Source organism: Tamandua tetradactyla, chromosome 9 (genome assembly GCF_023851605.1).
Source record: "Tamandua tetradactyla isolate mTamTet1 chromosome 9, mTamTet1.pri, whole genome shotgun sequence".
In the NCBI taxonomy this organism is placed as follows: Eukaryota; Metazoa; Chordata; class Mammalia; order Pilosa; family Myrmecophagidae; genus Tamandua; species Tamandua tetradactyla.
This window is the reverse complement of record NC_135335.1, coordinates 66,607,222-66,679,310: the sequence shown is the minus strand read 5'-3', so window position 1 is coordinate 66,679,310 and position 72,089 is coordinate 66,607,222. Positions and strand designations below refer to the sequence as shown.

Sequence of the window (72,089 nt, the reverse complement as noted above, 5' to 3'; positions counted from 1 at the left end):
CAAATAAATAAATGAATAAATAAATATATGTATTTTTAAATCCTGATGGAATGAAGGGAGACAGAAAGCATTAATCAGTTTCTGTGGTGTAAATATTCCCATCATGGTCAATTTCAAGCTCTCAAAGTGACATCTCTAAATGTAGAGATGGGAGAAGAACTGCAATAAACCCAATACATTGTACTAGTGCAACAGACATAAAGAACTTCAAGAGCATAAATAATAGTAAAATAATTAGGAAGTGATGGGTTTTGAGTATTTTTAACTTCTGTTTATAATACAATTCATTTACTGGCATGTTTATGTAATTCGACTTTTAATATGCCTATATTTAACAACCAGACAAGAAAATTTCTGAAAATTTAACAATCGGCTCTTTTGGGCAAGTATAAAATGGCTTCAGCACACTGTAGATTAGTCTCCCTCGATTATCTATTCCCTCTCTTAACAACATGCTGCAAATATCATGCTACATAATAATTATTTATTTGTCTGTTTTCTCTCATGAAGATCAGGCAATTGGGGGCAGGATGTTTTTAATTTATGTCACCAGTTCTTGCAGTGCCTGGAGCATTATAGAAGCTCAGTAGATGCTTGTAATGAATACATGAAACACTAAACAATCACCCTTTTCTTGTTTGGGGACCTGGGAAAAATACTGTTGCAAACATTTAGCAGTCTTTGCTTCCTATTTTAATTGTACATTGACTCTGCTTAACAAAGGCCATTCTCTTGGTATTAACTCACATTAGAGGAAGCTCATAAAAATATTAATTAAGCACTTTCTGCGTGCTTTCTTACATTTGGTAATAATCTCAAAGAGCCATATTAGACAACAAGAACCCCTGCAACGTTTCTCTTCTGTTATTCTTGAGGGACCCTCCTGGAATCAAGTATGCCCTCATAATAGCTGCCTCAATGCTCTCTCCAGGGTTGAAGCATTCTTGTCCCCAGCAGGAGAGGGCATTGACAGCCAAAATTTTTCTCCCAAGTCCCTCTCTGGCTATAAAAAGCTGCCAGGTCCAAGATCACTTTCCATCACTCTCACAGTGGCTAGTGCCAGAAACGACTAGGACATGTGAATTTAGCTCTTTGGCCTCGGTTTGGGACAACTCTGGACTTCCCAGTCTCAACGCTCCCTGGGAATTCTACTGAGGCCTCTATTGCAATGGCACTGCCTTTCAATCTTCTCTGTCTGCCCAGTCCCACTTTATACACTTCACTCCCCAATCAACTTTCTCACACAAAGTCCACCTCTGGGTCTATTCCTTGAGGACTCCAGCATGCTACAGTTTTCAATATTGTTAATGCCTAATCAATGAATAAGTTTTAATGCAACCTCCTGCCAAAGGATGCATGTTTTGAGAAATATTGAAATTGAAAAACTAGAGGAGTATAAATCAGTGAATGGACCAGATAATCAATTGCAGTATTATTGATAATTGATCGGGTAGAACTGTCTCAGCTATAAAATTATGATTTTAAATGCATCTTTGTATAAATAAAACTATATAATAGTTGAATAATGTGTATTCCTATGACAAGTGAACTATTAGCCAAAAAAGAAGTCTTCAGTGTGTTCCAAGGGTTTATTCTAAGGCTGTTATGAAACAGAAAATCCTACCCCAAGTAAAGAGCTATACTTAGAGCATTTCGTAATTTACATTATCAGTGGAGTGTCTGGGAATTTGGGATGAGTCGAAATTGTCCATACAAATGAAAACTAACATAGCTACTGTGAACAATCATTAAAGGGTGAAAATGACCTTGATTCCTCAAAAGGAAGAGCATATTTAATGATCCCCTATTAGCTAATGCCTGTCTAAAGCAATTCTGTGCAGGCAGCTCCAGACAAGCAGAATGTTTGGGCTGGTTGAACTATTACTGCTCTCAGGTGCAAAGCATTTCATGTTGCATGGTTCCTTCATTTAAATAGGTTTTTAGTTCCCAGAAATGAAATAACTAAGTTAAAAAAACATTCTCTTAAAATCCGGGCCCAATTCATCATGGCTAGAATGCTTAATGACCCCATGCTATAGAGTCATTAAATCTGCTGTATTTACATTGCCACCAAAGACACAGAAAAGCGGAGGATAAATCACCTACAAGTTTTTTGCTTTTGTTTTTGCCTCACAGACATTTCAACCATTTTAGACTATTTAGGCATTAACTAATGACAACCAAGCTTTTAAATAAGTGTAGTTTACTAAGTTATAGTCACCTCAATCAAAAATGACTATAGGAAATGCTCTGCAATTTTTGCAGATATGAGAAAGTGTATGCATAATCAGACCAAATATGAAATGCTAATATTCCAAAGAAAATTCAAGATATCCTAAGAGTGATTCAAGATTATGCTTCTAATTACTAATTTTTTCATTTTACACAAATTACAAAAAAATGCTCTTTCAAATTGTTTTCAATAGTATTTACCTAGGGCTTTCAAAAGTATCTGAATAATTCAATGACTTTGTTAAGGCAGGTGAAGCTGAAAATTTTATCAGACAGTTCATTTTAATTTTGATGGTGGGTGAGCCTAAGATGTAACAACATGCATCAGTATCTATAAAACGAGGGCTTTGTTCCACTCCCTCCCAAACAAGTACCTGAAATATGAAATAATGCATCAATAAATGATATCATCATGATACAGATAAGCAAAGATAATAAATTTTTAAATAACCACATTTTAATCATTTTATCCCACTGACTAAAATTCAGTCGTTTAGGTAATAAATTTTCATTTCCTCTACAATATAAAGATAAGAATAAAATCTCTTTATTTCTCCTGAGGACCAGTTTACATGAAATTGGGATATAAGAAATTTACCTACTAGGTGTTTGGACTGTAAATATTTGAGGGCTAGTAAAGAGGGCTAAGGTTTTGTTGTAGAATTGGATCCATGTGACCAAGGAGATATAAGAATATAATATTATGGGAAGCCACGATAGAGTCTTCTTTTTGTGCACCCATTCACAACATGAAAAAGTATCAATTGGCTCTTAGATTTTACATTTCCATACCCTCTTTCTCTTTAAACATCACACCAACAGGTCAAACCTAGATCAGAAAAGGAAATTATAGATCACTTGAAATAAAGATGCTTCTGATCTGCCAAGTAAGAAATAGAAAAGTTTTATTCTAAGCACCCTTCCCCAAGCGGCTCCAACAGCCTCTGCGGCCCAGCGTTTCACATTACAAAGTTATGCTGCCTGTTTTGTACATTGGCTCCATTGTTCAAAATATTCCTCTAGCCTTAGTTCATCTCCATTTTTCTGGATTTTCCAATTTGGGAATATAACAGGTTTTTAAATGCCAGCACAAAACAATAAACTCCAAGTATATCTGCATTTTGAAGTTAAATGCTAGTCTAAACCACTCTTTTAGTATTTTCAAAGGGCAATAGAAAGGAATAGTCCCAAATTGGTTCTGCTGGCATTAGCTTGTCACTGACCTAAGACAAAATAAACTGAAGGGCTGAGAAGATTTCTTTAGAGGGAGTTGTCAGTTAGCTATATTGATGCCCCTTCACACACACACACACACACACACACACACACACACACACTCGCGTGCGCTTGCGCGCCCATGGAGAAGCAGAGGTGGGGATTCCCCTTAACCTCAAAGCAAGGGAAAGGAAATAATGGAGACTCCTGAAACTTGAAGCCCAGAAAAGAAAGAGGTTTGTTTCTATACCCAGAAAGATTTCTTAAAGTCCAACAAAAGTTCCATGTGGTTTGGAAACCCTTAAAAGGGATCCCATGGAGAGGACGACCTGAAGAGGTAAAGGGACATAGCATGGGGTGGGCAGTCAGAACCAGGAACAGAGGAGAGGTCATAGGAGGCCAGCCAAGAAGATGTTGTCCACACTAAGTAAGCAACAGCCAAGAGCTCTCCAGGGGGGAATACTGCTAAGGAATTCACCAAAGTACTCTCTAAGAAAAAAAAAATCCATTTGAGATTATTTGTTGTGCTCAGCTGGAGCCTGCCCCAGACTGCCACATGTGACTTTTCCAGCTGGACCCAATCTTCCAGAGGTCAAGAACAGAAGTCAATTCAAGGTTCAAGGAAAAGAGAAAGAGTCAGAGGTTAACTCCCGGAAGCATACAAAGCCTAATTTGGACCAAAGCTGGAGGGACTAGAGAGCATCTAACAAGTTTGAGTTTTTTATATTATATCAAACTATACTGGAATTATGTAATTATCACACTGGACTGAATTATTTCATGCTTAACTTGGACAGAGGCAGGGATGAACTCGGGGGTTTCTTTTCATCAATTTTTTGGGGGGAGGTCTCTTTAATAAAATAAAAATACAAAATTGTAATTTCAAAATCAGGAGCAGAATTTTAGAAGGGACCCACAGAAATGAGGGCCTAGAAATACCCTTCCAAGATAGGGGAGTGAGAATTCTCTTTTCAAATTTCTTATATCTACCCACAGGGATTCTGCTCCAGAAGTAGGACTAATGTGCAAGAAAATATTTTTACTATAAACCTCATCAAAAGCCTATAGCCAACTATTTTGCAATTACTTAGAGGAGATTCTACACTCATACACATATACATACATGCATAAATGTATATATTTGTATATTTAGTTGTTTTATAAAGATACTATATATTAAATGATACGTGTGTATATGTATATATAATTTTTAAAATTGTGTCTCAAGTCAAATACAAATTCATTAGCTTAACTTATTAAGTCATCACCATTTTGTAGTTAGTTTTTACAGATCAAATCCTCGTCAGTTGTCATTGATGACTGATAATGACCCCACTCCAAAATCTTTAGCTTGTTATGGCTAACAGAATTCTCTGCCTTATTAGCTCTCTGCTCTTCTTCTGTATAGAATTTTTTTTTAATAATCACCATAATTTTGGCAAATTCCCTTTTTAGTTTTCCCAAAAGAATCAAAAGCCTTCCTTCCTTCTCTTTCCTATTTAGTAATGACCTTCTCAGAAAACATTAAGCAAGAGAAAATGTTTAATATAGAACAATAGAGCCCTTTGAAGGTTCTGTATAAGCCTTCAAATCCATACCATGGCTTTCCAGCAGCGAAAACAATTAGCAATTGAGTAGTGGAAAAAGAGTGAAGTTGTGGATGGGCATTGCATTATCTAAGCAATTAGTGATATACAGTTTTTTTTTCTCAGTGTGGACTGGTTATCCATACTGTAGACAGAAAGACCCAAAATTATTTTATTGAAACCTAATTAGTCAATCATTCATACCAGTTGCAAAATAAATGATTTTTAAGATATAAAAAAGAAATGATATTAAATGTTACGTGTTCCAACAACCCTGCTGCCCTACCTGCCAATACTTCTCTCTAAGTTTCTATGGCCCTTCTCCAACCACCATTTCCTTTCCTGCTACAATCTTTTAGGTAAGAATCTGCACTTGCCGACTTGGAAGGGATAGTTTACATAGGGAAAGTGGCACCATGGTAGAGAAGGAGTTTCTATTATTTCTCTACACTGTTTCAACGATCATGTCATCTTGCCTTTTATTTTCCTCTCTCTCTTCTTCATGCCCTGGGGCCTTGTGTCCTCACTCCACTGGTTTATGAGCATCATCCTTGCCCTGCATTTATTCTTAACTTCTTTGCCCCCTCTCTTTTTGAGAAACTTGCCTACCAAACCAAAGTCACTTGCTCCATGTCTGCCCTGTGCAGCTAAACATGGATAAAGAGAAAACTCAACTCTCCATAGAGTCTCTGTGACTAATTTTTCCTAGCTTTCATCTTATTGATCTTTAAAACAATCCTCACACCCAACTGACAACTTTGCTTTCTACCTCTCAATAAAGGTAACAGCAATGAGAGAGGATTTTCCCAAGTTCCCATCACTGTCTCTGGGTCCAGATACTGCACCTCACCCACTTCACTGTGCTAGAGCTATTTGTACTCTCAGCCAAGGCCACTCCTTTGCCTCTGCCCTAGATTCCATGATTTTGTGCCTACTCAAGATCATTATTCCAGCAATTCTCCCTCTCTCTCCAGTGTCATCATTTTTTTCCTCTTTAATCTATCAAACCTGTTACCCCATAAATATTTCTCCCAGTATTAAAAAATAAAGGAGGTCCATTTCCCAGAGGCTGCCTATGCAAAAACAATAATAATAAAATGAAAAAGATAAATACAGCACAGATTTTGTTGATCCTGCTTTCCTTGCTAGGCATTGCTCCTGTTCTCTCATTTCCTTTGTAGCAAAACTCCTTGCAAAAGATCTTTTATAACTCACTGTCTCCAATTTTGTGCCTCCTTTTCTATTAACTCCTCTTTGATCACAATTTTGTTTATCACTCTACTGCAGGAGCTCTTGTCAAGGTCACTAATGGTTTTCATAGCATTAAATCCAATGATCATGTGTCAGTCTTTATCACTCTTGACCTATCAGATGAATTAACACAGCTGATGACATCCTTGTCCTGAAATGCTTCTTTCCTTTGGCTTCGAGGATGCTACACTCACCTTGTTCCCTTCTATTTTTCTGGATGTCCTTTCCTATCTTTTGTGTCTCTCCTTTGCACCCCATGATGAGATGTTGGAATACCTGAAGCTCAATCCTTGTACTCTTCCCTAGGTTATTTGGACTCTCTCCGTTAGGGAATCTCAGCTAATTTCATGGCATGAAATGCCACCTTTATACCTGTATACTTTTGACTCCAGAATTAATATCTCTGCTCAGACTTCTCTTTAAAATCCAGACCTAAACTTATATACCCAGCTGCCTCCTTGACCTATCCATTTAGGTACACAGTAGGTATTTCACATGTAGCATACTCAAAACTGAGTTCTTAGTATTCATCCCCAAACCAACTCATCCTTCAGCTCTTGTCTTCATAGATAAGGATAAGCACAACTCTATTCTTCTCCCTCTTTTACTCACCTCCCATACCATCAATCAAAAGAAAATACCATTGGCTCTACCTTCCAAATATATTCAGGAATCTGTCAATTCACATCATACCCATTGGAATCATCATGGTCCAAAAAATCGTTGTCTTTCTCTTAAATTATTGTGAAAGCCTCTTAACTGAGTTTCCTGCCTCTGCCCCTCCTCCCTTCAATATTTTCTCTTTTCGGAGCCAATTATCCTGTTAGAACATAATCAGATCAGAAATTTCCACAGGCCTCCAACTCATGCACAGTGAAAGAAGTCTATGACTTGTAAAATCATGTGCGTTCTCTGACTCCTTTCCTGTAAATCTCCCCTTGCCCCCTTTCCTTCAGCCACACAGGTCTCCTTTCCCAGCCTTGAATATGCCAGAATTACCTCAAACACTGCTCCTTTGCACTTGCTGTCCCCTCAGCCTGTAATGCTCTTCTTTGCATATCAGCCTGACTTGCTCCCTCGCTTCCTTAAATTTTCTCTCCACTGGCCCCACCACCTCCAACACTGCGCTCACTGCCACAGTTTTTTGCTCTTACCATTTATAACCATCTGGCATATATTTTACTTACCTGTCTTTTTTATTGCTTTTTTTCCCAACTAGAAAGCAAAGCAGAGCATGGTGAGAACCTGAGCTGTTTTCTGCTTTATCTACTTAAGTATCCCCAATCAGATGATGAATGTTTGATAAATATATGTTTCTCTTACTGTGAGTATGAGTTATCTTTTCTCTTGCATTGTAGCCTTAATTTCCTATTGTGTGTCACCTGAGATCCTCCCAGATCCAAATTTAAAATCCAGCTTAACTAATTTGAAATACTATTGTTCTTGAAGTTTAAGAAATCAGTTCAGTTTGATTGCTTGAAATTAGTTTTTATAACTAGACTGTATTTTTATTAATGTGATCTATGGTGAGAGTAGATGTCTCAGGGCCAAGATTTTAAACTTAACTCTAACAGCTTAATTTTGTGTAGCAAAAGTATAGTTTTATCATTAGAAGAAATTAAAATTGCCATTTTGACCCAAGTGTCAGATCTCTCCATTACTACTACACTTGATTCTTTTTGGACTCCTATAAAATGTTAACTGAGAATTCAGCTCCTTCAGCAGCTTCTGCCAGGAACCGATTTCAGTAAAGATTTTAAGTAAGGTAATAGAAGATTCACTTGAACCAGATCCCTGGTATTTAACTGGAAACAAAACAAATCCACATTCAATTGTCCCTTTTCCCAAGTGCATACTTTCTGTCCCCATTTATTAGCTGTTCTCTCCAACCTTGACACACCATCCTCTCCCTGTCCTCTCTCCTTCCTTTATTACACAAGAGCCTTCCTTTTGCTCCTTGGAACCTGGACTTAGAAAGCGTCTTTCCAGCAAAACCTAGCTTTCCCGGCAATGACTTTCTTTAAGAACAGCTGGAAATATATTTTCTCCATATCCTTACACTAAAAATGGTGAAGGTAATTTCAAAAATTATGAACAGGGAAAAACAAAAATAAGAAATATCAACTTGCCTTTTCACATCTCTTGTATGTGAAAAGTTGCATGTTTCTGTGTGTTTCTTAGAATAGTAGCCCTACTCTACATGTCTTGTTGCTGACTTCTTTCTATTTTCCCTCCACCTACCCTCTTCTGTGGTTTGAGATTTAACCACAATTTCTATGACACAGCACAATTCTGCTGATTGGCTTGCGTGTATTTTTAAACCAAATAAATTTCTGAAGGCATCATCAAGAAAAAAAAACCTTAGAATAACATTTTTTACTATTATTAAATTGACTTTAAGAGCTTGGCACTGAAACCCCTAAACTTTGGAATTTATAGGAATTTATTAGGTTGCTCTGAATCTTTTCAAACTAATGTAAAATTCATTAAAATGGCATTACTCATAGGCATAGAGTGCTTGAAGAACTAAATTAAATCATAGATTTATCTTTAGGAATAACCCATAATAAGGAAAAAAACCAGATTGCTCCCTCAGCCAAAAACATAATCTACTGTGCAAAATTTAAATGTCACTTATTGCTATGAGGAACCATCTTGGGAATATGCTCTAAGTTCTTTAGTCTAAATTTAAGTTCTTCAAATGCATGAAAGTTACAGACCTGAAATTCTAATCAAAAACAAGCAAAACCAGCTGATGTTTGCTAGAAATGACCAACCTAATAGGCCTCCACATAGAGTAATTGTGTGCTCAATAAACAAGGAAATGGAAAAGTAGCAAATCATTGCAGATTATTTTTTAACTAATTGTATTATTTCCTCTTCTTTACCCTTATTTCCAACTCTGCTACCACACTTTAAAACTACAAAAAAAAAATCTTTATACTTCTTTCTTTGACTCAAGAGCAGTCGGCACAAGACTTCCAATTCTTTTGGTCTGCTCTGTGGTCTTTTAATGTGCCTAAACATTTTATGTGCAGCTCTTAAAATACTGGATAATTTACTGACAATGTGATCTGTACCCTCTAGGATCTAATATCTTAAAATGACTTAGAGAAAAATGAACATACATGCATCACAATTCATGTATTCAAAGTTATATGTCAAAAATAGCCTTGAAAGATAATATAAGATTTAGAGCCATTATGACCCAAATTCTATAGCTGTCACCCCACACAAATGTGCATATTGCTACATCTCAATCTAGACCTAGAAGATTTAGTGAGTAACAAGTTTGGTTTTTAACTTGAATTCAAGAGCCTAAATTCATAGAAGAGGTAATAAATACAAACAAGAAACAGATTTCAGGAAATAATGCATTCCATCACAGGAGGGATTTTACTGTGTTGTTGTTGTGAGGGAACCCTTAGCCAAAATGATTAAGTAGGAAATCTTTGCAGTTTTATTCCAGAAAAGCTTGCTTCATGATTCTAATAAAAACACCAACAATAACATAAAAGAGTTTAATTTTCCAACCATTAATGTGAGACAAAATTTCTGTTATCTGGAAACTTCAGCTACTCAGAAACCAGGAGGCCTGACTTTCTCTGTGGAAATAAAGTGGCTCTTTCTCTGCACATTTTCATAATTTGTTGACCTGCTACACATTGATTTGCTCTTAAACCCTGAGCCTTACTCTGATGTCTGTGAAATTTAAAAATTCCTTTCCTTTCTTTCTAGGCATAGCAATTAAGTTCCCTCTTGCCTCAAACTTACCTAACCAGATAGCTTGGCCATCCTGTCTTTATTACCTACAAGCTTCAAGGATACTCTGTGCCAGGTTGCTGCTTCTTCCTGAGATGAATTCCATCTCTCCCCTGGACTCAGGAGCAGCCAAGGTCACTGTGGTGGGTTCAACTGTGCATTCCAATTTGAACATGTTCTTGGCCTTGACCTCAATCTGGTGGGTGGAGACCCATTCTAAATAAGACCTCTTCAAGATGCTATGAAGCTTAAGATCTGGCCCAAGTGAACCTGCTTGGGCTTTGTCATGGTTAGGGACATGTGTCAACTTGGCCAAGTTGTGGTACCTGCTTATCTGAGTTGGCAAGTGCTGGCCTGTCTGTTGCAATGAGGACATTTCATAGGATTAGGTCATGATCACGTCAGCTGCATCCACAGCTGATTCCATTTGTAATCAGCCAAAAGGGAGTGTCTTCTACAATTAGTGATGCTAAATCTAATCACCGGAAGCCTTTTAAGGAGGATTCAGAGGACACAGGTTCCATTCCTGCTTCAGCTGGTAAGCCTCTCTTGTGGAGTTCATCCAGACCCTCCCTCGGAGTCACTGGGCTTCACAGCCTGCCCTGTGGATTTTGGACTCTGCGTTCCTGCGGTCATGTGAGACACTTTTATAAATTTTATATTTGCAAGTGTTCCCTGTTGATTCTGTTTCTCTAGAGAACCTTAACTAATACAGGCTTTACTCCAAATTTCAGGGGTCATTGAGTAGAGTGAAAGTCAGGAAAAGAAAGCAACCACAGGGAGCAGCCAGAAGGGAAATTTAGTGAAACTAGGAAGAGAAAGGAGAAGATGCCACCATATTCTTTGCCATGTGACAGTAAAGCCAAAGACAAAGGATCACCAGAGGCCATAGTCTTCTAGGAGAAAGCATCACCTTGCTGACACCTCAGTTTGGGACTTCTCCTAGCTTCAAAACTATGAGCCATTCTTTAAGCCAACCCACTACATGGTATTTGTTTTAGAAGCTAGGAAACTAAAACAGTGTGCCAGTTTGAAAAGATTTATGTACCCTAGAAAACCATGTTTTAATCCTAATCAGTATTGTGGGAACAAGCATTTCTTCTGAGCCCTATCCAGTACTATGGGTTGGAAACTTGATTAAGTTATCTCCACAGAGATGTGACTCACCCAATTGTGGGTATTAACTTTTGAATAGAGGGAGATGTGACTGCACTCATTTCAGGTGGGTCTTGATTAGTTTACTGGAATCCTTTAAAAGAGGAAGCATTTTGGAGAAAGTTTGAGAACAGTAGAGCCACAAAGCAGAGAGCCCATGCTGCCAGAGACCTTTGGAGATGAAGAAGGAGTACACCTCCTGGGGAGCTTCATGAAGCAAGAGGCTCAGACAGGAAGCTAGTAGACATCACCATGTTCACCATGTGCCTTTCCAGTTGACAGAGAAACCCTGAACTTTGACAGCCTTTCTCTTGTTGGTGCCTTAATTTGGACATTTGTGTAGGCTTGCTTTAATTGGGACATTTTCATGGCCTTAGAACTGTAAATTAGCAACTTAATAAATTCCCTTTTTTAAAAGCCATCCTTTTCTGGTATATTGCATTCCAACAGCTATCAAACTAGAACAGTCAGTATCTAATTTTGTCTTTTAGATAGAAATTTTATTTTCTGCCACTCAAGTATACATTATTTTCTATAATTTAGTGATTCCACTTTATATGGATCTCTAATAAAGATAAAACATCAGATAAATCTTCAGAAGTGTGCTGAAACAAGTATTTAAAGTTTGGGGAGGAATATCCAGACTGCTGTGGGATAAACTGATAGATATTTGTAATGGTAATGTTGCTTCCGGCAGAAACTTAAGGAACTTGAGCAAATATAGAAAAATACTGATCACATGCAATATAAGGAAAAGACAAAGCAACAAATTTGGTGGAACTGGAACGCAGATAGGCATTCCCAAAGGTGTGGACAGCACAAAATTCTCTTTTCCCCTTATTTTTCTCTCTGGGCATTTTAACTTCATTTTCCCTGAGTCCAGACTGGTTTTCTTCACACAAGAATCATAGCCCCCGATAACTCCCAAGTTCAATTTATTTCTCCCAACTCCACGATATAAGTTTCAGTAACATCTTTAATGCCAACCCTGAAGAATAGCGGGTGTTTCATGAGGTTTGGCTAGAATATCCCATTGAGCATTTTCCTGGTATCTTCTTACAGATTTCTGGAGCACACCTGCAATATGTTTTATGTCAGTGATTTTATTTGACTAAAACTCTTATTAAAGAATGGATCTCTTCTTATATACAAAATTTTACTCACAGTTTATGCACTTTTACAAAAAGATATATAAAATGTCATGGAATCAAGTATTTTACCATAAGTTACATACTTTTAATTACATTAAACTCATGTAGAGATAATCGATAACTACTTATTATTCATATTTCCGTAGTATTGGGTGTTTTTTATTTTTACCTGAAAATGTAATGTGCATTTAATTTTTAACTAAAGGGCTTATTTTGAAAATGTGAGAGCTCAACATTGTGTAATGTTTCTCTCCTCTGATGTACCTACAAATTAATAAGTCATCCAAAATGAAATTACTAAAACCAGTTTTTCAGCTTGTATTTTCAATAATAAAATAGACCTTGTACAATACCAATTATCTGGTTTCCTACTCAGGGTCTGGTTTTCTTTTTTGCTGATATAAGTCTTGGGTTAAATTTAAACCAAGCCAAGAACTAATTACAATTAGTTTATTAAACTCATAGACTCTCTGAGTTGAAAGGGACCCTTGGAGATGGGTGTTGAACTGACATGGTTATATTCTTGAATTCCTGCATTTCAGTTGAGGTATGCTAGTAATAATGGTCACAAGAAAAGTTATATTTAAGAGCACACTTCAAACTCACCCCTCACAGCCCCCAAATTCTACCATGTTCACTCTTCCCTGACCTCATTTTGCAGAGATCCATCAAGAAACTTACAGAACAATACATCCCCATCTCTAAAATTTCAATTTTAAGGGAAAATAAACGCATATATGTTACAATTCTTAAAAGCATTGTTCCTTTTTAGTTTCTCTGCTATTTTTTCCTAAAGAAGAAATTAGAGGACAGAGTAAAGGAAATGAATTAAAAGATCCAAGCTCCCTTGAGTACTAAGATTTTAAGAAATTCATGCTCGGTATATTTAGGAAAAGAAAATTCAATTAGTTTTACAATCAGATATTGATATTTCAAAATACTGTGCTTTAAGAGTTGGGTAATATCAAAACATGTTTTAGAAACTGAGGATCTACTGGCCTCTTGAAGGTATCAAGGAACATGGAGGCATACATGGAATGGCCATCTCATCAGTTTTCATCTCAGAGATTGGGATGGTGTTACAGCCACAGAAAAAAAAGAAACTTGACTGGCCAAACCCAGATAAAGGTTTAAGAACATCTTTCTTTTTTCCATAAGATGTATTTTCTGTTCAAATTCTAACTGTCTCCATCACACATGGATGCCTGTCCATGATTCTTTTAGGAACATATGAACATTTCATAGAAGTAATTGAAATAAATCACCATGAATTTTTAAATGGCTATCAAAAAAGGTAACTCAGTTTTTTCTGACAATACTAATGGGCAAGAGTCACTGGCTAAGTCAACCTTACTTGGCTGGGACTCTCCATCTCCTCTGAGTCAAGTCTAGCCAACAAGCATGTATTAGGCACCTTTTGTGTGCTTTGAACTGAACGAAACAACAGGCAGATAAAAATCTGCAAGCTAAAATCAAAACTTCATTAGTTCCAAATGAGCATCTGATGGATTTGTCCTCTGATAGTGAGAATAAATTAACATTATTCTGAGTTAAAAATCATTTCTCAGAAGTTGTTATTAAAATCTGTTTTAATAAAACATTACAATGAAAGACACAATTTATATCCAAAAAGTCTTGAAATGATGATAATGATGATGGCAGCAATAAATTGACATAAGATACAGTCAGTTCTGTTATCATGCTTGCTTTGAAATGAAAATTTGTTCCAGCACAATTGATACAGTAGAGGGAAATTTGAGCATAAGACTATTTTTAAGTTTTGCAAGTTGCTTACAGATATTTCATCTACAAGAAACACTAGGTACATGCAGAAAACAGCTCCCAGTTGAACTGAGCTGTCTAGGAACGCACAAATTGCAACCCACATCTGAAGCATCCATCAGCCACGTCAATTCACCTCACATGCTATGAGCCACTCTCATTCATACCTGGTGTTACAACCTTCCACCATCTAAAAAATAACTGTCCTTCCACTACTTCACAATCACTCAGAAGTTGCATTCTTTGTACAAGCAAACTTCAGGTCTTTTTCAAGGAAAAGTGTCTTATTTATGATAATATTGATGGATTTCTTAACTGTTTAACCTGTTTAAGACTGTTTTACCTTTTTATTAGGTTCCTATCATTTTTTTAAATGTGTCAGTGATGAAATTTTTTAGTGTCATACTCCAACCCCCATTTTTCCCATAAACCCTATAGTCTTTTTTAAATGATTTTGCACAGCAGGGTGAATTTTAGGAAGTCTTATAACAGAACTGACTGTACTTATACTTTTTATATTTAAGGAAAATTAACCAAAATAAAAAGCATCAAACCACCCCACAGCACGTTATAAAGAGCTGTGTAATATAAGGGTATTTATTCTTGGGGCACATCAAAGGCTGCCTATTTATTTAACTGAGAGATCTTCTTAAAGTGAACTTTAAATTAGATCCACACCTTAAGCCCAAACCCATACTATAACAAGTAACCCTAAATGTTTAATGTGCTGTACATTATGAAGGTAATTTCACCATCATCTTTTTCTTTTCTAATGTTCTTCTTCATGAATCAGTATAAATTTTATGTTATTTTATGTTATTTTATAAAATAAAATTTATATTATTTTATAAACATAAAAATGCTGTTTACCTTACTATAAACAGCAAGGCACGAGGGCCTGGGTGGTCTGGTGAAAATAAATGGCTTAAAATGAGCTTTATACCACTATAATGGAAATAAATGCAATGATTCACTTTATGGTCAATGACCAAAACAGAACTATTTGAAAATATCTCGTTCTTGTATATTTGCAAAATTTAATTCTTGTAGTCACACATACAACACAACAGTGTCAGAAGAGCTCACGCATGGACGCATGTTTTGGGTTTTTTATTTGTTTGTTTTTGTTTTTTACTTCTTTATCTTGGGAAGGAGAGGGGAAACCTGTAAACCAAACAATTGATGTATTATATTTTCTCTTAAAAGTTCAATAGTGCCTTGATTTTCATTTACAAGCAATGTTTAAATATTACTGTGGAACAAAGTTCAGATTTGCTAATCTGCTCTATCCAAAATTAATGACACAAACCATCTAAAAGGTTTTTGTTTGTTTGTTTATATTTTATTTGTGGGCATGACACTTTATAAAATGAGTTATGTTTTGTCTTAAAGCTCAGTCATAATATGAAATAAAAATGAAAAATATGAGTGTGCTCATATTTAAGCTTTAGCCACACTTTTAGCTACACATAGTTAATCTAAACTCACAGTTACACTTTAGCTAAAATTTTATAAGCAAAGTGATTCCAAGCTCCATTTTCTTCCTTTTATTAGAAAGAAAGGTAGATTAGAAAATAAAAAGCTAAGAGAAAATTTCTCCTTCTGTGTTTGCATAAGCAACCAGGTTAGGAATGGGTTTTGCAAGAAGAATTACCAAACCCACTCTTGTGTCTTGCATTTTATCCTTCCCCAGCCCCCTTAAGCCCTACCCATAAATGTCTGCAGTTTACATTATACCCACCACTTGTTTGCATTTGGATTTGTCCACTGTCAAGGTTTTAGACTCCAATATAAATTGAAGTATGCTCTGCATTAATAGTTTGGTACTCCGCTCTTATCCATCTGAACCAGCACAAGTTGTCTTCACTCTAATTTTTCCTACTTCAAACTTGGGATGATTTCTTCCATGGCTAGAAACGCCTCCTGATTCACAATTTCCACTTTTGAGGGCCTTATAATTTCAAACCAAACTCTTCATTAATTCCACCACATTCCCACTCCCAAGCTAGAAGTGGGATTTGTCTTCTCATCTTCCACAGGCTAAACTTAACCAGTTATTGATGAAGCTAAAAAGCTAGAAAATAAGATTAATTCCAAAAAGTCACCACATTTTGTGAAGTCACATGAAGGACTTGAGCCTGAGGACAGACTAGGATCAGATGGAATATGTCAACATATCTAAAGAAAGATTATATTTCTCCAAAGTATGCTTAGTGGGTTATGGAAGCTTTAAAAGGGGAGTCAGAAGGTACCTGTGAGTCTTCTCATCAAAGCATTTAGAATAAACAGGTGATGAGCTTTCTCCCAGTGGACACAGAGTACTGTGTTCTATTGTCAAGATTTTTCTGAATATGCTAGTGAAAACAGGCCAATTTAGTCTTTTGCCAAGAAATACTGCAGTTCACCAAACTGAACTTCTCTATGTTCTGATGCCAGGCCAGTAGGTATTCTGATTACAATTTGACTTCCTTCTAGGCTAGCCTGTATGGAAAAAATATATTGGTGTTGAGGACTTGAGGATTCTCATTCCTATGACAGTTAAAGCCTTCTAAATTGATAGATTTGCATTTCATACCCATACATCAGCCTTAAGCTTAGTTGATATGAATCAGAACCACAGAGATAGATGATTCTCAGTTGCCTGGTGTTCTCGTTTGCTAGCTGCCAGAATGCAATATACCAGAAATGGAATGGCTTTTAAAAAGGGGAATTTAATAAGTCACAAGTTTACAGTTCTAAGGCTGAGAAAATGTCCCAATTAAAACAAGTCTATAGAGAGGTCCAATCTAAGGCATCCAAGGAAAGACATCTTGGTTCAAGAAGGCCAACGAAGTTCAAGGTTTCTCTCTCAAGTGAGAAGGCACATGACAAACACAGTCAGGGTTTCTCTGTCATCAGGAAAGGCACATGGCAAACATGGCATCATCTGCTAACTTTCTTTCCTGGTTTCCTGTTTCATGAACCTCCCCAGGAGGTGTTTTCCTTCTTCATCTCCAAAGGTCACTGGCTGGTAGACTCTCTGCTTCTCATGGTTATGTCATTTTCTGCTCTCTCTGAATCTCTCCTTTTCTCCTAAAAAATACTTCCTCTTTTATAGGATTCCAGTAAATTAATCAAGACCCACCTGGAATGGGTGGAGACACATCTCCACCTAATCCAGTTTAACAACCACTCTTAATTGAGTCACATCTCCAGGGAGATAATCTAATTAAAGTTTCCAGCATACAATACTGAATAGGGATTAGAAGAAGCGGTTGCCTTTATAAAATGGGATTAGGATTAAAACATGGCTCTTCTAGGGGACATACATCCTTTCAAACTGGCACATTCCATCCTCTGGCCCCTAAAACAGACATATTTTCCCCAGATACATACAACATTCATTCCAACACAATACTAGAAAACTTAAACCATTCTAGTGACATTACAAATACAATACAAGGTAAAACCAGTATCCAATCTTCAAGTTAGTTTCAGGCATGGTCTATCCTAAAGCAAAGTTCTTCTCTGGCTCTGGACCTGTAAAACTCAGAACAAATTATTTGCTGCCAGCATACAAAAGAGGAACAGTCATGGGATACATATACCCATTTCCATAGGGAGGAAGGAACGCAGGGGTCACTGCACCCATACAGATTTGAAAATTCATAGGACAAAGTCCAGTAGATTTCAAAGTCTGAGAGCCATTTATCTTCAGCACTTTAGAAAGTAGCAGTCCCACCCTTTCCAAGGGCCTACGCAGAGGCCTGCCTGTCTCTGAACGTAACCATGGGGGACATTGGGGAGACCACTTTTTTCTCGGCTCCACCCTGTCCAAGGATCGGGGCTGCACCCAGGCTCTCTGCCATCTCCGGGTCATATGCTCAACCCCTCCATGTGGTAGCAGCCATGTTCTCCCCAAACCCCAAGGAATGTGCTTCACCCTCTCCAAGGCCTGAGGTGGCATGACTCTTCCACTGCAATGAAGTGGAAGGTCCATCCTCTGCCATCTCCACATGTTTGGGTGGGTCCACTCTCCTGGCCCGAGGCTTCTTGACTTCAGACCTCAGCCTCCATGACTTTGCCTCTGAAGTGTTTTTTCCTTCAAAGTGTCCCTTCTCTGTCCCTCCCATTCCCAACTGGCAGTGGTTCTCTTTATACAGAACCTGCAACACTCTTGGAACTAAACACTATGAATTTACTATACTCATTGGTAAAACACATTTTTATTCTGCATAGAACTTTCCCTTCTAAGTGGGCCGATTCTCTCTTCCTCATTTTATCCTAATTCCCTCCCTTTCCAAAAACATTTATGCAATAGGCCAATAAAGAAATAAATATCTTTAAGATAAAATTCTCCAGGGTGCAAGTGTAGTTCGGTAGTATAATTCTTACCTGCCATGCTGGAGACCTGGGTTCAATTCCCAGACCATGCACTCCACCCCCAAAAAACAAACAAACAAAATACAAAGCCAACAAAAAAAAATGCAACAAATGGTGCTGCAATAACGGGATACTCATATGGAAAAAGGATGAAATGTAAACCCTGCCATACAGCATACAAAGATAAAAAAAGAAAAATTCTCCAAAATGTGCTGCCTGCCTGCCTTAACCTAATCTAGGCATCAAAATTTTCACTTCACTAATAATAGTTTGTGCCCCATCAATTATCTGCACAAACAGTGCCTAGAGAATATTATTAATGTGACATATAATTAGGCAGAAAGATTGGACCTATATGCTATCATAAAAGCATTATAGAGTTTAATATTCATAATGACCATGGTACTGGAATAAACTCTGAGTACATATATCAGACTCAAGTTTCCCCCAAAGAATTCATAATAGCACTCATCCTACATAAGTAATAGAAGTGCTCTAGAACAGTCTGAACATTTTCAGTGGGTCCCAGTTGCACTTGTCCCATGACTCTTACATTGGAATTTACGCCACTTGCTTCAAGAAGCTTATTGCAAAACCATAGCCTTATTAATGTACTTGATCAAAATACAGACTTTTAGAAAAGAATGTTCATCACCTGATTTGTATGGGAGACTTTGCTTCCCTCAAACATGCTCACCCAAAACTGCCTAAAAACTCGTCAAGTTGCAGCTGCCTGTCTCAATAACACAAATACTTTCTGTTCCTTCTTTTCATTCTCTTTGACATTCAGATTTTCTCTGGCCCAGTCAAATTTCCCCCTTAGGATCAGCAACCTTACTGCTATATATACCCAATACTGGGTGTGAGTCTTAAAAAAGAGGTAAGAAGACAAGCGAGCTTCTAGCATATAGGGAGATCAGACAGAATCATATGAAACAATTTTATATAGAAAGAGGAAATAAACTGGGGCAAATGATTAATAATAAAATGCCTCTGTTGCAAAAGAGTTCATTTTGAGGCAAGTTGGACCTTGAGATTTCTGAGACAGAAAAGTCTGATTTGCACCTTGAGGAGTGTGTAGATTTTAGATAGACAATGGACAAGGAAGAATGAATAATTTGGAGGGTAGTTTCTGCCATATGTGTTTGAAATTTCTAAATTCAATTTCTAAATGGGGGAAAAGCTGGCAGATTCATTCATTACTAGTCCTCTCATAGCATCAATGATTTTGCAACCTGACACAGACTCAGAATTTCCTTGCATTGCTCAAAAAGATTCCACTTTTATCAGGTTCATTACCAAGCAAGGATGAGATAACAGGAAATTTTGTAAGGAAGACAGAGCAGGGATTCCTGTGACACAAACACAGAAATAGAGACCTCCATTCAACTGGTTTATTCTCTCAAAAATCTTGCTGCCAAAGAAGCCAAGAGTCAACTCTTTCTTCCTGAGGCTATTTCTACCCACTCAGACCCTGCTGCACCCTCCCTTCCTCTGTCTCTCTTCTGTTTTTATATAGAAGGGCTTCCCTCTTCCTCTTGTTAATTGAGCCTTTATGAGGCCTGCTGCTCCCTTTGCGAGACTCATCAAAACCTCTTCTTCACACAGCCTTCTATCCTGCTGCCAGCTGCAAAGAGAATAGATTATTTTTTTCCATATTATTCCACTGCTGGAAGAGTGCTCACTTAAGAGCATAAACAGCAAAAATGCAAAGTGAGGATTCAGTTACAAGATTGAAAGTTCTTAGAGCTTATGTTCTGCTGAGGACCATTTAGAAATATATAAGCAGGGCAGTGACATGTTGAAAAAAAATGTGATGTGGAAATTAATCCAAGCTAAAGTCAGCTTCATGGGTATACCACCTCTGCAGTCAGTCATGCAGAGCTCAGCACTCAAGAGCCCCACACCTGGTTTCATGGTCTGTTGTCACCATTTTGAAATTCAGAACAAGTTTTTAATAAGGGGCCCTGCATTTTTATTTTGTTCTGGGCTCCACAAGTTATATAGCTAGTCTTGTTAAGAGGAGATTGGTGCCCAGTCCTAGCCAAACACCTAATACATATTGATTAAATATTTGTGGTATGAATGGACAGGAATTTTTTAAATAAATTGTGCAGAGGGACTTGGAACGGGAAGAGAGCAGAATCTGGGGGGCCTTTAGAAAATGTTCTGGGATAAGGCAGTGTGGAGTAGTGATCAAAGTGTAAGACTGAGAGTCAGAAGTCATGTGTTCTAGTCCAACTTTCTAATCAAAGTCAACTCTCTGATGTTTGTTTTTCCTCCAGGTAGCTAAGATAAGCCTCACTGAGGACTAGACCAATAATATTTGAATCTATCACCCCAACAACCCCCCTCCAAAAAAAAGAAAGGAAAAAGCTGACTGTAGTGGTTACTACAAAGAAAAGATTTAATGCCTAATGATATGTACAGAGGGTGAGCAAAGAAAAAAATGGTTAAAAAAACAAAACATACACAGTCATCTAAAAATATGTGGAATTTGATAAATAAGGAAATGTAGCCCACAAAAGGAGGGGAGAAAATGAACTAACCCATACAGGAAAAAGTAAATAAGTCTTGGGGATAGAACCGAATCCTGCCTAAAGAACAGCTTATCCAACCCAAGAAAAGTATTCAACAGAGAGGCATTCTGCAAACGCTTAACAGTTTCCAGCCACATTTTACCATGTACTTTTCCTCTTTCATTCATAAGTCCAAAGGAATCTATTATTCATGCTTTGGGTTTATTTATATTTAGCTAACCAAATATTTTTCTGTAGAGAGAATCTGATGATAAGGAAGATTGTGACCCTTTTATAGGCCATTGATCCTTAGAATTCAAGAAAGAATGCTATTCCAAGACTATAAACAGCATCGATTTACAATCTAAATTTAACCTTCACCCCTTCCATTTCAAAATGGCCTTAAAGTTGGCAACGGGTCCATTTCTCTGTTGAATCTTTACTACCACCCGAAGTGCTTTGAAGGGAATTATAAATATTAAAATATGTCTGTGGGATTGGAGTCAGATGCCCTATCAGAACACCTCATCATTGACTTTTGTGCCCTAGTCCTGCCTTTTGTACTCATTCCACAGTAAGTTTCTTGGCCCATGTTAAATGTACTGCTGATGGCAGAATTCAAATGTAAACATATGGTTCCTAACCTGGCAGTTTAATCAAATCCTAACATCCTCGTATTTTGTTGTTCTCAAAATCTTCAGTCGCGGCTACCAATATATTATCGTTGTTATTATTGATCTTATTAGCATATTTTATAGCTGTTCCAAAAACAAAAATATTTTACTTGAAACATTTTATTGTATCTTTAACTTAATTTACTAAAATAAAAGTTATATGTGTCACATAATCTTACATTACAAAAACCTCAAAAGCACAAGAATCCTGAAATCTATAAGGTCTATAATTAAGAAATGTTCCAAGTAGCCAATTGACATTTTTTCTGTTGCCAGTGAAATGCCATTTTCAATTATTTTTCAAAATTCAATGTTCCTTCCAGATCCTTATTCCAATATTAAATATCAGACCATCTGTGTACCATATTATTGTTTGTATATTTCTAATGAGTAATACTCCTTTACTCACCTATTTGTGCCCATATGTTAATTATTTTATTAATTGATTTTATTATTTGATTTTGAAACATTCTCTATTTTGTACCATTTCAAAATTTTTTAATTAATTCCATTTATATGTACATCTCTATCATAAAAATGACTGTTGACATAAGGCTCAAGATCAGAATTAGAAAATGTTATTTTGCAGATTATTTTCCCAAAATTGCTATTTCTTTTGTGTGCCTATGCAAAAGGAACTTTGATCCGCCTTCAGTATTACTCTTGCTGCCAATCTCCATATCATTTCTAAATGAAAGTCATACATTACTTCGTTTTCTTGAATCACCTTGTGTGACAGCATTCTCTCAGAAGTAAAACCTAGGTTGGCAAAAACTGTCTGTTTTCCACACATCTCAGGTTGAAAATAGATGAGCCCCTCAATAATGCGGTGACTCCAGAGGGGCCTGGTATCTTTCTACCCTCCTTCTCTGCCACTGCCCAATCACTGGTGTTGGCAATTTCATTATTTAATAGAGGGAAAAGCCTTTATTAACACTTTTTCAACATTTATTCAAAATGTAGATATTAATTTACGTTCAGCTATCTCAAAAAGTGATGTCACCATGTCCCAAAGTCATACTAGAGAAATTATTAGATCCATTCATAATAGGGATGGTGCTGGGTTCCATCACTGTAGCATAAAATGAAATGCAACCAACACAAAGTGGCTAAAAGATACTTGTATGAGTTCAACAGAAAAATATTAAGGTCCCTCAAAACTGGCCAGTTTTGCCTAGATTCATCCCTCAGAATGAAAATGAAATTTTGTTTGTGCAAAGTAAATGGGCATGTGGCAGTGGGATTCGCTAATGGAACATGCAACTCTTAGATGCAGACCTCATGCCACTTTCCTGATATCACTGCAAGTAAGGTCAAACCCAAATGTAGTAATTAGGTTCAAGAGTCAACTTGGCCAAGTGATTGGTGTCCAGTTGTTCTGTTGCTATGGACCTAAATCATCAGCATGTGAATTTCATCTATGGCTGATTACATCTTGGTCAGTTAAAGGGAGGGCCCTCCACAATTAAGGTAGCTTAAAAGAAGGATTCAGAAGAAAGGAGTTCGGAACCCACTCAGACCCAGACATTTGGAGATGCAAAAAGAACGCACCCTGGGGAATGCCGTTGGAACCCAGAAGCTGGGAGGGCAGGCCAGCAGATGTCACCGTGTGCCTTCCCATGTGACAGAGAAAACCAGAGGAAAGCTAGCTGCTTTTTCTCTGAAGAACTATAAATTTGTAACTAAATGAGTCCCCCTTATAAAGGTCAGTTCATCGCTGGTATTTTGCATTCCAGCAGCCTTAGCAAGCAAAAACACCACACCATGCCCCTCTTCTCACCTCTTGTGTTTGTGGGTCTATGATGGCACTGCTAGGTTTGTCAGCTGTGTGTCATTTTCTGGAGAATATCAGTCCTTATGAAAAAAATTTTTTTTATTTTTTTCATTCAAAGATACTTAAATATGTTGGTTCCAGGTGATATTTGAAGCCCCAGATTTGTATAAACAAGTAAGTGGCACTTTTTGGTGATTATTTTCTCCAGAGCTTCACTAATATATGATTGATTCTCACCTTTGAAGAACAACCACATAATTAGATGAAATATGTTTTTTTCAATGTGCGTTTTGCTATACTATGTCATTCTATGTGACTCAAGATTGGAGTTTTGTTTTGTTTAACATTTTATTGTAATGATGTAAACCCAACTCAAAGTTTCCCATTTTGACCATTTTCAAGTGTACAATTCAGTGATATTAATTATGCTTGTGATATGCTATCATTGCCACCATCCAGTACCAAGATATTTTCATGATGACAAACAGAAATTCTGTGCCCATTATGCAATAACTCCCCATTTCCCCTTCCCTCCCATCCCTTGGACTTCTGGTAAGCTCTAGCCAACTTTCTGTCTCTATGAATTAACTTATTCTAGGTATATATAAGTGAAATCATACAATGTTTGTCCTTTTGTGTCTGACTTGTTTCATTTGACATGATGTCTTCAGGGTTCATTCATGTTGTAACATGTTTCAGAACTTCATTCCTTTGTACAGCATAATAATATTCCATTGTATTTTTGCACCAGTGTTTTTTATGTCTATGATTGCTTTCATGTACAGCAGCAGAATTGGATCATTATAACTGAAACCATAAGGCCAGAAAAGCATAAAAAATTTGCTATCTGGATCTTTACAGGAAAATGTTCTGACCCTTGATCTAAAGGAACCAAAATCTGGGATCACCATTCCTATCTTTTATTAAAAGTCATCTACAGGCAGATTAGGGACAACTAAAGACTTTCTAGTTTGTCCTTGTAATAATCTTTTTCAAAGAGATAAATTTGGAATAGTTTTACCATGATTAGGCATGAAAACAAAGATTTATCTTATGTATCTACAACTGTTCTAATTGCCCATATGAATTGATTTTTCTAATGCCAGCCTTTACCTGAGTCAATTTTAGTGACTAATTAAGGTCACTAATTCGTTACATAACTGGACCACCGTCTGCTGCTCTTGATACAAAAAGATACAGCCACAATTGCATCTGAGCCAGGCCTGCTGATTTATTTCTTGTCAAAATGAGCTTAAGGACATGATAAAATGAAATTAGAAGCTGGCACTTCTCTCACTTTGTGAATAATGTCTACATGCCAGCTTTCTCCATGGCAGTCCTAGATTAAGGGCACTTTCTGAAATGCTACTCATATGAAATTATTGCAGAAGTATGGCTCTTCACATTAAACATGACCTAATAGGACAGTTGACTATGACACAGCAACTTCATCATGTAAAAAGTACATATATCACAGGCCACTGTGCCTCAGCAGGCAGAATTCTCATCTGCCATGCCAGAGACCTGGGTTCGATTCCTGGTATCTGCCCATGCAAAAAATATATATATGTATATTTATCAGAATATATATATATGTATATTGATATATATTTTATATATATATATATATATATATATATCAGCAGACATAAAATGACAACAAAACAAATGAGATGTGCTAGGACGGTTAGTTAGAGTAGGCTTATGGTTTGTGCTTTTTCTCTTTCTTATCATTTTCTTGCAGCTTTGATTTTTCCTTTCCCGATATACTCTCTTCCATTTCTCTCCAGGACAATTGCTCTTTCCAGTCTGAGCTCCCGTCATTGTCATAATCATGCTGTTTCTGCTTTATTATAACACTTTATATATAACTTTATAAATCAATTGCCACATTAGATATTGAAACTATTATTTTGCTTGTTTGTTTGTTTGTTTTGCATGGGCAGATACTGGGAATCGAACCCAGTTCTCCGGCATGGCAGGTGAGAATTCTGCCCCTGAACCACCAGTGCACCCACTATTTGTTTTGTTTTTAACAAACCTCTACTTGGTCTGGATTCCAAGCTTCCTAAAGGAAGATATTCTTTTTAATTTTAATTTTATTGTTGTCACATAGATACAATATAAAATTCCCATTTTAACACATTCAGGTATGCAATTCAGTGGTGTTAATTATATTCACAATATTACGCTCTCATCACCACCATCCTTTGCCAAAACTTTCTCCATCATCCCAAAGGAAACTTGGTACCAATTAAGCATTAACTCCCCATTTCCACTCCCACCTTGGCCCCTGGTAACCTGTATCATAGTTTCTGAATCTATAATATTCTAAATATTTCACATAATTGAGATCATGCAATATTTGTCCTTTTGTGTCTGGCTTGTATCACTCGACAGGATGTATTCAAGAATTGTCATGGTGCAGTATGAATCTGGTGCATTCTGTGAACTTTGTTCCATGCATCTTCAGTCACAAGCACCAGCAGTGTCAGATGCATGGTAAGTGCTCTGTAAAAAGCAGTTGAACTGAATTAACTTTTCCCTGTTTTGGTATTTTAAATATTTCCTTCACTAGTTAGTCCATCTCTTTTCATTTCTGCAAGTGACATACTGACCGTGACTTTATTCCAAACAAATATTCAAGCAAAAAATAGAGAAATATCTTGTTTCAGTGAAGTAATTTATCATTAAAAAATTAAAATTTTACTTGTGTAATTCTAGTGATTTTAATTGTTAAAGAGGAAACCAAACCAGAATGGCATTCTTTCTCTCTCTCTCTCTCTATCTCTCTCTGTCTCTCCTAATAGAAACTTATTACAAAAGCGAAAGGGACATCTACAGTCCCATGTTCCTCACATTACCATCTAGTTTCCATCTAGGAAACTGCCTTTCTTCTGTGCTGTGAAATTCCGGTAAGAGGTTACTCTGGCCCCACCGCTAAGGCTAAAGTGGCAAACCCTCTATTCCCAGCTCCCAGCCCCACACAGCCAGGGCAGCCCATGACCCGGGCTCAGCAGAGCAGATCCCTCTCCTCGTCCTTGGCTCCCAGGATTATCACTAGGATGGGGGAGAATAGAAACAGACAGGGTTTCTTCACTGCCAGGCAGCGCACTGTCCGGACTGCTCTAGCTGGGTGGCTCCAGCTGCAGTTCCTGCCCCCAATCTTCTGACTGACTTGGGTCTGCCCATTTCCTAGACCTGGACTCCAGCCTTAACTGATGGTCTGACAGTATTTTCCCAACACACTTCTTTTCATCCAAGATAACGAGGATTGGTTTCTCTGGCTTACAAACGAAAATCCTGGCTGATAAAGGTAGAATCACATAAGACTATTGAGGTTAAGCACAAATTTAGCTGAGTCTGGAAAATATACCAATATATTTAGTGAATAATAATGATAATAGTTATTATCGCTGCTATTATTTACATACAGTGAAACTTTGCTATGTGGCATTTAATCTAACATCCGCTTTATGAGCTGAGACAGGTACCCTTATTATTTTTTTCTTATGATTAAAAATCTAAGACAGAGGGAAGTTAAATCAATGCCACATGGCTAGTAATGAACATAGCTTGGTTCCAAATGAAAGCAGTCTGTCTTTATATTCTTCACTTTTAATAATAACAACAGTACCTAACATTTATTGAGTGCTTACTGTGGACCAGACATGGTTCATTTATTTCTCACAACCTTAAATACATTATGAAGTGTCTTAAAATTTTATAAAGTATAATCCCTATTTTATGGATAAGAAAAGTGAAATATAATGTAATTAAACCACTGGCCCAATTTCCCACAGATAATAATCAGAAGGCCCAGATTCTGAATCCATCTTTTCCAAACTACACACATCCCACTGCCCATTATGGCCAACCTGAATGGAGTTCTGTGCTTGCAAGAGATGTAAGCTCTAAATCTGTCCTTTCCTTGAACTAGCTGCGTAACTACTATGGATTGAATTGTGTTCTTGGAAAAGGCGTGTTCAAGTCTTAAATCCAGTCCTTTGAATGTGACTTTGTATGGAAATAGGGTCTTTGAAGATATTATTTGTTAAAATAAGACCAAACCAGATTAGGGGTCTGGGGCCCTACTCCAATAGCATGGTGTCCTTGTAAGAGTTGGAGAATTGGAAGCAGACAGGCACAGGGGAGAATGCCAAGTGATACGTGATGCCTGAGGCACAGATTGAAGCCCAAGGATTGCTGACAATTCACCAGATGCTAGAAAGAAGCAAAGAAGGACTCTCCCCTACAGATTTTGAACTTCCAGAACAGTGAAAAAATACATTTCTGCTGTTTTAAGTCACCCAATTTGTGGTACTTCATTGCAGCAGCTTTAGGAAGCTTGATTATGATTTAGTTTTCTCATATTTAAGGTGGTCATAATATTAATAAACATCCAACATAATTTAAAAGCCATTATGAGGGAAAAACAATATACAGTTTTAAAGTGCTTTGAAAACTGGTCTTCATGTAAACAGTTACCATTTTCAGATTTGTTTCAAATTGAATTTTAAGAAATTTGGAAAGCTCTACCACACTATCTATATTATTCAGTTGGTATACCTAGAAGAAACGCCTGAGTGAGACACACTTACAAGACATCACAGAGTGTATTTCTGAGATAGAGCACAAAAGTCACCTCCCCCCCCAACATGTCTATCCTATATTTCCACAAAGTGTTCTAAATGCAGAACTGAAGAACGATATAAGGTAAGCAATATAAGTTTGAGTCAGGGGTTCTCAGCTGCAAATGATTTTATCTCCCAGGAAATATTTGACAACGTCTGGAACATTTTTGGTTGTCACAGACGAGGGAATACTGCTGATGTCGAGTTAGTAGAGACCAGAAGCATTGCTCAGCATCCTAGAATGCAGAAGACAGGCCCCACAACAAAGGATTATCTAGCCCTAAATGTTAATTGTGCTGAGATTGAGAGTTACTGGTATACAAATCCTTGCAAAATTGCTCTCTAGAACTTTGTTCAAAAAGAGGATTTTGGCTAAGAACAATGAATTTCTATTACGCTTTGTGCTTTTCCCTGAAATGGCATCTGGAGACTTTAAAGGACACAGATCTGCTTGGGCCACATGTGGATAATTGGGAATTACCCAACATAATTGCTTTTATGCAGGGCTTCTTGCCCAAATGACTAGATATAAATGCTACAGATGAATCACTTGATACATGATATCAAATTTCAATTAAGCAAATTTGAAAGGAAATTCAAATGGGAAAATTATTGCTTTTTTCTCAAACATCGAAACACCAAATCATTCCTAATGACGCCAAGATAGATAAAAAGCTGAAGAGAGAGGATTGGAAGTACTTACCACTCTCAGCAGTGAAAAGTCAACTGAAGGTAAGTTAAGCTTATTCAAAAAAACATTCCTCTCACAAGCCTAAAGCAGCCTTCTTTATTCTAACCCTCAATTTATTCTCCCATTGCATTCACTCCAAATGCGCTTTGGAGTGGTACCTGCAGGTAGTACCTGCACATTCTGAAACTCAAAGAAATTGGTTGTCCTATTTCCTGCCTGTATCAGTCAGGGCTCTCTCAAAAAACAAAGCCAAAAGGAGATATATGTAAATATAAGATTTATAGAAGTGTCTCACACAAACGTAGGAATGCAACAGTCCCAAATCCATTGGGCAGGCTGTAAGGCTGGCAACTCCGATGAAGAATCAACTTAAAACATGCTTAATTTATAAATAGAACACAGTAACAGACATATGTTTCACCTCACAACACTCAACTGTCCTACATACAACTAGAAATGCATGAAATTTCCCCAGAATAGGGTGCAAGTCCTTAGATAACATTTATTCTCAAACTTGATATCCTATAACTTATATACTATAACACAAACAATACAACTTATGCCATATGATAGGAAGAAAACAAGATACTTGCTTTATGTACCATTGCAAACATAGTCCTACAAAGCAAGTAGGAAATATTCATACTATCACAGTTCATATTTCTGTAACTGGTCACATGTTATAGTTCATATGTGTCTACTACCTATTCCATATTCCCTTTATCCTCAGCAAGCACTTCAACTGGCCATAGTTCTTTGCTGGGGTGACATCATGGTTTTTTGTCTGGTGGGGTGACACAAACCTTCATTCCTGAAGTATTGGTACTCCTGCCTGGATTGGGTTGTTGCAGTTTTCCATTGACCTTAATCACAGATCATGGTAGTACTAAGAGATGCCCTAAGTTATCTCCTGTATTCCAGGAAAACTCTTCTTTACCTCCATTGTGCAGTTGCAGTTCTATTTCCCCTATACAGTCAGGATCAATCACCCCAGCCAGTATAGTAATCCCCTTCCTTGTCTATTGATTCAGAGGCATAAGAGACCCAAAGTGGCCAAGTGGCAGTCTTAACTTCCAGTTCAATGTAATCATTGTTTTGCCTCCTACTGGGACCATTCTTCTTTTTGGAACTAAGACCTGAGGACAAGAAGCAAAGATGTTTCTAGTGGATCACTAGGGGTGATAGTGAGTGGCACCACTCCCATTTCCACCCCCTTATTCCTGGATCCATAAATCCTGGCTATGAGAGAACATTACCATAGAGTTGATGGTGATTCATAGCATGCACTGCTATGAATGCACCTACTGGAGTATGCCCCAGTCCTGAAAGGTATTTCCACCTAGCTGCACCATAATTGGGTTTTCAAAAGGCGATTCCACCGTTCTATTAACCCAACTGCCTCTGAAAGATGGGGAACATGGTAAGACTGGAGAATTACATCAGCATGTGCCCATTCCCACGCTTCATTTGCTGGGAAACGCATTCCTTGATCAGAAGCAATGATGGGTGGAATACCATGACAGTGGATAAGGCATTATATAAGTGCACATATATTAGTTTTGGTGGAAGCATTGTGTACAGGAAAGAACAGCCCATATCCGGAGTCTGTGTCTATTCCAGTTAAAACAAATCACTGTCCCTCCCATGATGGAAATGGTCCAATGCACTGAACCTGTCACCAAGTAGCAAGTTCATCATCTTGAGGAATGCTGCCATATAAGGGACTGAGTGTGGATCTCTGCTGATGGCAGATTGGGCACTCAGCAGCAGCTGTAGCCATGTCAGCCTTGGTGAGTGGAAGTCCATGCTGCTGAGCCTATGCATAACCTCCACCCCTGCCACCATGGCCACTTTGTTCATGAGCCCATTGGACAATGGCAAGGAATGGCTGGGGGAAGATGACCCCACAGAATGGGTCATCTTATCCACTTGATTATTAAAGCCTTCCTCTGCTGAATTCACCCTCCGGTAAACATTCACATGGGACACAAATATCTTCATGTTTATAACTCACCCAGAAAGGTCTATCCTCAAACCTCTTCCCCAAACCTCATGTCACCAATTTTATAATCATGCTCCTTCCAATTCCCTGACCACCCAGCCAAACCATTAGTAATAGCCGATGAATCAGTATACAAATACACCTCTGGCCAGTTCTTCTTTCAAGCAAAATGAACAAGCAGGTGCACTGTTCAAAGTTCCAACCACTAGGAGGATTTCCCCTCGCCACTGGTAAGATGCTGTAGTGATATAAAATCACATCATACAGAATCATCTGTAAGCCTGAGTTTTTTTCTTTCTCAGTCACCTGACTGTAAGAACTCCCCAAGAGGTCACCATCTGGTTAAGTTTATGATAAGCAACTGTTATCCTCCAAGACCCATCTGTTTTCTTCCCAGGCTGGGGAATTGAATGAGCATGTGATGGGAATCCTTCAAGCCTGTATCCTTCAAGCCCTTAAGAGTGGTACTAATCTCTGGAATCCCTCCAGGAATCCAGTATTTCTTCCATTTGACTATTTTGCTAGGTAGGGGCAGTTCTAGTGGTTTCCACTTGGTCTTTCCTACTATAACAGCCCTCACTCCAAGAGTTAGGGAACCAATGTGTGGATTCTGCCAGTTACTGAGTATGTTGATTCCAATTATGCATTCTGGAACTGGGGAAATACCCAAAGAATGGGTCTTTGAACCCAGTGGACCCACTGTGAGATTAACCCAAGCTGAAACTCCATCAATCACCTGACCTCCATAAACCTCTACTCTGACTGATGGGCCAGAGTGATGTTTTGGGTCCCTATTCTAGTTTACTAGCTGCCAGAATGCAACACACCAGAGATGGATTGGCTTTTAATAAAAGGGGATTTATTTAGTTAAGAATCTATAGTTCTTCAGAGGAAAGGCAGCTAACTTTCAACTGAGGTCCTTTCTTACGTGGAAGGCACAAGGCAATCTCTGCTGGCCTTCTCTTCAGGTCTCTGGGTTCCAACAACTTTCCCCAGGGTGATTCCTTTATGCATCTCCAAAGGTCTGGGCTTAGCCACGAGTGCTGAGATGAGGTATCTGAGCTGCTTGGGCTGTGCTACGTTGAGCTCTCTCATTTAAGCACCAGCCAATGAAATCAAACATCATTCATTGCAGCAGACACGCCTCATAGCCTGCTGCAGATGTAATCAGTGACAGATAAGGCTCACATACTGTTGGTTCATGTCCACAGCAATAGAACTAGGCACTTCACTTGGCCAAGTTGACACCTGAACCTAACTACCACAGTCCCCTAGAATTAATGTCATTTCACAGCCATGTCTAATGATTCCTGAAATATCTGATCATTTCCTTTGCCCCAATGCACAGTCACCCTGGTTAAAGGCCATAGGTTTCCTCTGGGAAGCTGGGAGGAAGGTTAACAGTGTATGTTTTGGACAATATAACATGATTCTTCCCCAAGGATACCCAGCCCTCCCCTCATTCAAGGGGCTCTGGGTCTGTAAAGTGTCTCAAGTCTGAGAATTGATTAAAGGACTGTGACTCTCTGTTTTTGTAATTCAAGTTAGATTTCGGTTCTCTTGACCTAGAATTTTTCTGTTTATACAGCTCAAACAAGAATTTAGCATCATTAACATTATCATCACAGTTTTCCTTTCAAGACGTCTGATCTTGCTGCCAGACTTTTGCCTCTTCTGCTAATGTCCCTCAGAGAATCATGCTCTTCGGACATTACCATCTATATCCAATGAGTACCTCAGGAATCCCAATCAATAGCCTTAAGGAAAGTGACATTTCTTATGCTTGTTTTAAAATAAAAATGGGAACAGGTTCTTTTTTTAATTACCTAGGTAGCTAAGTGAAATAAGGTCACAACTATAATGGAGGGCAGAGTTCATGGTTGTAGAGCAAGGTAGCAGAGTTGAAGGAGTAATTTACGACTCACACAAACACAGACCCATTGTATGGAATAGGTCTATCTCTTGCATTTTGCAGCTACTTCCACTTGAGCAAAGCCATACCATTGCTCCCACCACAAGCCCAACACTAGTTCTTTTCCAGATATCTTCAGGCTTTAAAATCTAGAAGCAAATTTACTACCAGCCTCAGTGAGAGAAGATGCTTTATTTCTCACTTTTTCTCCCAAATCACCCTTTCAAGGTGAGTCACAGTAGGTGGGCCACAGTGGCTTAGCAGGCAAGAATGCTCACCTGCCATGCCAGAGAACTCGGGTTCGATTCCCGGTGCCTGCCCATGTTAAAAAAAAAAAAAAAAAAAAGTGAGTCACAGTAAAAATATCTTGTATCCATGATAAGCCTGGAAGTAGAATGATCTAAACCTATAACCTCAAAAAATAGTTATTTTTATGTTAAAATTGGCACACTCAAATTCAGAGTTAGAACTCTGATGCTATGAAAGTCAGCATTACCCTATATAGCAATTGTTTAAAAAGTAAAAACAGTGAACAGATTTCGACTAGAGATATGAGTGAAGCTGATCTGGATAGGACTAAGGCAAATCAGAATGTACAAGATAAAGGATGATATTCTCTATTTTTTCTTTTTCTTTTTTTTTAATATGTTCTATATTTTAAAACTTCAATTTCTGTGTGAGTCCAAAGGAGGAGATGTTTCTTTGGTGCAAAATTTATATTTAGGGTAGCGCATTATCTAATTTACCTTGTATAATCAATTTATTCAAATACAATCATTATATGGGACTTTGAACAGGATGTGAGATTTTGTTAGTTTGTTCAGGTTAGTGTTATGCCCCAATACATCCCAGAGTAATTTGGGCAGTCAATAAAAAAGTATTTGCAAACTCCCCTTGAGAGAATGGGGAGAAAGGAGGAAATATTAAATTTCCCATCTGGGGAATTCCTGATATTCTCACAAGCAGTGGGGACAACCAGTTCAATAGGCTGAGACCTCAATCTTGACTCTCACCCTATGAAATTTATAAAACTAATTAAGCTAATCCTACTTATAACAATGCCTAAGAGACACTTCCAGAGAACCTTTTTTGTTACTCTGATGTGTTTTTTTGCCTCTCTCTTTAAGCCAGCTTGGCAAGGGAACTTTTGGCAATAACCCTCCTCCATGGGTCATGACTCTAAGGGGTGTAAATCTCTTTGACAATGTGAGACGTGACTCCCAGGGATGAGCTGGAACCTAGCATCATAAGATTGAGAAAGCCTTCTTGACTAAAAGGGAGAAGAGAGAAATGAGACAAAATAAAGTTTAAGTGCTGAGAGATTTCAGATAGAATTGAGAGTTTATCCTGAAGTTATTCTTATGCCTTATACAGATATCCCTTTTTAGTTTATGGTGTATTGGAGGGGCTAGAAGGAATACCTGAAACTGTATTCTAGTAGCCTTGATTCTTAAAGATGATTGCATAACTATATAGCTTTTGCAATGTAACCATGTGAATTTGAAAACCTTGTGGATAAAGCACTCTTTATCCAGGGTATGAACAGATGAGTTTAAAAAAAAACAATAAATAGATAAATAAATAATAGGGGAATAAGGATCTAAAAAATTGGTAGGTAGCTATACTAGTAGCCAATGAGAGGGAGGGGTAAGGGTTATGGAGGTGTATGAGGTTTTTTCTTTTTTCTACTTATTTCTTTTTCTGGAGTGATACAAATGTTCAAAAAATGATCATGGTATGAATACACAGCTGTGATGATATCGTGAGCCACTGATTGTATACTTTTGATGGACTACATGAGCATGAAGATGTCTCAATAAAAAAAAAATATATATATATATATATATATATATATATATTAACGGAAAGAAAAAAAAAGAAATTAACACAACATTTAGAAATCATACCGTTCTACATATGCACTCAGTAATTCTTAACATCATCACATAGATGCATGATCGTCGTTTCTTAGTACATTTGCATCGGTTTTTTTAATGAGTACACTCAAAAGAATGAAGGTCGTATCTTTGATCTTGAGGCTTACTCTTGTGAAGTTTAAGTAAGTAGTGGAGAAGCTTAGGCTACCCATAGGTATGCCTAAGAGTTACTTCTGGAGGACCTCTATTGTTGCTCAAATGTGGTTTCACTCTCTCTAAGCCCAACACTGCAAGTGAAATCATTGCCCTCCCCCCTACATGGGACATGATATCCAGGGGTGAAAGTCTCCCTGGCAATGTGGGAGATAACTTCCAGGGATGAATCTGGTTCTGGCACCATGGAATCAACAATTCTATCCTGACCAAAAGAGGGATAAGAAGTGTAGCTAATAAAATATCAGTGGCAGACAGAGTTCAGATAGAATCAAGAAGCTACTCTGTGGTTGCTCTTATGCAAGCTTCAGTTAGACATTGCTACCTATCATAACCTGACAAACCCCAACCAGGACCATTCCAGCCAATCCTAAAGAACACCTACTGCAATACATAAGATTCCATACACTAGAGAAACTTTCCAGAAACCTACAACCTCCAGATGGGTCCCTGATCCAACTAAATCCTGAAACCTAGAGGGCCCAGTCATTCCAGAACCTCAGATAGTTCTATCTCCCCACCCCATATTATTGACAGCCCTTTCCAACATGAAAAAGTTAGAATGACCATAGCCCAAACACCCCTAAAGAGAGGGATAGGGGCGGGCCGCGGTGGCTCAGCGGGCAAAGTGCTTGCCTGCTATGCCGGAGGACCTCGGTTCGATTCCCGGCCCCAGCCCATGTAACAAAAAACGGAGAAACAGAATACAATAAAACAAGAAAATGTTTAAAAATGTTTCCCTTTCTTCCTTCCTTCCTTCCTTCTATCCTTCCTTCCTTCTCTCTGTCTTTCCTTTAAAAAAAAAAAAAAAAAAAAAAAAAAAAAGAGAGGGATAGGAAAATCAAAGGTGATGGTGGAGTTATACAGAGAAGATAGGATTAGCAAATGAATATGAATGCTGAATCATTAAATTGATATCTCTTTTAGTCTCCAGTATCTTAGAGCAACTAGAAGTAAAAACCTAAAATTGTGGAACTGTAACCCATGTCAAACTCTGAAATATGTTCTACAACTAAGTGTGGTGCTATGCTTTGAAATTTATTGTTTCCTTGTATTTATGTTATTTTTCACAAAAAAAAGAAGGAAAAAATGTCAATTGTGATGATGAAAAATATTTAAACCCTCTAGCCTCCTATATTCTGGAGTAGCTAGAAATAAGAATGTGAGAGGATCATATGGTAGACCATGGCAAACTCTGGGATCTGTTCTGTAAATACCTGTTGAAGAGTGCTTTGAAAATATTATACTGTACAATTAAAAAGTTAAAAAAATAAAATGTAAAAGTAAATTAGAAAAAAAATGGCTATTCTAAAAAAAAAAGTAAATTAGAACACTCAAAAGAATGACAATGGACCCCTACTTCACACCATATAAGAAATCCATTCAAAAAGAATCAAAGACCTGAATATAAAAACCATAACTATAAAATTTCTTGAAGAAGACATATGGAAGCATCTTCAAGGCCTTATATTAGGTGATAGTTTCTTAGACTTCACACCCAAAGCACAAGCAACAAAAGAAAAAATAGTGAAATGAAAACTGATAAAAATTTAAAACTTTTGTGACTCAAAGGATTTCATCATGAATGTCAAAGGGAAACCAACAGAGTAGAAGTAAATATTTGAAAAGCATATATCTAACAAGGGTTTAATATCCAGAATATATAAAGAAATCCTACCACTCAAAAACGAAAATTCAAACAGCTCAATTAGAAAACATGTAAAAGACTCGAATAGACATTTCTCCAAAGAAGAATTACAGATGACCAAAAGGGATGTGAAAAAAATGCTCTGTATCATTAGTCATTAGGGAAATGCAAATTAAAATCAAAATCAAATCATGAGATACCATTTTATTCCCACTAAAATAGTTATTATTTTTCAAAATAGAAAATAAGATTTGGAGAGCTTGTGGAGAAATAGGAATACTCATTTATTGTTAGTGGGAATGTAAAATAGTACAAATACTTTAGAAGACAGTTTGGCAGTTCCTCAGGAAGTTACGTATAGAATTACCATATGATCCAGCAACCCAACTTCTAAGTATTTACTCAAAAAAATTGAAAGAAAAGATTCAAACAGATATTCACATATCCATGTGCATGGTGCCATTATTTATAATTGCCAAAAGATGAAAGCAACCCAAGAGTCATCAACCAATGAATGGTTAAACAAAGTATGATGTGTACTTACAGTACAATATTATTCAACCACAAAAATTAATGAAGTTCTGATATATGTGACAACATGGATGAACCTTGAAAATATCAACTTGAGTGGAATAAGCCATACAGAAAAAGACAAATGTTTTATGATCTCACTGATATGAAATAATTAGAATAAGCAAATTAAAAGAGTCAGAAACTAGAATGCAAGATAGTGTTTTGGTGTGCTAATGCTATTGGAATGCAATATACCAGAAATGGTTTGGCTTTTATAAAGGGGATTTATTCAGTTGCAAGTTACAAATCTAAGGCCATGAAAGTGTCCAAATTAAGGCATCAACAAGAGGAGATCTTCTCTCAAGAAAGGCTGATTGTATAACTCATGGGAAGGCACATGGTGATGACGGCTGTCCTTCTCTGTCAGCTTCTCGATTCAAGCAGCTCTCTCAGCTCCTGCATCTCCATACATCTGTATTTGGTTTCATTTCTCTGCCCTCATATCAGCTCTGAGCTCTCTGTATGTTTTTTTTTTTTTTTGCCTTTATTCTCTTTATAGTAAAAGGATTAAGTCTCACCTTGAATGGGTGGGGTCACATCTCCATGGAAACACCTAATCAAGATTGGATTAAAAGAATTTAGCTTTTATGGGGTACATAACAGTTTCAAAACAGCACAGATACCATAGGCCAATTCCTTAAAATAAACCTCTTAAACTCAAAAGAATTAAAAGAAAAGATTCAATATAGTATATATTGCATATATATATTATAATATATACACACATATATATCATATGATATAAAGATTGTAAGATAGATATAGATTAGGTAAGTAGGTAGATAGATAGATAGATAGATAGATAGATAGATAGATAGATAGATAGATAGATAGATAAATCCTGTTGGTTCTCTTTTTGAGGAGAACTCTGACTGATAGACTATCCAAAAGTCAGGACCTGAACAGATTTCAGACAATTCAAGATTTCCCTTGCTAATCTGAAGTTACTATTGGAACTCTGGCTATTTTAACTTAGAAAACTGAATAGGATTGAATAGTGTGGGAAGAAAGTATTATACATAATAATAAAATAATCCAAAGTTGGTGCATTTCCTAGAATCTCAATTGTTTATTCTCATGTGTGGTGTTCTCATCAAGGTAGGAGCAAACATGAAAATTTATTTCATGAACCTGGCATACTCCAATATTAAAACCTAGAAAAGAGAACACATCCAAGTGTGTGCACTCATACACACACATAGACAAGAGTGGAATATTAAAAAATATAGTTTCTGAATGCTTTCTGTCTATAGTTAAATGAGCATAATTTTGGATTGCTATTTCTCTGCAAATAAAAAACTAAAGGTAATCAAATATGATGTCTAATAATGTATGTTTCTGTCCTTTCAAAAGTCAGTATCATCTTCATTTAGAAGGATAAAGATTAAAAACTCATCATCATATCTGAGGCCAAAAAAGCTTAATTAAAAATCTTTCGAATTAATTTTATTTCTTCAGATTAAACCTTTGTTCAACTATTTCAAAATTAAGGTTTGGATGCATGCCTAGTTTTGGATTCTTTCTTTAAAAAGTGTATCACTCTAAGAATGTATACAGAGGGGGCACTTTTTGTTGAGATTAGCAAAATTACACACAGTTTAGGGAATTTTTTAAATAATGTTTTTCAATAGTTAAACAGTAGAACTAATGTACATGCATGCGTGCATGAGCCATGGGACATAATAATTAGTAAAACTGGCAGAAATCCCAGCCACTGAAAACCTTCCACTCCCCACCCCACCACACCCTAGCCAAGTGACTTTTAGACCTCCATCCCTTGAGCAAGTGCATGGATTGGCCAATTTACATAGAATGAGTCAGATGGGAAATAAAGATTTAGATCCCTGAGAAGGAGCACAAAGCATGTAGAACAGATGCACAAACAGATGGAGGAATAAGGGACAGCCAGCAAACAAGGTATTCAAAAAGCTTTAGGGCTTCTTTGAGTACAGGAAGCAAACTGAGCACAATGGTAGAAGCAATAGAACAGGAGCAAAGACCTGTGTGAATGTACACAAATCATTTTACCTACCCAACCCTCACTTTCACACCTACAAAGCATGGAAAGTGGATCAGATAACTGTAACTCTCCTTTTAGTTCTAAGATGCAAAACTCATACAGAAATTACTTCCTTTTACCTCATTTGCTCTAAAAAATACTATCAACTACATTGGTTAGTAAAGGAGAGTAGTTAAATTTAAGAATAAAAAGCTCATCTAAAATGAATGTTGAAAGTCATGGTGTGGAGTGTTTAGAGCAGCTACTTCTGATTATGTTTAATTACATTATTTTTTAATTAAAATTTTTACTTCAGGGTTCAGTTGAAAAAAATCAGTGACCCAGAGGCAAAATACTAAGAGAAACTAAAAAATATAAACAAATCTGTGTTTGAATCACAAGCTTCTGAGAGGGCATTTTAAAAATCCATTAATTATAAGCTCTTGACCTTCAAAGGTTGTCTATTCTCTATCAATAATAACATTCTCCCAATTATGAGTAAGTCAATAAAGCATCTTGCCATTACCACCTCATTAGCAGAAAGTGGAAATGAAGGCAATGGATAAAAGGCATTGTATAAAAAACAACTTATAATATTTTCTATTTCCCACAATTTCGGTTCAAGATATAGATACAAGGTCCTACAGTAAAGATTAATGTGACATCAATTTAGGTTGAAGAGAATTTTAGAAATCAGATCTATTTGCTTGATTGCAATTTATAATTTAACTAATATCATATAACTCTAGACATTTTCCATCCTAAGTTTACAGAATCTGTTTAAATGCATATTTGAAGAAGGGATGTTTTTTTCCATTTTCATAATAGTTCAAGCAGAATTGTTTTTCCTCTGAAGCAATTTCTTATAAAATGTTCTCAAGAGGTGAGATTTGTAGGAACTGTTGATTTTCATTGGCCATATCCGAGCTGGCCATGCAGAACCTGCACTTTTTAAAGCACACTACAGTAAAAACAATGGTCTTCTCCTTAGCTTTGTAATCGAAATGTGCATATTATTACTTAAATGACTTTGATATAGTACTTTATGTCATTTAAACTATTATCCTTTGGTATGCCACCTTCCCTTAAGCTGGTTGACTGAATCTACTATTTCATTTTTATGGATGTCAGAATATCTTTTAAGGATATTTGTTACCTGGTTCCAACAAATGAAGTGGTGGCAAATCTGTTATGGCCAAGCTATATGCTCTAATAAAATCCATTTTCTGGAAGGACTGAAAGCACACATGATAAGTCATTTCTTCTTTACTGGTATTAGAGCATGAGTAGCATACTCAAGCAAGGCAAAAGAATGTTGTAGGGTGAATTATTTCCTGGAAACTCACATGGCAGTACACCCCCTCAAAAACTCATGCAAAAGTTCTGTAAAGATAAACATGTTTCAGCCAAATAATTTTCTTCTGTTTTCTTTTCAGTGTTTTATTAATTAATAAATTTGCTTTTCATGATCTGACCCTACATGTTAATGTTACTATAGCACTAACTTTAGAGAAACTGCAAGCAACTTACTCCAATTTTCATGTAAATCTATAAAACATTTGATTTTATCACTAAGTCACCAAATCAATGTCTGCTATGTATATTTAGATACCAAGGAAGTTTATGAATAAGGTTTTTGAAAGTGTCCTTTAAATAGGTTTGGGGAAAACCTACTTCCTACCCTTTGCTTGACCTCCCTTTTAACACCAGACTTCCTTCACGGATAAATGCTTTTATAAGCTGTGAATGTTTCTTTTAATTAGCACAAGAAAATCTTCTTTTAAAATACCCTTCTCTGACATTGCTCCCAGAGAAAAGGTGGTATGGTAGATGAAGCACAAAAAGGAAAATTCTTTTGAAAATTCTTCAAACACCTAAATCCTCTTAGAAGTTCCATCTAAAGGTAAAGAAAAAGTAATTAGAGACATAACACATCATATTCTCCAGCCATCCTTCTCATGATTAGTCAAGTCCTTTCTTCTTGGGTTTTGCAGAGAGAAGAACTATATTGTTTAATATAGCAAACACCCTGGTGGAAGCTGACTGAAAGCCATCCACGAATATCAGATTCTTTTTTGGTTGGCATTAATGGTCACCAGCAAGAAGAGATGGGTGAAACTATGGCATTTCCCTCTAGCAATGTCACAATCATAGGACATCTTCCAGCCTTCAACTGAATTCAACCATGCATAGAAAAAAGGCAAAAATGGTTACATGAACAGTCACATACATAGTTATACAGAAAGCTGTTTTGCAAGACGTATCAAGTCTTTGCACTCTGACCTTGGAAGCACTCAGGCTGCATTTTGCTTAATGAGTTGATTCAAGACAGATGGGACAATATACTGGCAGCAGGATTCAGTTAATGGGCCAGTCAGAATCAAAGAGCAAAATCCTCCACAAGCAGCTGCCCGCAGGACTGATGGTAATTCTAAGCCTTATCGAGAAGGGTTATGAGGCGAGCTAGAATTTTATACCCCGTTCACTTGAGTTGTGCCAACACAATATTTCCAACCAGTGCCCATCTTGAACATCAATTATTCTGCTCTGCTTTTTTATTTTATTTTATTTTTTACTTTCTGGGATTGATCAGAAGTAGAGTTAGCTGGCACACTTTTATTAACCACTTTTGGAGAATTAATGGGCTTTATTAGTTTTTCAAAGGCTAACCAACCATACCTGATTAGAGTACTACAAATGTTAATTAACCGATCCCAGAGTTTAGAGTCTGGGTAATGATTAACTTGTGTGTGTGTGTGTGTCCATCCCACTCTGACAAAGTACTTCAAAATAAATCACACTCAATATAACAAGGTCCTTTTCAAAGATTCAGCATAATTCCCTCCCTGAGCACAAGTTATGGGTCTATCAGGCATGGCCCCACATCTAGTCAGGGCTTAAAAAAAAAAAATTTCTAAAGAACTGTCCTCACTCCATTATTGTAAATGGCACAAAGGAGTTATCAATAAGTATCACTTGACTTGAATTGAAATGAATAGACTCAGAAGGAACAGGGTCTTCTCACACTCCTTGAGGCTTCAACTGCAGAGCAGCCATTAACCAACCACGTCAAAGCCTGAGTTATTGGTTCGACAGTCCATTGCCAACAACACCCAATGTGAGGTTCAGACAAGTGTTAAATTACCCCACTGGTGACTTAAGACAGCTCTTATCCAAAGCCTCAGGCTTTCTTTAAATAAGATCACCGAATACTTTATGATCATAAGGCTTTAAATGCCATGTATTTCCTCTGCCTTATTTTTTCTCTGCTCCTTGAAAAATGTTTAAAAAAAACATTTGACAGGGTTCTGTTCATATGGATCAGGAAAAAAAAACGGTGCTTTTCAAAGAGAGAAAAAATGATTCCACATTTGAGAGCTTTTGCTGTAAGAATGTTCATGAATCTGGAACAACCTCTCTCCAAACCTCATTGACTTTTACTGCTGGCAGACGATCGAATGGTGACACGTCTTTAGTGTTTAGCTTGGTGGGACGTTTCTGTGCAGCTCCCAAGCTACGCAGTTGCTGGGAGGTCTGCCAAGCCTGAATGTTCACTGCCAGATCTAATCTATCTCACAACTAGCCTCTTCTTAGCCAGAGCTCTGTTTCTCATACCTGACTCTTGAGAGAGACCAAGGCTAGGGAAGGAAGCATCTTTAGTTACTGAGATACCAAAGTGAAAGAGATTAAATTCACCCTCACACTCTTGGTATTCAACAAAAGTTATTTGATATAAAACTTGATTTTCACATTATATCATATTTAATGTCACTGTCAACATTTGGATTTGAGACAAGGATCACCTAAGAGTCCACCGGTCCTTGGCCACATTGATCTGTGCTGCTACTATCTTAGTCTCCTGGGGCTACTGTAACAAGAATACCACAAACGGAGTGGTTTAAAATACCTGAAATTTATTATCTCACAGTTCTGAAGGCCAGAAGTCCAAATTAAAGTCCTCAGCAGGGTCATGTCTCCTCTCAAGTCTGTAGGGAAGAACCTGTTCTGGGTGTTTTCCTGGCTTCTGGTTGTGTCTTGCCAGCAATCCATGGTGCTCTCTGCCTCAGTCATCATGTGACATTCTCCCCTATATCTGCTTGTCTGCCTGTACCCAATTCTCCCCTTCAAGTGAGGACACCAGTCATATTGGATTAGAGTCCAGTTTGGCCTCATCTTAATGAGTCATGTTTTCAAGAACCCTATTTTTAAATTTAGGGCACATCCACAGAAATGGGGATTAGAACTTGAGCACATCTTATGGAGTGATGCAATTCAACCCTAACACCTAATTTTGCTTGAAGAGCTCAACGTTAAGCTGTAGCTCAGCTCATAGAACTCTCTATACATACACTAATATTAAATATACAAAATTGAAGTAAAATTATTTGTCTCTGCTTCTCTCTCCCACAGCCATGCCAAATCCTTTAAAACCAAATGATTAACCATGATACCCTTGGCACCTAGCCCTGTGCCTGACCTTTGAACATCATGCATCTACCTATTCCTCTCCCTCCTAGACAAACAAGTTTTCAGTCCATCAGATTTTCCCAGTGACTTGTAGGTTCTAAGGAGTTTAATTCCAAGCTATGGATTAATTGGGAGCAGAGAAAGGGAGGCTTCTCTTCACATGGTTTAAATTTCAGAGAGCTGAACAGGATAAAAGGTTCGTGATTTCCAGTATTTTTGTATTAAAATGGCAAGAACAGGCAGGAGAGGTGCCTGACGATTTAGGGCAAGAAGAGGCCAATCAGAAGAGGCCATTCCACCTACTTCAGCACCAGCTATAATGCTTGGTATGGAGATAGCGCTAGGAAACCAAAAGGTATAAATAGCTAATTTCAAAAACAAAAGAGGAGGCTGGAAAAATAACCAGATAGGATTTCCCTGATGTAAATAGAAAGTGGAATTCAATATCAACATGGTTAACACAAAACTATTTCCCTAATTCTGCCATCTAAAAGCTATTCACCAGCCAATAAATCATGCTACTCCATGAAATATGATGTACATAAGGGTGGGTGGAGGCATGGATAGAATAGACAGACAGGAAGGTAGGTAGATATAGATCATCTGCCATAATTTCAAAACACATGAGAGTTGATATCATTTTGTGAACTGGGGAAGAAGAGTTGCTTGAAATGAAGTGGGTAGGGGCAGGTGTGTGGGGGTGGTGTGGGGGTGGTGGGAGGGTGGGTGAGTTGATCAAGAAGTAGTAGGTGTGATCTGGGTATCTTGTTTCATATTTCGGCCTCATATGACTTCCCTTCAGCTTTTCATTGTCAAAGCAATGATAAGGACAAAGGCTTATCCCTTTTCACTTAATCCTTAAATCTAAAGGTCCAAAGGGGGAAAGAAATCATCACATTAAAGATCAGAAAAAGAAGCACATACCCAAGTAAAAGAGATTAATTTTGTTCAAGGACATAGGTTGTTAATTTACTATTTGTGAAATCACTTCACATTCAAGGTATTTATTTGATTGTCTATACGTATATCAATGGCAACAACCTAAGTCAGGAATTAATTTTCCCTCAAGCACTGAAATTTCTCTGGGTGTACAATTGCAAGATAAAATATAAGGCACCCAGTAAAGTTTGAATTTCAGACCCTACAATGTTTTTTTAGTGTAAGTACTAAATAAGTGACCAACTATTTCATGAGGTATACATGCCCAAAAAATTACTTGTTTTTTTAATCTAAAATTCGAGTTTAATTGTGCATCTGTAATTTTATTTGCTAAGCCCAACAATCATCACTGGTTGTCAAGATATATCTAAACATATTAAAAATACCATTTAGCCTGTCATAAAATTATAATCAAATGCTCAAATTCTGACAGATAGCCAGAAGCTAATACACAATTTCCTTTCATTTATTGGTAAAAAGTTAACCATGATCTCTTCTTGTGTTTTAAACTAATAGCAGAAAACACAATTAGGAAAAATAATCAGAATTCTTCTCTTTCTCTAGTAGCTGAATTCCCGGTCATATTATTACCCTTTCCTTTTTTTTTTTGTTTTTAAACTTAAAGAAACTCCTCCCAAAGATATCCTCCACATAAAACTCCTGCCATGGCAGTCAGTATTTTTAACATGTTCAAATTATAGTGAATCAGCACTATACAGGTAAAAAACTGCATCAGGTATTTCCAGAGCCAAGAGTAGGTAAAGATGAGAAAAGCACTCATTTTGGGCACAAAATTTAAGGGAGCGTACCAAAATACTCAGTAATAAGATAACATATTTTATTGCATGATTTTTAAAAATCAAAATTAATTTTTAAAAAATCCATAATGAACAAAATATCAAAAATTTAAGTAAAGACATTTGACCCTGAACTTGAATGCAGCCTCACTTTGCTTCACCAGGACCCCAGTCCAGGTTGTCATTTTTTTTTTTTTTTTTGGCTTGGCAGGCACCGGGAATTGAACCCATGTCTCCAGCAAGGCACGAGGACTCTGCCTGCTGAGCCACCATGGTCCACCCAGTTGTAACATTTTGAGATGCACAATGAATGCATGTGTTCATGTTGAAGCATTTCCTGTCCACTCTGATGACAGGGATATCTCCTCCTAACCTCCTGTGGCACAGATGCTGTGTGTTGTTATCTTTCTGAACTAAACAGGAGATTCCCTGAAGCCAGCCCAGGCTACCACGTACATGATTGGGCCATAAAACACACAGCAGGGCCATATCTAAAGGGACACCATGCATGCAATAGCCAACTGAGAGCAGGACAATTTTCTGACAGATGGAAATAAAGTGTCTTGATGAAGGATGCCTCTTTTAATCTACATAAAAATACTCTATGGAGGAGCAGTGACTCCATGCCAAACATTGCACTTTGAATTGTAATGAATGAAAGGACAAACAATTGTAATGAAAGTCCAACCTCTCTTAGGCAGATGTTGTTCTTCACAATGGAAATATGGGACATTTGCTTGTCTTCATTTTATGTACAGTAAATCTTTTTGAGTGATAAAATGGACCATAAAGGTAAATGTGCAAGTCAAAACCACACAAAGAAATCCAAATAGTCAATGGAAAAAAATTACAATTGTTTTACGACCTTTAAAACAGAGAATGAGATGTGGAAACTCTGTATTTTATTTATTTATTTTTATTTTATTTCTTTATTTTTTGAATTCTGTAAGCCTACAACTTGTCTAATAAAAAATCTAAAAAAACAAAACATTAATATTAAAATTTTTTTAACTCTCCTACTGTTGGTTAACAATTTATATGGAAACAAAACAAGTCAAACTAATATTTGTTCAATACACTTCTATTTGAAATATTAGAAACTTGGAGAATTAAAAAGTTTATTTCTTTATAATAAATTAATCAAGAGCAGTTTGAACAGCCTTCTCCTTCTCCTCCTATAGTTTAGACATGCAGCAAACATCTTTTCTATGACTTTGCAAATTGTTGCACTCCATTCTAAGTCTAAGTCAGCTTTCTACATTTTGTCCTTTCAATGTTGGGAAATATCTTGGAGAGTTCCTTTAATGTGAATTTTTTTGTCAGTGTCAGTTCCTCTGGGACAACTTCACTCTTTTAGTCACAATTACTTTCCTCATTTATGTCAAGAAGTCACCATCACCAAGTTCCTCTGGCTACGTATCTAGTCTCTCAGCAGTGGCAGTGCCAACACTTCCAGTGTCAGCAGTTTCTTCGATAGAGACGGTTGCAGTGCCAACACTTCCAGTGTCAGCAATTTCTTCTATAACTCCATTTTCTTTCCATTCAAACTTCACTCCCAGCACTATCACTTTTTGTTCCTTTGCTGTACTTCCAGCAAAGGACAATTTATTCTTCCTGTCATCCAGTTTTGCAAAATGGCATGTGGGTTTACCACTGGAGACAAAGAGGCTACACAACTACAGGTATTGCTCTTTGTGCCTAACCTGAATAACAGGTGCCATTTGAAAGAAGTGACGTGATTGATCATTGTTCATGATGAGCATCTGTTATTTATGGGGTGATTTGTGAACTGCAGGGACGTTTATATTTCATGTAGTGACACGCAGTTAGTATTTGTGCTGATTTAAAAGGATGTATGTGGGCGGGCCATGGTGGCTCAGCAGGTAAGAATGCTTGCCTGCCAAGCCCGAGGACCTGGGTTCAATTCCCAATGCCTGCCCATGTAAAAAAAAAAAAAAAAGATAAAAGGATGTATGCCCCCTAGAAAAGCCATATCTTAATCAAAATTCCATTTCATAATGGCAGAATAATCCCTATTCAATACTGTATGTTTGAAACTGTAATCAGATCATCTCCTTGGATGATGTGATTTAGTCAAGAGTGGTTGTTAAGTTGGATTAGGTGACAACATGTCTCCACTTATTTGGGTGGGTCTTGACTGGTTTATTGGAGTCCTATAAAAGGGGAAACATTTTGAAGAATGGGAAATTCAGAGAGAGCAGAACAGAATGACATAGCCACAAGAAGCAGAGACTACCAGCCAGCGGCCTTTGGAGATGAAGAAGGAAAATGCCTCCCAGGGAGCGTCATGAAACAGGAAGCCAGGAGAAAAAGCTAGCAGATGACGCCGTGCTCGCCATGTGCCCTTCCAGCTAAGAGAGGAACCCTGACCATGTTCACTGTGTTCCTTTCCAGATAAAGGAGAGACTCTGACCGTGTTCACCATGTGCCTCTCACTAGAGAGAGACCCTGAACTTCATCGGCCTTCTTGAAGCAAACCAAGGTATCTTTCCCTGGATGCCTTTGATGGAACATTTTCTCTGCCTCAGAACTGTGAACTAGCAACTTATTAAATCATCCTTTTTTAAAAGCCATTCCATTTTTGGTATATTGCATTCCGGCAGCTAGCAAACTAGAACAGTATTCCATGGTAACTGAAATCGAAAACTTATATCATGTTATTTAACTGGACCATGATAACTGAAATTCTTGCATATCAGAACTACACAAAGCAAGGGTTGCCTATACTGTAAATTCTTTCTTCATACTTCTAGCTTAAACTAAAATTGGCTATACACAAAACAAATCTACATAACTGAATTTAACAGGTTGTTCTCCTTCCTGCATTAAAGTAAATTTTATGCGAAATGTATATCCTTAGATCCCTTCTTCTTTCAAAATAATATTCTGCCAAACTTGTCCATGATAACACACATATAGAGAAGGATAAAGGAGATTCTTGGGGTCCAGTTCTCTCTTACAGCAGCCCTGCTGAGGCCAACATCATCTCAACCTTTTTATAGCATGCCTTCCCATAGATCAGACATTGGAAAATTACAGACTGCATTTCATGGACTTCCCTGCACCTAGTATTTGGCATGTGAACTAGCATCCACTAAGCAGGTATAGCCACTGAGCCTCGAAAGACATAAGTGACACCATGAACCTCAAGGCTCTTCTGTGGTGGCAGAGGTTTATTTTTGTGATTCAGTCCTTGGTTTCATGGGGCTCAATAAGCAGGCAGCAGCAGCACCAGATTTTCACTGGAGCGGTCCCACTTTGTAGTACAGCATACAAGCTGTGTTGGAAAGGATCTATGGATATACAACCCTGGTTATCTACTGCTCCTGGAAATTACATAAGCAACCTTATCTCCCATAAGTCGCTTCTCTGCTTTAACTAGCTAGAGAGGATACTGCTTGCAACAAACGACCCTGAGAGACACAGGTGTTAGATTTGCAGATTATTTCAAATGACGTTTCATAACCAACTGCCTACTTTCCTGAATATATTTTCTAGGGAGAAAAACAATTTAAGCGAAAGAGAAATTATCTCAGACACCAATAAAAACAGTTCTACCCAAATCCAATGAAGCATCCACACTCCATTTCTAGTTCGTCGACCTTCTTGTATTTAAATCAATGGGCCAGAAAATTTAGATCTCTTTGAACCCAAATGGATTTTGATATTTCCCATGTGATTAAAAATTGTCCTTGTAAGCACCTAGACTTCTAATTCTCTATACCTGCCCATGATAGTTCACATTTAAGACCAGAACTTGTATCTTTTATTAATGCCATACTTAAACAAAGCAAGCAACATGGAATAAAGGATGAATAAGAAAGAGAAAAAAGATCATGTGAACAACATTAAGAAACTGAATGACTACTTTATCCCTTCTAAAGACGTGGGCAACAGTTAGTTCCATAGGAAAAATAAGTAAGTTAAAGAATTTTATAAAATAATGTCATTGGAACATCTATCTCCAGTAAAAGCACAGCTTTACTTTTGTTCTAACAAAAGATAGATAAATGTTGAAGCACCACATTCTTTATTTTTTTCCCCAGGTGCAATGGTTACTGATGTTTATATTTAAAAGGTATTTAAGGGATGTCTAGTGAAGAAATCTAACAGTTGAAAAGTCTGCATTGTTATTCATGTTCTGATTCCAACTAATTCTGTGTGTTTATGTAAATCATGGACCCTTGTTTCTCTCTTTCCCAAATTTATAAAATGAGGACTGTGGTCTAATGGTCTATAAGAGTTCTTCCAGTAATGACTTGGTTTGTTTCTATGTCTGCCAATGTAAAATTAACATATGCCTGCCATGGTTAGGTTCTAGTGTCAACTTGGCCAAGTAATGGTGCCCAGTTGTCTGGTCAGGCAAGAACTGGCCTAGCCATTACTTCAAGGATATTTCATGGTTGCTTGATAAACCAGAAGGCTGGTTTATTAAATTATCAGTCAGTTGATTGCAGCTGTGACTGATTACATCTACAGTGAACTAAGGGTGCATCTCCTGCAAATGAGGTAATCCAGTCAGTTGGATTTGAGCCAATCGGTTGAAAACTTTTAAGAGAGAAGAGAGAATTTTCACTTGTACTTCAGCCAGTGAGACTCTCCTGTGGAGTTCACTGAGACCCTTCATCAGAGTTGCAGCTTCGCAGCCTTTCCTATAGATTTTGGACTCTTGCATTCCCACAGTTGCATGAGACACTTTTATTAATCTATTATTTACAGCTATCACTTGTTGGTTCTGTTTCTCTAGAGTCCTGTCTAACACGGCTTGATACCAGGAATGGAGTCAGAGAAGCAGAATCTTAAAAATGAGTTTTTATGGCACCAGGGGACCAATAATTCCATCCTGACCAAAAGGGGGAAAAGAAGTGTAACTAATAAAGTATCAGTGGCAGTGAGAGCTCAAATAGAATTGAGAGGCTACTCTGGAGGTTGCTCTAATGCAAGCTTCAGTTAGACATTACTATCCATCATGACCTGCCAAACCCCAACCAGGACAATTCCAGTCGATCCTAAAGAACACCTTGGCCAATATATAAGATTCCACAAGGGTTCCATACACCAGAGTAATTTCCCAGAAACATACAACCTCCAGATGGATCCCTGGTCCAGATAAATCCTGAAACTTAGCCCAGCCTCTCCAGAACATCAGCTAGTTCCATCTCTGTACCCCACATTAGTGACAGAATATGAAAAAGTTAGAATATCCATAGCTCAAACACCCTTAAAGAGAGGATGGAAAGATCAAGGTGGTGGTGGAGTTATACAGTGAAGATAGGATTTAACAAATGAATATGAATGCTGAATCATTAAATGGATATCTCTTTTAGTCTCCAGTATTTTAGAGTAGCTAGAAGTAAAAACCTAAAATTGTGAAATTTTAACCCATGTTAAACTCTGAAATATGTTCTACAACTAATTGTGGTGCCGTGCTGTGAAATTTATTGATTTTTTGTATATACGTTATTTTTTGGGAAAAAAAGTCAATTGTGATGATAAAAAAAATTTTAAGTCCTCTAGCCTCCTATATTCTGAAAGAACCAACTGAAAAAATCTGAGAGGATCATATGGTAGCCCATGACAATCTCTTGGATCTGTCCTGCAACTACTTGTTGAAGAGTGCTTTGAAAACTATTGCTTTTTTATATCTTTGCTTTGTATATATGTTCTACCACACAATAAAAAAGTTAAAAAGAAAATGGGTTTTTACAATTGGTTTTCTACTCTGATTCGACTCAAAGGCAATAATGACTCTCCAATAATCAAAATGACACTGACAGTCCATGGCATGGATTTGCAATAGAGATATGCAAAATATTACCATCTGATTCTGCTAATTGTATACTTATACATGGCAAGGCTCTAGGTGAGAGTGCTTTTAACACCTTAACAGAGTTTTGTGGAGTTAAGAAGTATAATGATGTTGGCTGATTGTTGTTAGATATGCTGGATACATTCATGAGGGAAAGAGATGAGTTGAAATCTTCAAATTTGCAACTTAAGTGATGTATGAAAGATGTAAAAGGCACAAATACATTGCATGATAAAGTGGCCTAAATGACCATGGTCCCCACTCCTGCCACATTACTTTCTCTTTCCCAAACCAGAGCTATGATCTCTTGGGGAATTTCTTACAGTCACTTGACTGAGGAAGAGAAAACTTGGACGTGCTTTACAGTTGGTTCTGCACAATATGCATATACCATCAGAAAGTGCAAAACTACAGCACTATACCCCTTTTATGAGGTATCCTTGAAGGACAGCAGTAACCCTCCCAGTGAGTGGATCTTTGAGCAGTGCACCTGGTTATTCATTTCGCTTGGAAGGTGAACTGCCCAGAGGTGTATTTGTGTCCTGATTCATGGGCTGCTGTTAATGATTTGGTTGGATGGTCAGGGGCTTGGAAGGAGCATAATTGGAAAATTGGTGACAAAGAGGTTTGAAGAAGTGGTATGTGAATAGACCTTTCTGAGTCGGCAAAAACCGTGGAGATATTTGTGTACTCTGTGAATACTCACCAGCGGGTGACTTCAGCAGAGAAAGGTTTTGATAATCAAGTCGATAAGATACCCCATTCTGTGTACAAGTCATCCTCTTTCCCTAGCCACTCCTACCGTTGTCTAATGGGATCATGAACAAAGTTGTCATGATGGTAGGGATGGAGGTTATGCACAGGCTCAGCAACACAGACTTCCACTCCCTAACGCTGAGCCATTCTGACCCAATTGCTGAGTGCCCAATCTGCCAGCAACAGAAACCCACACTCAGTCGCCAGTATGGCACCATTCCCCAGTGTGAAGAGCCTGCTACCTGGTGGCAGGTTGATCACTTGGACCACTTCCTTCATGAAAGGGGCAGCAATTGTTCCAACTGGAATAGACACATAATCCAGGTATGGGTTTGTCTTCCCTGTGTACAGTTCCTCTGCCAAAACCACCATCCATGGACTAACAGAATGCCTTACCCACCATCATGGTATTCCACGCAGCATTGCTTCTGTTCAAGGAACCCACTTCACAGCAAATGAAGTATGGAAATAGGCACATGCTCATGGAATTCTCTGGTCTTACCATGTTCACCATCATCCAGAGGCAGCTAGTTTGATAGAATAGTGGAATGGCCTTTTGAAGACCCAATTACAGCACCAACTAGGTGACAATACCTTACAGGGCTCAGACAATGTTCTCTTGGAGGCTGTGTATGCTCTGAAGCAGTATCCACTCTGTGGTGCTGTTTCTCCCATGGCCAGGTGAGACAGTTAGGTTCTGGTGTCAGATCGGGGAGGCGATGGTGTCCAGTTGTCTGGTCAAGCAAGCACTAGCCTAACCATTGCTGCAAAGATATTTCATGGCAGCTTGATAAATCAGATAGCTGGTGTATTAAATCATCAGTCAGTTGATTGCAGCTATGGCTGATTACATCTACAATCAGCAAAGGGTGTGTGTCCTGCAAATAAAATAATCCAATCAGCTGTGTTTGAGCCAATCTGTTGGAGACCTTAAGGGAGAAGAGAGAATTTTCACTTTTTTCTTCACCCAGCAAGTCTCTCCTGTGGAGTTCATTCAGACTTTTCATTTTAGTTGCCAGCTTCACAGCCTGCCCTATGAATTTTGGACTCTTGCATTCCCATGACTGTATGAGACACTTTTTAAAATCTCCTATTTATAGATATCTCCTCTTGGTTCAATTTCTCTAGAGAATGCTGACTAATACAATGCTGGAACCATAAAATGCTATCAGTACTAAGAATTCCATGAGATAAAATGTCTAACATAAGAAAAGAAGCATTCAATTCTCTCCAGGATTCCTAACTAATAACTATTTTCTCATTCTGAGTTATAACATTATTTGTGTCATAATAATCAAGGGATTGTTTTCAGCTAAATCGAAGATTTTTCACTAATTTTTGCTGAATGATTACTATGTACCAAACACTGCCCACACTTTCTATGTGTCATCTCATCTGTCACAACAATTCTATCAGTAATGTCTTTTTGTTGCACAATGACAACCTTTAAATTCCCCTAAGTAACATATAATCAAGCCCCACCTTGGACACTATCCAGTTCTTCATCCTGCTGTCTGGAACACAATGTCCCCACCTTGGACCATGAGTTTCTAATCACCCATGGCCAAGCAACAGATAAAAGTTGTTTGGCACCCTCACACCAGGGAGCACTAATACTCCCAGTGCTGGATCTCTTGCCTGGACTTTCGATGATAAACCAGTAAGTTCTATGCTGTTTAAGCCACTGTAATTAGAGATTTTCCCATAACATGCAGTCGAATTTAATTTTAACCACATGCATAAATATATGCATAATATGCTTTTACTAAGTAAGTAGTGTCATACTATATTGTTCTATGGAATAATCGCATATCCTTACAACCTTTCCATGAAAGGAAATATAGTTACTTCATTCTTTTTAATGGCTGCATCTGTTCAATTAAAACACAACTTATGTATGTCTGCACCACATTTCATTTAACCACCCCCAATTGATGAAGATTGTTTCCAGGCTTCAGTTTTTATAATCAAAAGCCCAGCAAGAACATTGACTATGTTTCTTTTTATGCACATGGAAGTATTTCACTAGGATTAATTCCATAGCAGAGTTGCTGAGTTCAAAGGCTTCCACATTTTCATTGCTCATAGAAACTCCACATTGTCTTTCTAAATGTCTTCCCAGTTTATCCTCCAGCCAGTAGTACAGCAGTTGTGAGAAGTGATATGTATCTGTCAAGTATATCTTTTTTTAATATCCTCCCTAAAATTTAACTTTTCCAAATTAAATATCCTCTGTATGTTTCTTTTATTTCATTTTATAGATTTCAGACCTTTGTCATAGTAGCACACTCCAGTTCATGAATATCCTTTCAAAATGGGCCAAACAAAAATTTCTATAATACCATGAATCAGGAGTCGGCGAACTTCTTCTGTAAAGGTTCAGTTAATAAATATTTTAGGATTTGTGAGTGAGATGGTCTCTGTCGCAACTACTCAACTCTGCTGTTACAGCACAAAAAATATTTGTCAAACAAATGACTGTGTCTATGTTCCAAAAAAACTTTATTTACAAAAACAAGCTGGATTCAACCCATGGACTATAGTTCACTATCAATTATGGTTTGCTATAACTGACATTGATACAAAAATTACAGCTGAGGATTAGTGATGGGTTAGGTGGATATAGAAAGAAATTAATTCCCCTTAAAGCCAAATACAGGGATTACACATTAAATGTCTATTGAATTAATGAAAATTTGAAAAATGGTATAAGATCTGTGAATAATTACACACTTAAGGAAAAGGATAGTATCTCTGAAAAAAATTACTGCTGGCAATGCCAAGTAAGAAAATCTCTTATCCGTGTTTTCACTAAGATGTGCTATATAAAACAGGCATGGAGAGTCATAGAAGAAAGTATGCTAAGATAAACACAAAGACGAAATACTAACTAGCTGAAGAAATTCAAATTGTAATAACAAAACTAGACGTCTACTTTGAATGCAATGAGGTACAAATTTGAGATGAAAACCATCACAGAATTTTGCATTTTCTGATTAAATGAGATTGATTATTTATTCTAGGTGAGCATTTCTTTATAATTTGGCAAAGATATTCATTCAAACAAGTTTGAGTGCCTATCATATGCCAGGCACTGAGTAAGGAAGTCTCCATCATTGCCTCAGTGAATCACAACAACCATATGGACTCAATAGGGTGTCTATACCTATTTTATAGACGGTGAAAGGAAAACTGAAGCAGTTAGGTAACTTCCCCAATGTCAAAAAGCTGATGTATTAGCTAGGGTAATGTTCATTGCTCAAAAAGTGGACCCAAATGGTTTTGGTATATTTTAACTACTATTTTATAATTTCCCATGATTCTGTGATGAGTTCTTCAGCTCTCTGTGACCATGGATGGGTCTGCAGTTATCTGGGGGCTTGATTGGGCCAACTCCCAAATATGTAAAAAATTAACGCTGGCTCAGAGCCCAGCTGGAGCTGTCAATGCCAGAGTCTCTGTCTTCTCCATGTGGTCTCTCCATGAGGTGCAGACTTCTTTGGTAGCACCTGTGTTTCAAGAAGCAGAAAGTATGCAGTGCCAGATCTGTCATGTTCTGAGCTAGAATTATCTTTTCTGCTGCAATCCATAATTCAATGTCTATCAAGGCCAGAGGAAATTCAAAAGGAGGGCAAATAAGCTCCACCTCTTCCTGTGAGAAGCCACATGAGTATACCAGGAGGGGAGAAGTAATTTGTGGCTATTCTAGTTTGCAAGCTGCTGAAATGTGATATACCAGAAACAAAACGGCTTTTTAAAAAGGGGGATTTATTAAGTTGCTAGTTTACATTCTAAGGCCATAAAATTGTGCAAATTAAAGCAAGGCTACAGAAATGTCCAATCCAAGGCATCCAGGGAAAGATACCTTGGTTCAAGAAGGCCGATGACATTCAGGGTTTCTCAACTGGAAAGGCACATGGCGAACATGGCAACATCTGCTAGCTTTTTCTCCAGGCTTCTTGTTTCATGAAGCTCCCCTGGGGACATGTTTTTTCTTCATCTTCAAAGGTCTCAGGCTGCATGGGCTCCCACGGCTCTTGTGGCTCTCTCACCCTCCAAAATATTTCTTCTTTTAAAGGGTTCCAGTAAACTAATCAATACCCACCTGGAATAGGTGGAGTTACATACCCCTCTAATCAAAGATTAATACCCACAATTGGGTGTACCACATCTCCATGGAGATAATCTTATCAGGTTTCCAACCTACAGTACTGAATAGGGATTAAAAGAAAGGCTGCCTAGGGGTATACGGGTAGTTCAGTGGATAGAATGCCCGCCTTCCATGCAGAGACCTGGGTTCAATTTTCAAACCATACACCCCCCCCCTCCAAAAAAAAGAAAAGCCTGCCTCCACAAAATGGATCAGGATTAAAACACAGCTTTTCTAGGGCACATAATACTTTCAAACTGGCACAGTGGCCATCTTGGAGGAAGCCACTTCATAAGAGCTCATAATAGCATGTGAGTAAGAGGTATACATAATACAAATTATTTCTCACTCTTATGACAGTCCACTGTGAAGAATCCCTAGTCATCCAGCAGTAGTCTTCCATAAGGTGATTCAAAGACCAAGGCCCTTTGATTATGATACAAGCCCATAATCATTTTCACTCAGTCAGGGCAGAGATTGGAAGCATATGCGCAGGGCAAGGAAATGTAGTTCTTGACTCTGCAGACATTCCATCCATCTCCAACTCCTACCACCCTCCCTTCCAAAAAAAACAACATGAAAGAAAGTGAACATATATTTCGGAATCTAATCATCTATGCCAAGGCTAATAATAGGCAAAGTCAGGCCTGGAACCTATAACTATATGATTCACACAGAAGGGAAAAAAAACGTAAGTTTTTATGACTATGTTAACTTTTTATATCCACACATCACAAATATTTTATCTATTATGCCTAGAGGAAAGAGGAGTGCCAACAATGAAGGACTTTATGGGAAGAGGACAAGGAGACCAAGTAAAGAATATGGTATAAAACCTACTATAATTAAGAAATATCTTAGATACTGTGGGAGAAGAGTTTATGATAGAAGTTTATCAGGAGTAGCTAAAGAAGAGGGTAGATAATAAAAAGGAAGCAAATGATAATAGACTTTATAGGCAATGGTTTAAAACCCTTAAACCATTAAAAATTCTAATCAAGGAATGGCATGAGAAACTAGAAATATCACCCTGTCCTTATTACCCAGCTTAAAGATTGAACAATGGATCCTCAAATGCTTTTTTTTAAATTACTAATTGTGTATTGAAAGCAGTAAGAAATTGCACAACATCAAATAAACCAGTTCCGAGGTTGTTGACACCACGACAAAGTTTAACAGCTCCAGCTCCTTCAGTGTTTATCAAAATATGAAAGAAAAAAAGGATAGAGGTCATTTTTATTCAATGGCAAATCTGACTCTGAGAAGAGGAGGGAGTGAAAGCTACTACCCACAGATGCAGACGGGGGTGCTCCAAGATGGGCTGTGTGTTCAAGAATGGAATGACTCTCCAAACTTGCATGCAGATCTGGTGGTGAGACCCTAGGCTCCCAAGAGATCTGCTCTGAGTAAAGGCTGGGGAGAACAGAGGCTCTCTTCTCTGGCAAGTGGTTTCAAACAAAAGCACCACACACCTGACCAAAATAAAAGGCAGATGGCTCACTGCTTTCTTCTAAACTGAGAGCCAGAGGCTGCTGACATGCCCGTGGCCAGCTCACAGTCCCTCCTGTGGGGCCTTGAGTGGCCCTGACACCAGCGACCTGGGCACAGTGGGGAAGTCTGGGGCCTGAAGCCTGATGGCAGGGCCACTGTTCTCAAAGCTTGTTTCCTAGGTAACCATGCGAGCACAACTACAAGCACAAACTCTGAAAAACAGAGTTTCTATGCTTCCAAATATGAAGCGTAATTACAGGGAACACTATTGTGACCATGCAAAATTTGATCATGAGTTTGATTTTTGTCACCTTCTCTCTCGTTCCCAAGAGGATACTCAGATGTTCAGATGGACCAGTATTCAGGTTGCTATTGCAAAACTTACCCTAGGCATACCTCTCCTGTCTGTGAGTTCAAGTGTTCTCCTTAACTTTTATTTTTAGCTATTTAAAAAATGCACTGTTTGGCAGTTAAAAACCAACCACCAAAATGGATCTCAACACAGACCTAAAGCCGAAAGGAGGCGCCCCGGCTCTTCTAACACAGTAACCACTGGAAGTCCTGGAAGCCCTGATGCCAGTGCACCTGAAATCCCTTCTCAGTGCTAAACAGTAAGTTGATTTTCCTTTTTCTGCAATTAAAAAATAAGCTGAGTAATATTGCTCACATATGTTTTGAATTATCTTATCATGACAAAGATATTTTATCTGGATGAGATGAGATTTTCACACATACAAAAAAAAAAGATTTAAATTATCACCATTATTGGCATTCCCAATATCCTGGCTTATCCTGGCTCTCATAACCTTTCTGTACCATTTTTTTCCAGTATAGAGATCATTCTTCTTAGTAGAAAAGGCCAAAGTGATTACAATTTTAAAGGTTTGTTTTCTTTCTATCATGTATTAACATTTACAACCTACTACTCAAAAGACTACTTTTTCTTTTTATTTCAAACATAGTTTTAAATACTTTTTTCAAATATCCATAGCATATTTTAGCAGTATTCCAAGAGGACCAAGTAAGATATCACAAAGCACTTGACATGGGTTTTGAAGATCATGTTAATAGATTGATTATAATGAGGTCGGGCAATCATAAAATTCTATATGATTTCCTTGGGAAAATTTGGAAAATAGACTTGCACACGGATAGGCTTCACTGGGACTTACTAAAAAAAATGATGCAAAGATATTTTGAGGACATATCTTCGAGTTCCTGGAATAACAGACTAAGAAGTTTGACTTTCATTTAGTAAAAAGTGAAGTAGCATTGGATGATTTGTTGAAATTCATCATATCCAAACTGTATTTATAAAGGAGAGCTGTAGTATGGTTTAGAAGAATAAGAGAACTAAAGCTAAGCTATCTAGATCACCTAAAAGTTTTGGTACAGTCACTAAGCTTACAGGGAGACACACCACAAGCAGTGGCAGGGGAGGTGAACTGGAATTGAACACAACAAGAAAAGTTGGGAAGGAGGTATTTAAAAAGACACTGAAATTTAAGTCAATGTTGAGGCGTCCAGTCAATGAAACCCAAATAACAGTGTCTTAGTTTGTCAAGGCTGCTGTAACAAAATACCACAGCCTGGTTGGCTTAAACAGCAGGAACTTACTATTTCTGCTGTTTCAAAGGCTAGAAGTCCAAAATCAGGGTGTTGGCAGAGTCAGGCTTTCTCTGGTCATGGCTGCTGGTAATCCATAATTCATTCTCTACCTCCGTCACATGGCTCCCTATCTCTTTCTGCCTGTTTCTTATCACAGAACCCAAATTTCTTCTGCTAATAGGAAATCCATTCATACTGCAGTAAGGCCCTTCCTGATTCCATTTGGCCTCACTTTATCTAATAACATCTTCAAAGATCCTACTTACAAATATGTTCACATTCACAGGACCAGTGGTTAGAACTTGAACATGACTTTGTGGGGACCAAGAGTCAATCCACGATAGACGGTGATACCTTGAGTTTAGGAAGTTTAGGAAGCAAATTTATGTTCAGTTTTAAATAATTTGTATTACATGATTGACTGAACATCAATATGGATAAGCAAAGAAAGGACTGGAAATGTATGTCTGGTGTTCAGGAAAGAGCTCATAGTTACCTTAGTTTGAGGATAAGAATAACGGTTCCCAGTTTCCTAGCTTCTGGTCCTGGAAACCATTTTTTGATGCTGTCTTCTGATCACTTTTCAGAAAAGTTTCCCACATATATGTGGTTTGTTTTCTTGAGCTTTAAAACTGCAGCCAGGGTGTCTGAGTGCTGTGTGTGTGAGTGTGTGTATGTGAGTGTGTGTGCTTCTTTTTTCTTGACTGAGGAAAGAAAGTAAAATAATCAGAAATGAAATTTATAAAATTTTTGACTCAATCTTTGCCAAGTTACTACTTTAATACCCCCAGAACTCTCAGCAGAATAACAACTGAATTGTACAAAACAAGAGTAAAGCTATTTTCCTCCACAGTAAAAATTACCATCTAACACAAATTATTTTCTTTGTGCTGTCACTTGACCTTTCCTTGCACTCTGATGAGTTGCTATACAACAGAAAAAGCATGCAGTGATTATATCTATATAAAATTAACTTTTATATCCCTCAAATCACAAATTTCTACAGCTCAAAGCACCGACAACTAGATAAAAAATAAAATTTGGGTGTGATCATAAAACTAAACTCTTTGAAGTGCCTATGAAATTCAAAGTTAATAAAAGTCATAAGAAATAATCCACTGCATATGCAAATCTATTGATTTACATTTTAAAGAAATCGGATCATTACTTAGGAAAGGTATACTTTCAAGAGCATCTGTAAAGAAATTCACTTCAGAATACAGGTCTGGAGTTTTAAAATGTACCTTCTCAGAAATTATTCAGAGACTTAGAATATGTAGAAATACTTCATTCTTCCTATCCTACCCTCTTATCTCCCTGTTTTATCCTAATTTACAGCATTTGCCAAACCCAGATAGGATGAATGTAATGTAAACAGGCAGTTATAAGTGGATTTTGTTGTAAAAATAGAAACTAAAGGCTTGGAGCTGTGGCTGAGCCTTGTTTCCTTGGCAGTGATGTAGATGTTTAAACAGGACAAACTTTCACTGGAAGGTATGGCTATAAATAAAAATGCTCCTAAAAGATAAAGTAACAAAATGGTCTCTCCTCCTATGTGAGCCTGCAGTTTGGGTTTGGTCCTTACTTTATCTCTGAAAATCAGGTTTAAGTTGGTTTCCCTAATCTTTTGATGAGTATATTCAAATTACTAGTGATAGCCTGGAGGATAACCCCTCCCTGTTAATATGAGCTGAGCCATTTTTCAAATCAGAGGAACTTCAAGGGAGTTCAGCCAGTTGGTGCAAAGGATTATAATGGGCCCAGAGTCCATTCCTGCACCTCCCAACTCACACCAAACAAAACTGCTGCCCTCTTCTGCTTTCTAGTACAGTCCTAGATTCCCCATTGCAATAGTTATTTAAACCTAATTTTACTAGGGTAAAAACTGTTCCAGAAAACTCATCAGTCAAGCAATTTTTAGGGGAATCCCTAGTTGAAAAAAGTTATAGTTGGTAAAATATGACTAGACTACTTTTAGAAGAGGAGAAAGACTATCCTCCTTAACTGGAAATGTCCCTGTTCCACATATTTTAAGAACTAGAAAGCTAAAAAGTGCTGAGTGTTGACAGAGAATGGAGAAGTGGTATCAGAGGTCAATGGCAGATTAAGGCAACAGCCAGAAGATGAGAAAAAGAATTCACATTATCTAGATAAATATCATGCCTAGCGTGGATGAGGAAGTTGATTGGGAAATAGAGACAGTGTTTCTGCTTAACAGAGGGCTCTATAAGTGATCTGAAACAAACCTCCTTTTACTCCAGCAGCCTTTCCAACCTGGTAGAATATTTGCTCCTTTTTGTGAGCATTAAAATTTCATATCCTTATTTAATTTCACAGCATATGGAATTATGGGCATTTCTTCTTTGCTCAATTATAAAATAATATATTAGATGAAACATTTTCAAACTATACCCACTACAGTCAGATACTGTGCTTTGCCCTTTACCAAAGGTCCTCCAAAATCCAATCATCAGTGCTATGTCATTCTAGGTAATTTTAGCTGTTACCATTTCATGGCTACAGGAATTAGGAATTGAATGGAAGTTGTCTACTGCTAATGCTGATTTGGGATTTAGTCTCATAGAAACTGGTTTTATGTCCGTGCTGTTGCCAGAGTTCCCATTCCGCCCCCCACCCAAAAAACAATGTCTGCTGGCACCACATTTTGGCATTATTCCTCCTGTCAACTCAAGGATAGATTCCAAACTTGATACAATATATATAACCCTTCCCAGTTAGCCCCAATTTGCAATTTTCAAGTCCATTTCTATCATCCACTTCTTTATCATAAACCTGAGCTACAACTAAAATGACTCTCCTACTTTTCACATATGACTACAGCTGTACAGTGTATTATCTCTGCCAGGATTAAAATAATCTCCTTTAGTCTATGTGGAAAAATTCATGCTTCTTCTTCACAACCCTGCTCAAAATTCACATCCTTGGTTGGGACATTCATAATACCTCTAAGCAAAATAGCTACCCGGCCTCTGTCCTCGTAATAACCTCCTGTACCATGTAAGAAGCTGTTTTAATTTAACCCCTTACATGTCTATGTTTCCCATTCAGTAGAGAATTCCTTGAAGGCAGGGAGTGTCTTACTCAATTTTGTTTTCCCATATAAGAGCTCAATATGCTTGTAGAATTATAAAAGGTCAATGAATGAATACATGAGAGCCATAAAGAAAAGGATGTGTGTTTAACTTGTTTTTTTAACCAACTTGCATATATGTGCCCTCTAGTCTTCTGTTTTCTCATTTTTCTCCCATGCGTAATAAATATTTCTCACGTATGCTTATCCTGTGGCTTAACCGTCAAACTCTTTCCATTCTTCAAGTGTCTGAGGAAGTCTGTGGCTGTGTGAACTTGTGCGCCAGCATATCCATCCATCTGAGGACTTCACCCATTATGAGAACACTGCCCCCTTGTTAAAATCCAAATATTTTCTAATTGAGAGGAGAAGCTATTAAAGCATCCTGAAGATGTACTAGAAGTATAGCAAAATCTGTTTGGATCTAAAATGAAAAACAACTCTATGTTCACAAATTGTAAGGAGAACTTATTTTTTTGTTGTGGTTGTTACTAATTTCCTTGACACATAAACAGTACTTATTCTGTATCAGGAATTATTCTAAGCACTTTAAAGATATTGACTAGTGTAATCATGAGAACCATCTTAAGGTAGATACTGTTATCAATTCCTTCTTTATAGTCACACGGTTGGCAAGTAAGGAGAACTGGAACCCTCTCAGGTGGTTTCAAAACCCATGCCTTGGTTGCCAGTCTATGCTGACATAATGTTTATATAGTCTACTATACCAATTAAAGGAAACAGAAATTCAGAGAGCAACTTACCAAAGGTATACAATACTGTCACAGCTGATTTGTTACTGATTTGAGACTAGTATCCAGATGTCCTAACATTCAGAGCTAAGCACCATCCCACTTATCATATGTAAGGAAGGCACTGTGCTTGACATTGAAAGGCATAGCACGATGAGAATGACACAAGCCCTTCGCTCTGCATAAATTGCCATTAATTCAAAGGCCAAAGAAAGGGTATCAAATGTTTGATCAAAAAATTATTCGAGTTTAAAGGTGAACAATTATATCTTACAAGACTTTGTATTTTTAAATATTTTAAAAATATTTTTATTTAAGGAAGCAAACAATATACTTTGAGTCTCCAAAAATGGATATCTTAGTTAGCTTAACCATAGGCATATTTAAATAAAGTATCCAAATAATCATTATAAAACCTGGTCTGCACAGTAAGTTTCATAAACCAATTTAAAATTAAGACAGCAACAGTCGCCACGGTTGGTGGCGAGGCGGCCGCTGCAGTGGCGGAGCTGGTTTTGGGGGGGTGCCACAGGCAACTGACTTTGCCAGACAGCTCTGTTCCTACTCCGAGAGCGAGAAGCAATGGAAGGTCCAGAAGGAGCACATACTGCGCCACCTGTCCAACTACCGCGACCCGCCCGGTGGCGGCGAGCGGGTGGACCGCTCTGCCTCTCCCTGGTCTGGGCCAACCACCTTTCCCTGGGCTGCAGTTACAACAGGGATCTTATAGACAAAGTGATGGAATTGGCTGATGGAAATGAAGTCGAAGACCTGCCACTGTTTACTACCAAAAGTGAATTAATGAAAAAGCATCAAAGCTGAAGCAGAAAATTTGTCACATTTCATCAACAGCTACAGGCTTAGAAAGGAGACAGTGATGAATGTGACACTGACCAGGGTCTCTCTCAAGACTCCTGGTAGTACCCACCAGAGGAAAAGAGGCAGCTGGAATGAAATGGAATCTGTCTAGATTGACTTTTTAAAAGTTCGCATTCTCCTAGTAGCTACCACTGTAAAAGGTTGCAGGGACCTTCATGTGTTTGTAAATCAAGTACTTTAAGATGAGTCTTTCAAGATTGTAAAAGTCCTGTTCTTCATTTTCAGTTTTTAAATGTCAAACTTTCATGAAAAATGCGTGATTTTTTTTTTACTGTTGATAATATATTAAGATATGAATTTTTCCCAATTTGGATTTTTCAACAGTGTAACTTTAAGTGTGATTCAGTTTTATAAACTCCCTCTCACACACACACACTCTGAGGCAAAACATCTTTTATTTCCTTATTTCTACCTGAGATTTATGGCATTTGTGGGGGGGGAATATATATATATATATATATATATATACATATAATATATATATGTATATATACACACACACACACACACATATACATACACATACACCTCCCAACTTCCCATCTTTTTTCCCCCTTCATCTTTTCTTTTAATATTGGAAATCAAATCATAGGACTTGGAGAATCCCTAAGGTACCTAACAGTTCATGAGATGAAGCAGCCTACTGAAAACATCCAGCCTTATATTTGGAACTCATTCACAAGAGGTTCTATAGCTTTGCCCAGACAGCCAACTAATTTGTAGATTCTGTAAAAGGTATCCCAGGCTGTTAAGCAAAGCCCAAATTCTCTTTTTTTTTCCTAGAGAAAGCTCAAAACTTGGGTCTAGACTTGAGGTTTTGCCTTGCACATAAGCCCCCCAGGAAATTCTCTTTAGTAGGATCCTGCTTTGCACTGAAATTATGGTATGTATTTCCCTGTTTTAGTGTATCTATTCTTCATCTCCTCCCCTGTTCCTCTTTCATATTTAATACCCACCATTAACTAAAGACCTTCAGGCATAAATATTGGGAGAGAGGCTTCATTTGGGGGGCATAATTTAACAGTCAGCCACAGCAGGAGTCACTCACTCTGTGCCAGACACTATGCTTGGTCCTGAGGATAGTGACAAATAAACATAGACCCTGCCTTAGCTTAATCTACTGTCACTGTGGGTAGCTGGACAAGTAGTTCCACCTTTGTGTGATAAGCCGATGTGCCAGAAGTGCTGGAGAGGAGAGCTGGCTGTGGGAGCATGGTGTCCGGGGAAAAAGAAGTGAGACAATACTCTTGGCAGTGGGGCATTTCCTGCATGATTTCTAGCTCCAGTTCCTCTAGTAACCCCTAGGATGGACTGAGCAGAGAGGTCAAGGACTTGGAATCAGCCTCTGATCTGTGACCTTGGATAAGCAACTTCTTCCTGAGCTCACCTTGAAAAATGGAGATCATACAAATATATACCACAAAGAACATAGCAAGGATTCAATAAGAGTAAATGTCAGAAGGTTAAGTGCTCCACAAGTTGTAGCCTTATCTTTTCCTTAAATGTAAACCAGCTCCTTCAGTTTTGATTATCTGTATAAATGCATGAAGCTTAAATTATAAAGTAGAAAAATGTCAGTGATTGCTTTTTTATCATCTTGATTATTGGATTTTAAAATGTATTTTCCATAAGTTTCTCATCATGGATTCACCTATTTTCTTTAAGATATAATACTCCAAAAGTATATAGTAAAGTAATAGTATTCAGGAATGCAGCTATTGTGCAAAACAAGTTTGAATTGTGGTATAATTTCCCTTCCATCCCCTTAAGCTTATTTTTGAAGACTTCTCCAATTAATCAAAATCAAATTTTTATTCCATTTTCCAGTGGATTTTTCCTCACTGTTTCTTTCCTTAGCATAAGCTGCCTCTGCTTTTCTTATCTTACCATTGCAACCTCTGTGGCTTTCACACATATAAAATTAACCACTATTTAGAATTTCATCATTTATGTTTTTCTAGAATAGAAAGTGGCATAGAAATCCAAATTTTTACATTGCAACATAGCTGGTGGTGTAAACTAAAACAGCCCACTGTTAACCTTGGAACAGGAGCTTACCATAGTTAAAAGCTACGTGATTCTGGCATCTTCATATAATCTGCCCAAGACTTGGTTGAGGATCAAGTGAGATCGTAGGAAGGTCTTGGTGAAGTATCTTCTTTCAAATGGAAGTAATGACCAGGAAAAGATCTTTTCTGTTAAAGACATAAATCTCAGACCTTGGAGAAGCAAATACATTCAATACATTTTAGGGAATGCAGTTATCCTATGCAATGCTCTTTGGTGTTATCCAAACCACACCTAGAAAATTATACTTTCTTAACACTCCTTAGGTTCTGATTAATCCTTTGCATTAGTAAAGTACTCCCTTAAAATTTTCCAAGATCCATTTGGATCTGTGGCTCACTTATTCCATGGGCACTGGGAGGAACTGAATTAGCTATCACTGTTCGTTCTCTGATGCTTTGCTAATTTGTAGTAAATGGCAGTAAAAATTCACTGTCATATCTGAAATGAGACTTAATTGCCTTAAATGTTACCCTAAGGGAACTTGGTGTTTCCCAGCTATAAGCCTCTAAAGAGTCTGCTGAGTGCTCTTGTCTAGAAGATTGTCAAGTTCTGCTAATGTCTGAGGCTTCTGTGCCCTATGCCGTACAGTCATGGGTCTCATTCTTGACTAGATAGTAGGGATACTTTTCTGTTTTGTTGGAAGAAGAGCCAACAAATCCTCAAAGGTAAGACAGTCTTATAATGTAGGAAACTAATTTGGGGTATATGGAAATTGCTTAATCCAAAAAATATTGGATGTACATTATATGTCAGGTATTTTTCTATTATTGAAGATTGCAGCAGTGAATAAACAAGAAAAAAATCTTTGCCCTCATGGAACTTATATGCTTTTTTTAAAAAATGAAAAGCAAGGCAGGTGAGATTATTTTACTTTCTCAAAATTCACTCTGCCCCTTTTAAAGTTATGGCTTCTGCAGGCTAAATGGTGGCAGTTGATGGCTGCCCTTCTCACTTCTGTTTGGAAGGTTTTCTCACAATACTTGCCTTGGGGTAGTCTTCTGCATTAGCTCCTGACAGTAATGGAGGTGGGTCTGAAGACTTACCAAAGAGGCACCACACACTGAGGGCACCAGCTGGATGTGATGGAATTGTTCTTCCAGGGCACTACTATTTCTAGGCACTAGCCAGGTTGTCTTTAGAAACCATTTAGTTCTTTGTTCAAACTAATGAAATGTTCAATTAATGACACCCCCCAGATTTAATTATCCAAGTCACTTTTACTGACTTTAGCCCAATAATGAGAAAATGGCCAAAATGGTAGATGGTTCGTTTCATCCCAAGCAGGTGCAGCAAAAATATTCTATCACTTGTTGACAAAAACTCCTTCCCTCCCAACAAATTACCTCAGAAATCAAGGAATAGAAAATAGAAATTGAGATTATTAAGTAATATCTTATTTTAGACTTGGTTGTGTGGGCCAGAGCCGTTTCCCTTGACTGTCAGACAAAAGTGCCTCTTTAGAACATAAGCCTGGTATCCCCATCTAGAAGTGAGCTAATGAGCCAAGTGTCTTCCAATATGACTTTCTCACCTCATGTGTCTAAGAGAATTTTGCTGTCAGGGACCTGAAGCAGGTTTTAGTCCTTTAGTTTATGGTGAAGAGGAGCTGTGTTGGCCCAATAGCCAAAATTCTTGGGCTGCAGTGAAAGACAAAATTCCACACACTGCCAGGGCTCCTTTGTCCTTTCCCTCTGACATCTTCTTAAATTAAGAATGTCTATAAGCAGTGGAGACACCAAATCAATAGGCCGAGCCCTCAATCTTGGGGTTTGCCTCTATGAAACTTATTCCTGCAAAGGATAGGCTAAGCCTACTTTAAATTAGGCCTAAGAGTCATCCCCAGAGAACCTCTTTTGTTGCTCAGATGTGACCTCTCTCTCTCTAGGCCAAAGCGGTAAGTGAACCCGCTACCTTCCTCCTTACCCCACGTGGAACATGACTCCAAGGCATGTAAATCTCCCTGGCAAACTGGAACAGAAATTCCGGGCTGAGCCCAGGTCTGGCATCAAAGGATAAGAAAACCTTCTTGACCAAAAGGGGGAAGAGAGAAATTAGAAAAAATAAAGTGTCAGTGGCTGAGGGATTTCAAACAGAATCAAGAGTTTATCCTGGAGGTTATTCTTACACATTATATAGATAATCATTTCTTATTTACGGTGTATTGGAGTGGCTAGAGGGAAGTACCTGAAACTGTTGGGCTATGTTCCTGTAGCCTTGTTTCTTGAAGATGATGTATAATGATATAACTTTTATAATGTGACTGTGTGATTGTGAAAACCTTGGGTCTGATGTTTCTTTCATCTAGGGTATGGACAGATGAGTAAAAAATATGGATAAAAAAATAAACAGGGCGGGCCGCGGTGGCTCAGCGGGCAAAGTGCTTGCCTGCTATGCCGGAGGACCTCGGTTCGATTCCCGGCCCCAGCCCATGTAACAAAAACGGAGAAACAGAATACAATAAAACAAGAAAATGTTTAAAAAAAGATGTTTCCCTTTCTTCCTTCCTTCCTTCCTTCTATCCTTCCTTCCTTCTCTCTGTCTTTCCTTAAAAAAAAAAAAAAAAAAAATAAAAAATAAACAAATGATTGGGGGACAAAGGTTAAAATAAGTTGAGTGGATGGAAATACTAGTGGTCAGTGAGAGGGAGGGATAAGGAGTATGGTATGCATGAGTTTTTCCTTTTTTATTTCCTTATCTGAAGTGATGCAAGTATTCTAAAAAATTATCAGGGTAATAAATACACAACTATATGATGATATTGTAAGCCATTGATTGTACATCTTGTATAGAACGTTGATATGTTAAGAATGTTTGTATGTTAAGATTCAACAATAAAAATGTTTTAAAAAATTAAGGCAACAAGGAAAATTCTACAAATTCAGATAACAAAGTTTCTTGGATTAGAATATTAGACACTAACTTAAATACCATTTAATCAGCTGTCAAAACTGTGAATTTGAGATGAGTTGTGAACTTTAGAAAAACTACTCAAGGAGAGGCAGAACAGGAGTCATGCAGGAAGTGTGTTTGGGGAAAGTCAGAATCCTCTGACTTGCCTGGAGCATGGGAAAATCCGTAAGATGTGCCACAAAGTTTGGCCATACAATTCAGACTGAAAAATGTATGTCTCATTTCCATAGCAATCAGAAACCTTTCAAGGCTATTGAGTAAGAAAACGTTGGAATCAAAGGTGTCCTAAATTCAGTGAAAGGGCCCTGTGGAACTTTCAGAGATTAAGAAATTATCTGTGATAACTTTAAAAGCAGAAGAAATAATATGAACACTGATATATACTGCTTGATTCAAATGTATTTATAGCTAATGAGAATATTCATTTTCAAATGATTCTACAGACTTCAGCGGAGAGATAATTAAGAAGAAAATTAAAATTTCTTAAATCACACCACCTGGCCATTACAAGATAGAGAAAATGACAATTGGAAGCCATTTGAAAACAAGCCTTTCATGGTTCTAAAAATACAACCAAATTCAAATTAAATTTACCTCCAAAATCATGCTTTAGCCATTATATCATTCAATATTTACATTTAAAATAATGTTTCCGATTAATATTTCAATATATTCATATTATGTAGAATATGGCACTTTATTATAACATTTAAAAAGAAAAATCCCCTTCTCAAAGCAGCAAATTAGTTTTAAGAAAAAAAGTTCTTAGTAAATCTAAGAAAAAAATTTCTTTAAACAGGAAATAAGGATTAAGCAGATGAACTTCATTAAAAGAGAACTAGAAGACTGAAAGAATTATAAAGATTGCTTTGTAACCAGGAAACATTAATTTTGCAAGTCTTAAACTGATAACTTTACTGATACCCAGTAAGATACATTTAATCACAAGGATTATGGAAAATAATAATTTTGGGCATTCAATTAATTACACTTCAAGCCTCTATCAAACTATTTTTACAGTAACTACAGCTGCTTATGTTCATGATAAATCTAGAAATAAACCTGGTGCTATGTCAGCTCTTTTAAGTTATAAACTTGGTTTCTGCTATCTACAAGGGAAAAATACTTTTATGAAGTCATTGGTGCTAAAGAAGACATGGATAATATTCTACTCATCCCCCCCCCCCCAATTTCCAGAACCTTTCCAAGGATTAAACAAGAAAATTTAAAAGTTTGCAAAAACTTTTAGCTCACTCCCATTGGATTTTCTCAAGTTAAGAATTTAATAGTAATCTTTAAAGAAGAAATATGGGTTCCCTAAAAGCATGACCCAGCAGCCACTGGATGCACAAATGCCATTAAATGGAACAAGTTTGTAGAAAGTATCTAAGGAAATATATGCATTCGCAAGAAGATATATAAGAACCCCATAAATAAGCACTAATTCACATAATCAGAATTTTAAAGAAGTCATAAACAACCAGAATGACCAAAAAATTTATAGCGTTTCCATGAGAAATGTCTTTGGAAAAATGCCTGCAACATTAGTTGGCTCTGTCATGCCAGCATTCTAATTAAAACAATTCCCAGAGGGACTGCTTAACATGAAATTGTGTAGACACAGAAAGATCATTAGAGAACTGAACGAAAAGTATTAAATGTATTATGTACACGTATGTTAAGATATACTACTATTTTTAATAATGGATAGTACAGGAGGATAATTACAATGTGGTTGTAGTGCTAATAAACAGTCCCTCCACCCAAGGTAAGTATTTAGGGTCTTTGTATGGAAGGAGAGGATAGCACCTCAGTATATTTCCTCTCATTTCTGTCATAATATCTGCCTGTCTTCTGCCTCCTGTTTCCTACTTCTTCATTCTTTGCTCCTTCACAACAAACTGAACTAAATCTTTAGGATATAACCTGTAATATTTCTTTTCAAAGATCACAAACCATATTTTATCTGATTGTGCCCTATTTCAAATCCAGAAGTGGCTGAAGTTAAAATCTATTCCTTATGATTTTGTTGTTTCAAAATGGTGAATCCACTACATGTAGGTAACCTGTTATTCTCTTTGGTGAAATGTCTGAAAGGAAAAGAACTGAATTTGTTATAAACATCATTGTTTGTTCCTGACAGCTTACTCAATATGTATTTATTGAACAACTATTATGTAATGTGCAACAATAATGTATAAATCATGGAGGTATTATACAAAGAAATGAAAAATAAGACTTATGCCCTTATGAGGTTGATAATATGATTATAAGAATAAGCAATTTCATGGAAAGATAAGCAACATGAATGCCAAATGAGGGATACTAAAACTTTATAGCTACTTGCCATTTAACAAAGTACTTTCATATCATTCTAATATTTAATTAACACATTCACCTCATAAAATAGGTAACTACAACAGAAAAGGCTAAGTTAAGAGATGGTGAAAGTCATAGTCAATAAACAATAAAACTAGAATTTTATTTTAAGTTCTTCTGATGCTAAATCAAGAGCTTGTTCTACTTTAGCACTCTATCATTAAGGTCTAGTTAGGAAAGCAGAGTTCATACCAAGAAGTTCAACAGGCAGAATTTCATTTAAGGAAGCTAATTACAAAGGATTGCTAGAGTTTAAAGGCCAAGCAAGGAAAGATGAGGCATCCCAGAGATTATCAACAACAAGAAGACAATATCAACAAGAGGGATTGGAAGAATGAGGAAATGGTGTGATGTTGCCATAGTACAGGGACCTCCTGAAAGGAACTAGCCCCATAATGAAAGATGATTGGTGGGGCTAAGGTCACAGAGGAGTGTGCTCTATGGAGGAAGCTATAACCCTAGAGAAGTTACCACAGAAGATGTTAGGAAAGAATGAAGAAGGAATGAAAAAAAAGTAAGACTCTGGAACCAAAGAATGAGCATTTAGTAAAACTTTACTGGCAGGCAACAAACTGGATCTAACACAGGTAACATTTGGAGGGTTGCATCCTGGAAGAGAAATGGGAACCCCCATTTTATAGCTGAAAAACATAAGCAATATTTGTTCATATTATGAGATCAAAATCTCAGAGTACAGTGGATTGGGTGGCTAGATTTAGGCTCATTGTTTAGGCATTGTGTAAGCTTAGGCTAGCCATCAGCAGCCTTTCCAGGAAATGTCCGTTTTTATATATTTGAGATCATGGCTATGATTTATACATGTCTTCACTGTGAGGGTGAGATGCCAGATTCAGAGTGATGGCACTTTGGTAACTCTTTTAGCAGACATTAGGTCTTCTTCAATGTCAGCAAGCTAGGCAACCATATCGGGATTTATTACTGGCTTCTTCTCACCCTC

General features: G+C 37.5%; 1 pseudogene; it reads left to right on the top strand.

The window, feature by feature from the left end:
• Positions 1–25,864: 25,864 nt before the first annotated feature.
• Positions 25,865–63,715, top strand: LOC143645713 (CDKN2AIP N-terminal-like protein pseudogene; annotated as a pseudogene).
• Positions 63,716–72,089: the final 8,374 nt, after the last annotated feature.